A 72,089-nucleotide genomic window follows, 5' to 3' on the forward strand; every position below is an offset into this window, starting at 1 on the left:
TTTGGGGCACCACCTGAAAGACCCACTTTTGTTTCACCCCACCTAGAGACTGGTAAGGCTGAGACGTACAGAGATGGCGAGGAACAAGGACTAAGAACGGGGGCTCCCAGTATAAGCCTTGTGGCCCAAGTGCGATCACGGTTTCAACTGACCTGCTCCCCAGAGGATCTCAGCAGCTTTCACCACTGAAGAGATCAATGGCCAGCACAGCCCCCACAGGCCCCCTCCAGATTTCACCAGTTCTGCCCCTCAGGCACTTGTATCTAAACGTACCAGCCACCTGATCCCTTCCCCACTGCCTCCCACCCACCCCTCCTGAAGACTGGGATCCACACCAGCAGCTAATGCACAGGCCTGTAAAGCCGTACGAGCGCAAGACGCCAGTCTAGACGTTTGTGGCTGACCTCCACCACGCACGCTCAGGGCCAGCATCTCTGGCTACGTACCTGCTCTCAAAGAGCCTGCCTCTCGTCACCAGGCTCTACTGCCACACGTAGGCCCACGGCAAGTTCTTGGTGCCATGGCACTGCACGCTGACCGCCAAGGCCCCTACGGCTATCTGTAGGCCCAGATTCAGTCTGATTTCTAGTCACCAGCCTGAGCCACTGGGCTCACCTGTGGCTAGCCAGAGGTGCCAGCTGTGCACCTGAATGCTACCAGCCCAACCCTCACCATGGCCTCCACTGCCACGTGCATGCCTGTGGGAATACCCTGCAGCCACGGGGTGCACGCCAACAGACAGACCCACTGACGATTGTGGGCCTGATTCCAACCCAATTTCCTGTCACTGGCCTGCACCACCGAGCTCACTATGCTTCTACATGCTCTCAGCCTGACTCCTGACAACGAGCCTCCACTGCTGGACAACCAAGGTGAGACCCAGCGGCCACGGTAGTGCATGCCAGCAGCCAGGGTCCACCTAGCTATTTGATAAAACACACACACACACACACACACACTCAGAAATAAAATTTTCTAAAGTGTATTTTTAAAAGTCATGGACAGGGGCACCTGGGTGGCGCAGTCAGTTAAGCGTCCGACTTCAGCCAGGTCATGATCTCGCGGTCCGTGAGTTCGAGCCCCACGTCAGGCTCTGGGCTGATGGCTCAGAGTCTGGAGCCTGTTTCCGATTCTGTGTCTCCCTCTCTCTCTGCCCCTCCCTTGTTCATGCTCTGTCTCTCTCTGTCCCAAAAATAAATAAACGTTGAAAAAAAATAAAATAAAATAAAATAAAAATAAAAGTCATGGACACTAATGGCTCTTCTGAAAAAAAGAACTAACATGTGATAGTTCAGGAAGAAAAATTAGGAGAATCATGGGCTCACCTTGCTCCATGGACAAACTAAGATAACAGCTCTATCTGTACAACTAACTCTGAAAATGACCTGTAGCAGAACAGACCTTCCACAGTTAGTTGTGGAGAAAAGGCCATTTCAAAAAAGGTATGAGGGGCAAAGACACAGTTGGGAACTAAACTCCTGGCAGCACTATCCACAAACAGGAGGGACGCCCCAAGCACAGAGAAGCAAAAGGATCAGACCCCACACTAAGCACCCCAGGCACTGGGGACCTGCACTGGAAAGATCACTCTCCAAAACATCTGGTTTGGAAAACCAGTAGGGCTTAACTTTGGGAGCTTTAAAAATCAGGGGTGCCTGGGTGGCTCAGTCACTTGTTCATGATCTCACAGTGGGGTGGGTTCGAGCCCCGCGTCGGGCTCTGTGCTGACAGCTCAGAGCCTGGAGCCTGCTTCGGATTCCGTGTTTCCCTCTCTCTCTGCCCTTCCACTTGTGCTCTGCCTCTCAAAAATAAATAAACATTAAAAAAATTTTTAATAAATAAATAAAATCAGTAGGGCTTAACTCCAATAACTCTACAAATTAGTGAGCTTAATGCAAAAGAGCTAGAGGACAATAGGAAACTGAGTCTCTACTCTTAAATATCCAGCACAACAAATAACTCAGCCTTAGACACAGCAAAGCAGCAGCATTTTGAAAATCACCTGAGGTATATGTGAAGGTTTACCGACTAATCTTGGAATATGTGCTGGAGGGGTAGGGATCTTCAAGAGATTTTTCCAGAAACAAAAGTGCTGCCAGACGCCGTTTCTCTTTCCCACCCCCCAGTCTAGATAGCCAGATGTTTGTGGGAGCCAGTGCTAACACGCTCCTGTCTACTTTGTTAGCACCACATGCCCTACCCCAGTGTTCCCTTGCGGACCGCCCCACCCAACCTACCTGCCTTAGCAGCATCCCTCCAAAGCAGCTCCTGCCCAGCCATACCACGTGAGGATCCCTGGCAGGAACCAAGAAAATGGGGAGGGGATAGATAACCCCAGACACCAGTGAGCCCTGCGGTTCTCATAGCCCAGCCTCCTGGGCTGAGACAGAGAGCAAGCCAACAGAGCAAGCCCTGTCCTTCGGTGCACCTGCAGCTGAGGCGGGAAGCAAACTGCAGACAGCTAGTCTTACTGCTGGCCCCATCCACCAAAGAGCCTAGAGTGACGTCAGACAGGCCTCTCAACAGCACGAGGACCCTGCCCGGTGCACCCACAGTGGGCAAAATGGGTCACTGCAACTGAGTTAGGCTGAAGGCAACAGTGGCTCAGTCACAAGAGTAGCATACATGCAACCCACACAGGACACCAACAGAGCCTGCTTCTAGAGACCAGGAAGGACTGTGCTAACAGATAACTCATGACCTCTTCTACACAAGACCACTACTCTCAAGACGAGCAGATGTAGCTGATCTGTTCAATACACAGAAACAGAGTTAGACAAAATGAGGAGACAAAGAAATGCGTCACAAATGAAAGAACAAGACAAAAATCCCAGCAAAAGAGCTAAATGAAACAAGGATAAGCAATATGCCTAATAAAAAATTCAGAGTAATTGTCGTAAAAATACTCACTGGACTTGAGAAAAGAGTGGATCTCAATGAGGACTTCAACAATGAGCTAGAAAGAACGAGTCAGACCTGAAGAGTTCAAGAAGTGAAATTTGAAAGTACACTAGAGGTGATTAAAAGCAGACTAAAGGATGCAGAAAGATAAATTAGTAATCTGGAAGACAGGGCGATAGAAAGCAACTAAGCTGAACAGCAAAAAGAAAAAAGAATAATAAAAAATTAGAATAGGTTAAGGGAGACCAGTGACATCATCAAGCATAATAACATTTACATTATGGGACCCTCAGAAGGAGAAGAGACAAAGGGACAGAAAACTTATTTGAAGAAATAGCTGAAAACTTCCCTCATCTAAGAAAGGTAACAGTCATCCAAGTCCAAGAAGCACAGAAGCCCCTAACAAGATGAACCCAAAGAGGGCCACACCAAGATATGTAATAATTAAACTGACAAAAAATAATGATAGAAAATGTTTAATGTGGCAAGAAGAAAGAAACAGTTACATACAAGGAAATCCCATAAGGTTATCAGCAGATTTTTCAGCAGAAACTCTGCAGGCCAGCAGGAAGTGGCATGATACATTTTAAGTGCTAAAAGGAAGAAACCTATAACCAAAAATACCCTATCCATCAAGGCTGCCATTCATAATAGGCAAGACAAACAAGTTAAAAGGAGTTCATCACCATTAAACCAGCCTTATAAGAAATGTTAAAGGGAATGCTTTCAATGGTAAGCAAAGACCATAACTAGAAGAAAATTATGAAAAGAAAAAGTTCCACTATAGTAAATGTAGTAAATTAATCATTTATAAAACCAGTATGAAGGTTAGAACACAAAAGCAGTATAATCAATTATGATTATATCTAAAAAAAATCAGTCAAGGGATACATAAAAAGATGTAAAATATATGGAGGAATAACATGGAGGAATAAAAACTTAATGCTTTTAGAATGTGTTCAAACTTAAGCAACCCTCAACTTAATACAGACTGCTATACACATGTTATATGAGAACCCAGTGGTAACAACAAATCAAAACCTATAATACATAAAAAATAAAGACAAAGAAAGCCAAACATAACACTAAACAAAGCCATCAAACCAAAGGGAATACAGAAGAAAGAAAGAAAGAAAGAAAGAAAGAAAGAAAGAAAGAAAGAAAGAAAGAAAGAACTACAAAATAATCAGAACACTAACAAAATAGCAATACCATTTGACATACCCATCTTTAAATTTTTTTTATGCTTATTTATTTTGAGAGAGACAGACAGCAGGGGAGGAGCAGAGGGAGAGGGAGACAGAGAATCCCAAGCAGTCTCTGTGCTGCCAACCGAGATCCCAAAGAGGGGCTTGAACCCACGAACCACGAGACCATGACCTGAGCCGAAACCAAGAGTCAGACGCTTAGCCAACTGAGCTACCCAGCACCCCAAATTGCTTTAAATGGACTAAATGCTCCATTCAAAAGACATAGTATGACAAATGGATTAAGAAAAAAAAAAAACTGGGGCGCCTGGGTGGCGCAGTCGGTTAAGCGTCCGACTTCAGCCAGGTCACGATCTCGCGGTCCGTGAGTTCGAGCCCCACGTCAGGCTCTGGGCTGATGGCTCGGAGCCTGGAGCCTGTTTCCGATTCTGTGTCTCCCTCTCTCTCTGCCCCTCCCCCGTTCATGCTCTGTCTCTCTCTGTCCCAAAAATAAATAAACGTTGAAAAAAAAAAAAATTTAAAAAAAAAAAAAAAAAACCTCATCTAATACGTTGCCTATGAGAGACTCACTTCAGACCTAAAGACACACACAGACAGAAAAACATGTATTATGTAAACGGAAGCAAAAAAAGCCTGGGGGAGCAATGCTTATTAAACAAAATGAAGTTTAAAACAAAGACTGTAGTAATAGACAAAGAGAGCACTACACAAGGATAAATCAACCGAACAAGAGGATATAACAACTGTGAATATCTATGCACCCAACACAAAATGCCTAAACACATAAAGCAAACATTAAGAGATATCAAAAGAGAAATTGACAGTAATAAAATCATAATAGGGGACTTTAACACCCCACTTACATCAATGGATAGATCATCCAGACAGAAATTCAACAAAGAAACAGTGGCTTTGAATGACACATTAAACCAGATGGGCCTAACAAATATGTACAGAACATTCCATCCAAAGCCAGCAGAATACACTGGTAACACTGTAACCCGTGTAATACACTGGTAACTTTTCAAGTGTGCACAGACCATTAACCAGGATAGATAACATATTAGGCCACAAAACAAGTCTCAAAAAATTTAAGAATACTAAAATTATATCAAACATTTATTCTGACCACAATAGCATGAAACTAGAAATCAATTATAAGAAAAAATCTGAAAAGAACACAAATACATGGAGACTAAACAACATGCAACTAAACAATAATGGGTCAACCATAAAATCAAAGAGGAAACCAAAAAATGCATGGAGACAAATGAAAATGAGAAGATAATGATCCAAAATCTTTTGGACAAAGCAAAAGCAGGTCTGAAATAAAAGTTTATAGTGATACAGGCTTATCTCAAGAAACAAGAAAAATATCAAATAAACAACCTACTCTTACACCAGAGGAGCTAGAAAAAGAAGAATAGTCAAATCTAGTAGAGGGAAAAAATACTAAAGATAAAAGCAAAACTGAATGAAATAGAGACTAACAGAATAACAGAAAAAAAATCGATGAAACTAAGAGCTGGCTATTTTAAAAGATCAAGAAAATTGATAAACCTTTAGCTGGATTCATCATAAAAACAGACAGACACATAGAGAAAAGACTCAAATAAACTCAAAAATGGAAAAATAACAACCAACACCACAAAAATACAAAGAATTATAAGAAAATATTATGAAAACTTAGATGCCAACAAATTGGACAACCTAGAAGGATAAATTACTAGAAACGTATAATCTCCTAAAACTAAATCAGAGAGAAATATAAAATTTGAAGGGACCAATTACTAGTAATGACATTGAATCAATAATCAAAAATCTCCCAACAAAGCCCAGCACCAGATGGTTTCATAGGCGGAGTCTACCAAACGTTTAAAAAATAGTTAATACCTATTCTTTCTATTCCAAAAGACAGAGGAGAAAAAGTTCCCAGTTTGTTCTACAAGGTCACCATTATCCTGATACCAAAGCCAGACAAAAGCACTACAAAAACAACAACAACAACAACAAAAACAAAAACAAAAACAAAACTACAGGCTAGTATCTCTGATAAACGTAGATGCAAAAATCCTCACCAAGTATTAGCAAACCAAATTCAACAATATATTTTTAAAAAGTATTTACAACAATCAAATGGGATTTATTCCAGGGATAAAAGAATGGCCCAATATTCACAAATACATCACACTAACAAGAAGAAAGAAAAATAACATTTGATCATCTCAATAGATGCATAACAAACATCTGATAAAATACAACAACTGTTCATAATTTAAAAAAAAAAAAAAAAACCTCTCAGGGCACCTGAGTGGCTCAGTCGGTTAGGCATCTGACTTCAAGCTCAGGTCATGATCTCGCGGTCCGTGAGTTCGAGCCCCGCTTCTGGCTCTATGCAGACACCTGAGAGCCTGAAGCCTGCTTATGATTCTGTGTCTCCCACTCTCTCTGCCCCTCCCCCACTCATGCTCTGTCTCCTCTCAGTTTCAAAAATGAATAAATGTTAAAAAAAATTTTTTTTAATTTTAAAAAAGCTCTCAACAAAGTGGGTTTAGAGGAAACATACCTCAACATAATAAAGACCACATATGACAAACCCACAGCTAACATCATAATCAATGGTGTAAACATGAAATTTTTTCCTCTAAGATCAGGAGTAAGACAATAAAGTCCACTTGCACCACTTTTATTCAACATAGTACTGAAAGTTCTAGCTGCAGCAGTCAGACAAGAAAAAGAAATAAAAGATATCCAAATAAGTAAATAATAGGTAAATCTGTAACTATTTGCAGATGACGTGATACTATATTTAGAATACCCCAGTTTCCAACAAAAAACTATTGAACTGGTGAATGAATTCACTGAAGTTTCAAAATACAAAACTAACATACAAAAATCAGTTGTATTTCTGTACACTAGTAACAAAGTAGCAGAAGGAGAAATCAAGAAAACAATCTCATTTACAACTGTACCAAAAAAAAAAAAAAAAAACCTAAGAATAAATTTAACCAAGGAGCTGAAAGACCTATTCTTTGAAAAGTATAGAACACTGAACACAGAAATGAAAGAAAACAAATGGAAAGATACTCCATCCTCATGGATTGGAAGAATTAATATTGGTAAAATGTCCATGCTACTGAAAGCAATCTATAGATTCAGTGCAATCTCGATCAAAATACCAACAGCATTTTTCACAGAATGAGAATACTAAAATTTGTATGGAACTACAAAAGACCCCAAATAACCAAAGCAATCTTGAGAAAGAAGAACAACATTGGAGGTATCTCAATTCCAGATTTCAAGATATACTACAAGCTACAGTAATCAGAACAGTATGGTACTGACACAAAAACAGACACATACATCAGTACAACAGAATAGAGAGGGCAGAAATAAACCCACACCTATATGATCAATTAATCTACAACAAAGGAGGCAATAATATACCATCGGGAAAAGACAGTCTTAAATAAATGGTGTTAGAAAATTGGAGAGCTACATACAAAGGAATGGAACTAAACCACTTTCTGACACAATACACAGCAATAAACTAAAAATGTATTAAAGACCTAAACGTGAGACCTGCAACCATAAAATTCCTTTAAAACAAAACAACAACCAAAAAAAGGCATTCATCTCTTGGACATCGCTGTTACCAACATTTTTCTAGCTATGTCTTCTCAGGCAAAGGAAACAGCAGCAAAAAACTATTGGGACCATACCAAAATAAAAAGGTTTTGCACAGCAAAGGAAACCATCAACACAACAAAAAAAGGCAATGCAGTGAATTGAAGGAGATACTTGCAAATGATATATCTAATGAGGGGTTAATATCCAAAACATATAAAGAACTTACAACTCAACACCAAAAAAATAAATAATCTGATTAAAAATGGGCAGAGAACCTTAATAGTTATTTTTCCAAAGATGACCAACAGATACTTGAAAGATATTCAACATCACTAATCATCACGGAAATGCAAATTAAAACCACAATGAAACATCACCTCGTGCCTGTCAGAATGGCTAGTATTAAAAAAATAAGAAGTAAGTTTTAGCAAGGACATGGCGAAAAGGGAACCTTCGAGTGGCCAAGGGAACATGGCGAAAAGGGAACTCCCATCTACTGGTGGAGATGTCAATTGGTGCAGCTGCTGTGGAAAACATTACAGAGGTTCTCAAAAACATTAAAAATAGTGGGGCGCCTGGGTGGCGCAGTCGGTTAAGCGTCCGACTTCAGCTCAGGTCACGATCTCGCGGTCCGTGAGTTCGAGCCCCACGTCGGGCTCTGGGCTGATGGCTCAGAGCCTGGAGCCTGTTTCCGATTCTGTGTCTCCCTCTCTCTCTGCCCCTCCCCCGTTCATGCTCTGTCTCTCTCTGTCCCAAAAATAAATAAAAAACGTTGAAAAAAAAAAAACATTAAAAATAGAAATACCATATGACCCAGTAATCCCACCAAAGGAAACAAAAACAGTAATTCAAAAAGATATATGCACCCCTATGTCTATTGCAGCATTATTTACAATAGTCAAGATACGGAAATAATCCAAATGTCCAACAACAGATGAATGGATAAAGGAGTGGTATACACATACACAGAATATTATTCAGCCATAAAAAAGAATGAGACCTTGCCATGTGCAACAACATGGATGCACCTGGGAGGCACTACACTAAGTGAAATAAGTTAGTTAGGGAAAAACAAATACCGTATGGTTTCATTTATATGTAGAATCTAAAAAACAAAACAAGCCAAAACAGCAGAAACGGACCCATAAACACACAAAAAAACTGGTGGTTGCCAGAGGGCGGGGGGAGGGGAGGGGCAAAATGGGATGGGAGCGGTAGGTACAGGCTTCCAGTTATGGAATGAATAAGTCACAGGGATAAAAGGTACAGCACAGGGAATACAGTTGGTGCTATTGTAATAGTGTTATATGGTGACAGATGGTAGCTACAACTTCTAGAGAGCATAGCATATAGAGTTGTCAAGTCACTATGTTGTGTGCCTGAAACTAATATAACATTGTGTGTTAGCTATACCTCAATTTTTTAAAAGGGTAACAAAATTTAAATTGTAAATAAAAAACAAACCAGCTAAAATGTATTAAGCACATTGTAACGTTTTTACAATCATTCCCTGAAGTGATCCTCTCACAACAATCTTGTAAGGTAGCTACGTCATAAAACCTTTAAAGTGGTGGTCCCATTTTACAGATGAGAAAACTAACAAAATGAGTGTCACAAACATGAAACATGGCTTTGAAACCTCAATATAAACCCTGAAAACGGGACATGTGCTTTATGTCACTGAAAGATGAAGAGATCTGAAAACTTCATGCAGAAATCACTGAACCAATGACTCATTAACTTAGTTTCAACTTGAGTTCGGATTTGGGGCTGTCCCCACTCTCTCAAAATTCACCTTTCCTTGGGATCAACTCTGAGGATTCTTGGACAGGTTGCATTTTTAATATCGCCTCTACTTTTGAACTTCAGCTCCTTGCTACTAACAGAATATTTCCTCTAATTCTGATTCTTGATATGCCCTCTGGTTTAAGACTTGTAGGGGAGGGGAGTTGTACAAATGGATCCTCAGTTTTCCTTGAAGCAGAAGCAAACTGCCCAGAGAGTGTCCCAGTCTTGGATACACTCCCTTTGGCCTTGCAAGCCTCCTTCTGAGTGCTGCAACAGAGCTACTGGCAAAGCATAGCACAGCTGACATCTTGTGGGCATAAACAGTAATTACACCGTTCCACCTGGATTCCAAGATTCTGAACTTGGCTGTATGCTCCAAAATACAATAGGCTAGCACTTCATTTTTAAAGCAAAAGCCAAGTCGGTGTAACATTCTTAAATTTCTTCTGAAGCTTCATTTAGTCTTCTACCTCTCAATGCAAGTCTCGTGAAAAAAAATTTTAATCATTTGAATGTTAAAAGAAAAAAATCACTTTCACGGACCTTTTTAATGATTTAAATATTGCTTCATAAAATACAAACAACTCAGTTCTATCCCTCAGCCTCTTTGCATATCTCCCTACATGTGTGGATCTGAAGATAAGGGGTAAAGAAAAAGCATTTGTAACCATCCAACACACATTTACTAGGTGCTTACCATGTTCCACGCCACATGCTAGAACTGGGAGAGAAACATGATATAAGATGCGATTCCAAATCTCAGAATTCAATGCATATCAACCCATTTATCTTAAACAAGAACATTACCCAGTCGTGCATTACCAATTCACGTATGTCACTCTCAACTTTTTCCCAATATCATCTGGGCCCAGCCGGTAGTGTTATTATAGTAATGTAACGTATGTAGTAAAACCGCTAAAAATCATATGCTACATGCCACATTTTCCCAAAAGTTCCCAGCTATTGTGATTTCCCCAATTTCCCCAATTGATACATCTAAATATCATTCTCTTTCCAAATTAAAAAGAAAAATAATTTCCTTCTCTCTCTTCTTTGGGGAGAGCACTAAATAATTTTTTAAACATTTTACCACTCTTTCCTCATATAAAAAGAACAAAGGTGTAGTAAAAGTAGCAGATTTTCAAGCACAAAGGTCTGGGTTCAAATTCTGGCATGATACTGTGCACCACTGATGAAAATACTTTACCTGCCTGCTCTAGATTCTCTCACCTATAAAAAGGGAATAGCAAAGCCAAATTCACAGTCTTTATGAGCACAGAAGGATTACATTTAATAAATCTGTAAGACTACCACAGACACTACTATAAAGTACGCACAAAATGAATTCTTCCCCCCTATTATTTCTCCACAATTTCAGCCCTTTTATGTCAACAAAATTCTCACTGGTCATTACCGAAGCTAACGTAACACCACAGCTTCCACTTTTCAATGGGAAAAGCATTATCACTTAATGTAAAAAAAGCATACTCTATGTAGAGGCAGTCTTTATCTGGTGAAATAAATAGCAACTCATATTTTTTATGGATTTATGACTCACGCTGAACTGATATTTTTTTATGTAATTAGTTACCTTTAATTACTCAATGCCAAATTTATTTTAGCACCTCCATATGTGGCTCCAAAAAATATAAATTGTTCTACTCTGAGTCAGTTTCAGACAAGAAACATAGAATCCAATGATTTATAAGACTTGTTTCTATACCATCATATAATCATTAGGTGTAACGAATTTTACTTAAAAGGTTCCCTGGATAAATCCCAGGCAAAATACCCCATGTATTCAAAACAAGCAATTTATAGTCTAATCAAATTTATTTATCCTTCTAGACATGTTTTTATTCATATCTAATTAAATTTCTTATTTATGCAGCTCAACATAAAAAAAATGTCAAATTCTTCACAGCAGTTCTTCAATGCTGAGAATTTTAAAGTCACCTTTCTCTTTTCTTTTCCAAGTTAAAATCATTCCAGCTCCTTTAATTTTTCTTCACAGAGCATACTTTAAGTTTTTCCTTGTTTTTTTTTTTTCTGATTTACTTGGATTTCTTGACATTTTACTAATGTATAAAAGATTATAATTTCAGGGCGCCTGGGTGGCTCAGTTGGTTGAGCATCTGACTTCGGCTCAGGTCATGATCTCACGGTCCATGGGTTCGAGCCCCATGTCAGGCTCTGTGCTGACAGCTCAGAGCCTGTAGCCTGCTTCCGATTCTGTGTCTCCCTCTCTCTCTGCCCCTCCCCTGCTCATGCTCTGTCTCTCTCTGTCTCAAAAATAAATAAAAACATTAAAATATATATATATTATAATTTCTAGGCAAAGTAATAGAGAAGAAGCATAGTAGTAAAGAATCTTTTTCTCATCATGAGAACAAGCGATTAATTCTGTCCCAGTGAAATGCTCACAAGTTCATTAGGTAGATGTTCCCAGGAAATTAGATTCAAGACATTGGCACAAGAAACTTACAAGAATGTTGTATAAACCTTACAATCATACCTTTATTAAATCAGTAGTTAAAATTAATAAAGGAAGTACACTTGAGGCTGTCTATTCCATTTATTCACCAATATATTTTATTCACCAATATACATTTTACAAAAAAACAGACAATATAAACAGAGAAAAAAGATATAATTCCTGTCCTTAGGACATTTGTGATGTCCTAGAAGAAAACCCACAGTTACAGGAAATTATGTACACTCAGGGAAAACACAGACAGAAAATTCAAAAATAACAATAAAAACTGAGTCTGTTATTTTTGGAAAAATAAAGAACAGTGGAATACTTCAAGTCAAACAAGATTATCCAAGTGCAAGCTTTCTAGAGTAAGCTCATTTTAAAGAAGTAGGAAATTTTTAGAGGTTATCTAGTCTATACCCATCCCTTGTGTTTCATCATATTATGAGGGGGGAAAAGGCGGCGCTGATATTAAAATTATAAATCTTCTTGTTCATCAGTGCTTTCAAGACCAATCAAATTGGTTTTCCTCTTCCCAAATGAAAAGATCTTCATCCTCAAATACACAAAACATTTCTAATACATTTCTGTTGCTAATATTTAAAGGTGTCTCAACTTTGTAAAATAGGCAGGCTTGACCACGCATTTCAAAGAAATGATAGTTGATATTTTCTCTTACTACTTGGTTGAGATTTGTTCTTGAGTTCTGGAATCTGTTATTTAATAAGTTGTTATTCTCATCCACTACTTGAAAGATTTCATTCGTCTGACTGCTGGGGTCCTGTGTATTTGAATTCACAATATCTATAACCAACAATGATGGGTGCAAGAAGTTCACACAAAACGTTTTCTTTAAATATAATTGAAATTTCTTTAAATTATTTTCTTCCTCTAAGTCCAAGGAGCTACTTCTTTTTAATTTTCTTAATTTCCTTTTATCCATCAAGTCAAATGTATTATTAAAATAAAACCGATTAAAGGTATCATCAATGGCATTATCAATAAATGCTTTTCTACCACTTGCTTTACCGTTCTTATCTCTAAACACGGTTTTGTTCGACTGTAGCAAATATGGGTGTATTTTCATCCACAAATGGAGACCCAGGAAATTTTCAATATCAGAATCTTTGCAATATGCAAATCCTCGGTCTTCTTCATTTATAGGTTGTATGGTAACAGTCAGTATTGGGCAATGCTGACCACAAAGAGCATAGAGTTTATCCAGAGAGTCCCCTTCCTGAAGTGCACCATGAATTACATTATTACCAGGCAATGGTTGGTTTTTAATAGTATCATCAGAGACAGGATGGACTTTGCTACCAGCTGATGTGAAGACCTGAGTGACTGATGTACATACTCTTTCTGACTTATGACTAGCTTTCTCCTCCGCATGATCATTGGGCATTCTCTCCTTGGCACAAGTTCTATTTTGAACATCTAGCAAATCCTCACAAAAAGGCTCAGAGTCACTACAATGAGGCATGTTGAAATAACTGCATTTCAGTTCAAGGGGCTGAGTCAGTTCCTCCAATTCTGAAGAGGATAGCTCAGCCATGTTTGGTCCTGGGGCCAAATTTCCAAAATGTGAATATGGTACATCAGTGCTGTTATTAAGTAGAGTATCCACTGATGTGGTGTCTGCATTGCCACATAAGCCAGAATTTTCAGGAGATGATACTCTCAACAAATGATTTTCTTTCAGAAGCCACTTGCCTTTATCAATCAATACTCCTTCCTCCAGATCTCTGACAAGTCTGTGATGATCATTTTGTTTTGTACCATGTCCTACAATGTCTCCCCCATGATAATTGGCCCTCACACCATTAAAGTCACATTTATGTTGGCCTTCTTCTGGAAATTTCTGCAACACAGATGAAATGCTAGATACCTGTTCAGAAGAGCCAAATGACTGACCTTCAGAATCATAAAGACCTACTCTCCTAGCACACTGAAATTCCATAGAATTATAAGGACAAACCTGAGATCTGTGTGTAGACCCAGGAAAAAAAGATGGTTTAATAATCTCCCCTTTAGCATAAAGTTTTTCAATTGTTCTTTTAACAAACCCTTTATTGTATTCTTTCTCTTGGGCAATCTCCTCACAACTGCCATTGGGGCCACGACTGGATGGCTGTTCATTCTCACTGTCCTGTCTAAAGTCTGACCAATCAGAAGTCACTGGTCTTGTGAAGCAATTTTTAAAATCAAGAGAGGACTCTGAATAACTTCCAATTTCCATGCTTCTCACCATCATTTTTACTCTCATTTTCGTTTCTCCTTCATTGAGTTCCTTTTCACTATTTTGCTTAGAATCATAGCAAAAAACTAAAGATGGTGGTGTTTCCAGCCTCCTACTGACTGTCTCACCAATCACACCACTTCTTTTTTCTTCTTCTGTAATGCTCCTGCGAGAGACTTCCACCAATTCCAAATTTTTACTAGCCTCGAATTCTTTTTGGATCAACTCTTCAGTGCCCTGTTCTTCTGCATGTATCTTTGTGTTAAAGATATCAGTGTCCTGGTTTTCTAATTCTTCAAAAGATTCCAATTCTGAAACGCTTCTTTCACTGGATGTCAAGCTATTGGTTATTGAGCCTGGTTCTTCAGACGTCTTTGAGTCTTCCTTATCAGAGGATGCATATGCATTTCGACCCTGAAATTTCTTCAATGAATAATTTTTAAATTCAGCCAGAGAGCTATGTTCCTCATCAAATTCTGGTTTGGTTTCATTTAGGGGAAAGCCACAGTGGCTTAAATTGCTGATATTTTGGTGTGACACCAATGTATTAAAGCCATGTTTACACCCAGGGTCTGCCAAAATAGTTAGGTCTTTCTGAACTTCATCGACTCTTTCTAATTCTTCAGTCAATTCCAAATTATCAGTACATGTGTTTTCTTTGGAATTTAAAAAGTCATTGGTATTGTTGTCTTTTGGGGGAATGTAGGCCTCATCAATTGGGCAAGCTGTTTCATAAACACAGTTTTCCTCATAAGCACAAGCCTTATCAGAAGACAGAGCATGAGTAAGTGAACAGACCTTTCCTAGGAGACAAGCCTTATTCATGGAGGTCTGATCTACGGTATGATTGATGGTATGGCCATCAATAGGTGAAAAAACGTCACTGAGGTTACAAGACTCTTTTGGAGGATAAGACTTATTCCCAGTGCACATCTCACATGTAGAGTAAGTCACCTCTGAAACACAGACTTCAGAGGCATGGTCCTCACTGGCAGAGTAGCCTCCATCTATAGAGGAGAGTTTCTGTGTTTTTTCATTCTCAGTGCACTCAGGAACTCTCTGAATGTTGGGTGTGGAACAATTTGCAGGAAGTCCTATTGGAACCGTATCTTGTTCTTTCTCAGCAAGTCCAAGGTGATTTGTGGTGGCCTCCACTAAACTGGCAACAGCAGCCTCCAAGTCATCAGCTTCCTCTGTGATGGCAGTATGCTTTAGGACTTCTAATAATGCAAGTATTTCTGAAGTTCTGGTGGTAGTCTTGTGAGCATCACTTTGGCAGAAGCTATTTATACTTCCCTTTAAGGTTAGCACCAGAAGCCAAGCCAGAAGGACATTGGTATATGACTTAGATATTGGGGAAGGAAAGGGAGTATCTGTAAGTGAACCTGGCATTTGAATAACTCCATTCTGAGTCTTAGGAATACTAGGAAGTAAAGCTTGCAGTTGGCGAAGCAACAGGACTGGTAAGAGGTCTTTTGAAGTGTCTTCTACAAGATCTACTTGAATAGCAGCCTCCACACTGTGTCTTTTTGTAGCTAGGTTTATTTCTTGGTAAACAAGGCTTACCTCTGGTCCTAAGTTTTTAGCACATACCTGGATTTTAGTATTATGATCATCAATAGCTGACTGTGACACAGCACAATTTTCATTCAAGGGAAGTAAGCAAGCATCATTCAGAGATTCAACCTGGCTGTCACAGAGATCTTCAGTAAGTTCTTCACTGGTATCTTTGTCAAAAGATTTACCTATTTTTTTACCTAGATTATTTCCTGCCAAACCAGCATTTTTACTTACGTGTTTATTACTTTCCCTAACAGAATTATTTCCTTTTCCAGAACTTGAGTGGGAATTCGTTTCTGCAAAACTACCGTCGTTACAACTTACCACACTCCTTTCCTTTTTGCATACTGGAGCTAATTTTCTAGGTTGCGAGGTTGGATGTGAATTTATGTTCTGCAACCATCTCTGTATGTAATTTTGAACTGAATGATGGCTAAAATCCTCAGGAGAAACAGCTTTTTTCAAAGAAGCTAAGGAATTTGCCCTGGTTGTAACATGTTGTTTACTTATAGTAGTACTTAATTTCAACTTATCTCCTTTTTGTTTTTTCTGAGTTTTCAAAGTTGTGTGTGAATTATTAACTTTTGAAACTACACTTCTCTTTGTCATTCCTCTCAAATACCAAGATGCTACTTCTGCTTGAGCCTGTGGTCCACAAAAAGCATTGGGGTTTTGCTCAAGGAAGTTAAACACATGAAATAAATTTTGATCTCCAAAACTATTTTTGCAACACCTAAAGTCATTATAGGGAAATACTTTATCTCCTTGACCAATTTCATTTTTTGCAGGTCTTCCTAAACTTACTTTATTTAGTGGTCTGGATTTTCTTTTGGCTAAAAGTCCTTGAACTTTCATAGGATTCTGTACGTGGATATTCTTGGGATTCACAGGACTGAGATCACTTTTGGAACAAGAATAATTTGATTCTATTACCATATCACTTGCATGGAGATCTTCCTCACAAAGTATTCCTCTTTTAAGGGAACTGTGTGAATCCTTTAATCTGATTTCCTGTGCAATTCTACCTCCTTTGTTTATTCTCTTACTCTTACTAAGAATTGCTTTGGTTGCAACCTTCCCATCCTGATGCCTGGAGTTTATCACTTGTTGCTGACATTTCATCTTCTTTTTGCTGGCAGCAGATGATGAAATCTGCTTTTCATTTGCTGGAAATTTTGTTAAATCACGCTGAGCACATTCATTAATTAGTCTGTCAATTCTTGTGGTGACAGTGGAGGACCCTACTGAAGCTGGGGTCTCAAAAATAGTTATGTCAGTTCCAGAGTCATTACTTAAAGAATGAGTTGTATCTGCTAAAACAGGACCGAATCTATCACTGGTGTTACCATAAGGTCTTAAGTTTTTGATACTAGTTTTGGTGTCTGACGTTACACTATTAACTATACCTTCCTCCACAACTGAATGTTCCGATGCAGCCTGTGGCAAGCCATTACTATGAGACATCTCTAACACCTTTTCACTTGTAATTTCTACAACATCAGCATGTACTGCACCTGACTTGAGCAGTCTGCTTTCCTTTTTCCTTTCTAAAGATGCCTCTATCTTCTCATTGTTATCGATATGAACAACCACTGGTTTGTTAGATACTGATGACATTTTACTGCAGGAATGTGTAAACATGTGATACTCAGATTTGTTTTCCCCGTCTTCCCTTTCTTCACTATAGGAAAACTGTCCAATCATTTCCTCTTGAACTTCAGTTTCAGATACCAAGGTCACATGCCCCTTCACAGATTTCTTTTGTCTCACCCTCCTTGGCCCAGGTGTAGGTGGCCGATAAAAATGACGCTTCGCTTGATCCTGAGTTTCCCGGATGGTGTTTGTGTCCATAGCAGCATTCTCCCAACTAGCAGATGTGCAAGTTTCAGCCTCTAGAGCTGTCATTTGAGTGTTTATCTCCTCAGCCAAACTGCCCTCTTGATCATGGCCTTTCCTCAGAGATGAGACATCTGCAGACAATGAGCATGCTGCAATCTTTAAACCAGAGGAACAATCATCTGTTCTTCCTGGAAAACTGCCTACTTCACTCTTTTCATCATTATTAGAAAGACCAGCTCTACTGACAGTGGTCCATTTTATGGTTTCCTCCTCTTTTATCTTAAATCGAACTTTCATCTCAACTATCATGGTGCCATCTTGATTAAAAACAATTGATTTCTCAATATCATCATCAGAAGGATATATCATTAAATTCTGAGAATCTTTTTTTTCTAAGGCCAAGTAATTTTCAGAAGCAAAAGAATGGTCTGAGTAGCAATCACTATTATGCATTTTGTTGGAAGAAACAGAATAAATCTGGGACTTTGGGCTTGAAGGCACATGTGTGCTCACTTTCAAGACTTTAAGAGTAAAAAATGCCCCACATCAAAGTGTAGAAGATAGAGAAGTTATAAATATCCAATAGAAGAGGCAGCAAAGAAAGAAAAGAAAAAAATAATTAGTATAAAAAAATACCACATTTTCTAAATTTTATAGTAAGATATTATTAGCAGGTTTCTCACTTCTATGTATTCATTTGTTATTTGAATTCGAAGTCACTGTAATATCTGGTGCATCTCTACAAGCTACTTTTTTTTTTTTTTTCAACATTTATTTATTTTTGGGACAGAGAGAGACAGAGCATGAATGGGGGAGGGGCAGAGAAAGAGGGAGACACAGAATCGGAAACAGGCTCCAGGCTCTGAGCCATCAGCCCAGAGCCTGACGCGGGGCTCGAACTCACGGACCACGAGATCGTGACCTGGCTGAAGTCGGACGCTCAACCGACTGCGCCACCCAGGGGCCCCTCTACAAGCTACTTTTAAAACGAGAAACTTTAGGGGTGTCTGGGTGGCTCAGTCAGTTAAGCATCCAACTCTTGGTTCAGCTCAGGTCATGGTCTCATGGTTTGTGAGTTCGAGCCCCATATCGGGCTCCATGCTGGCAGTGTGGAGACTTTTTGGGATTCTCTCTCTCCTCTCTCTCTGCCCATCCTCCACTTGTATGCTTTCTTTCTCTCTCTCTCTCTCTCTTTTTCTCTCTCTCAAAAATAAATGAATAAACTTTAAATAAAAATTTTTAAAAAGAAAATCTATAATCCTACTAAAATAACAAGATTCACAGAATTTTAATTTTAATTAGTTTAATTAGGCAATTTTAATAAGTATAAAGTAGAAATTGCTAAATATTCTAACAAAAAAAAAGATTTTTATGGGATTCTGTTTTGTTGTTTTGTTTGCCAGTACTAAAATTGGAGTCTAACGAAGTGCTGCTTACCAATGCAAACAAAGCAAGTAAAAAGTTACAGTAATATTTATTTTCCTGTCTTTGTATTTCCAAGAGAGGCACTATAGCATTATGAAAGCTAAAACATTTTTAGACTTTATTTAAAAGTCAGGATTAATCAGGGCACCTAGGTGGTTCAGTCAGTCAAGCATCTGACTTTGGCACCTGACTTTTGGTTCTCACAGTTCATGAGTTCGAGCGCTGCATTTGGGCTCTATGCTGACAGTTCTCTGTCTCCTCTCTCTCTGCCCCTCCCCATTTACATACAGACTCTCTCTCTCTGTCTCTCAAAAATAAACAAATAAATAAATGTCAAGACTAATCAAGTAATAATTATTAATTTAGCATTCCCTTTGTATAACTAGTGCATTGATTTGATATAGGGCACAAAAGAGAATAGAGATAGACAAAGATCCAGATATCTGGTTATATATATATATATTTTTTTTTTTTAATTTTTTTTTTCAACGTTTATTTATTTTTGGGACAGGGAGAGACAGAGCATGAACGGGGGAGAGTCAGAGAGAGAGGGAGACAGAGAATCGGAAACAGGCTCCAGGCTCTGCGCCATCAGCCCAGAGCCTGACGCAGGGCTCGAACTCACGGACCGTGAGATCGTGACCTGGCTGAAGTCGGACGCTTAACCGACTGCGCCACCCAGGTGCCCCTATCTGGTTGTATTTTTAATGCGCATCCTAAAGACAACTTTGGTACTCATGCTTCTTAAACTCAATCAAATTCTTATAAGCAGGTTGCATATATTTGCATATTCTTGGCATCAATTAAATACCTTTAACATTTCAGAGTATAAACCTAAAATATGTTCTCCAATTTTTGGTATACATTTACCAAAATTGCAAATCAAAATGTTTCACTTACAACTTTTTAAAATAAAATTCAACAAAACCCTTAGATTCCCTAACACCATCAAAAATCATATTCAGCAACCCATATCAAACACAAAATAATAAAATCATTTTAGTAAAATGAGCACAGTGAAATAGTACTACCATATGCTTAACAGACAACTGGCAGCTAATGCCTACAAAATAGAAACATTAATAGATATCTATTGAGTTTATCCCTAATAAATGAGTTTCACCCATGTTAGCAATAAGTAGAGGGATTAATACTACTTAAAGAGTGTATTATTCAGTGCCTACATAAAACCCAAAATTTAAGTATAAATGGCATTCAGTTCCTTAGCAAAAGAGCTAAAAAAACTGTGCACAATGAATAATGAGATTAAAATATTGAGCACAATGAATAATACAATTAGCCACACCTTCATGAGAATTTATAGCCCATCCCACACTCGGGTATCAATAAACCCTCCTCTCCCCTACCCAAAGGATAATGCGATATTGTGTACCATTTCCTAAGGAATTGTCAACCTGGATTATTATTAACCAGCGTGAATTGACTATGTGAAATTTTTTTAATAAATAAAAAATGGATCCGAGGCCTGTAATTTTTACTGTAATAACTTCAGAAAGTAGACTTCATATGTAGTTAGAGACTTTTGAAAATACACTCAACTAACCTGCTGAGCTCAGCTATGATGCCACATAGTATTATTTGCAAAAATCTCTACAACAACCAGAGATGTCACTTCTACAAATTCCATAGAATTCCTCTCCAAATCAAGAAAGGCTGCCATTTTTATTCTTTATCTAGGTATCAAATGGCCGGCCCCCCCCCCCCCACCAAATAAAGCATACCTCATCAATTTAAACAAATATATCATTGATCGATTTGGGAAAATCTAAAAAAGAATCATACGATCTCTATGACTCTTTCCAACTATTCATATGACCAATTCCAGTTTAGAATGTTTTTGACCCCCTCATTTTCTCTCATGTGATGAAGAAAATTGGCCACTTAAGCATGGATTTTTTTTTAATATTGTGGCTAAAACACACACACACACACACACACACACACACACACACACACACACACTTCAGGGCTAAAAATAAGGGCTACATATTTAAGTGACTTACTCTTTCTTCTTTCTGACCTAGCAGTTCCCTTGGTATACACATGATGAGAGGCCCCTGGTAATCTTGAAGAAAGCAAATACTTCTGGATGTCATAATTTCCAGGTTTAAACGGCTCCCTTCCTGCTGCCACCACAGCTCCAGAGCTCAGGATCACAGCCTGGAGACTGGGAACCTAGAAGAAACCAAAGAGTTAAGGTCCTTATACATGAGCAACATGAAATTTTGTTCTTTTCATATGGTCATTTTCTAGCAGAAGGGATCAATTCAACAGCCTTTAGGGCTTGAAAGAGATAATCACCAAGCATTCCTTAGGCATCAATACTGTATACAAAGTTACCAAGTATCAAGGTGAAGGTGGTTAAATCAACATCCTACTGAGCCAGCATACTAGCTGAAGATATCGGTCTTCTGGTCTTCTGCTATAACTAAAGACTTTTATTTATTTTAATTTTTTTTTTATGTTTTAAGTTTATTTATTTACCTTGAGAGAGAGAGCAGAGGAGGGGCTGAGAGAGGTAAGGAGAGAAAGAGAACCCCAAGCAGGCTCCAACCTGCAGTACAGAGCCTGATGTGGGGCTCACTCACAAAACCGTGAGATCGCGACCTGAGTTGAAACCAAGAGTCAGAAGCTTAACCCACTGAGCCACCCAGGCGCCCCACCAAAGAAACCTTTCAAAGGTATGCAGTACTGCCTCTGCATGCGCCACCAAAATACCCAGCTGTAGCCAAAGGTCTTCCTTGAGCCAGCTGGAAAAGGGCCTGGGGAACATGCTGTCAGCTGCAGGTGAAATGCAGCGATTTCAGATTTCAATCTGAAATGCAGTGATTCGGATTCCGACCAGAGAACGACGGGGCCACCCACCCAGGTGAGCCCCCGCCACCCCACGAGGATGGGAATACACACACACAGGCACAAGAAGCCTTCCTTCTCCAGGGCCTCCTTCCACGTCCCACACGGCGGGAGCTCAGACGTGAGAAGCACCTGAACACTCACCCTCCTTCCGTCCGTGGCGTACAGCTTGGTCACTGGGAACCGCATGACCTCCATCAAGTGCTGCAGGAAGGCCTGGAAGCTCTGGGTAACCCTTCGGTTCAGAACGACCGTGCGCCTCGTCTTCGGGTCGCCATTTTTAAAGACCACGAGCCTCCGCGGCGCGCGTAGCACGCCGGGAGCGGCGGCGGCGGGCGCCGTGGGTGGGGAGCTGTGCGCGTGCGTGCTGATGGCCCGGCTGCTGTTCCAGGGTCGCGGGCGCCGGCGGGCCTTGTCGAGGTCCACCGGCTGCACCTTCCTCCGGTGGGAGCACAGGTACGATTCGCCGTCCTCCAGCTCCTCCAGGCGTGTGATGCTGTGCCTTCCCCGAGGGGTGCTGATGTTCCTCACCCCGAAAGGTAAGGGCACCTTCCTTGACAGGTTATCCAGCAAAGCATCAAATGTCTTAAAGGAACGAGGGTTGACCACCACCCTGACCCCACCGAATTGCGGGTCTCCGCTTTTGTAGAAGCTGATCTTTTTGGCCACAACAGGATGCATGACGCTCAAATGGCGAGGAGAAGGACCTTGACCTTCAGAAGAGGTTGGATGAATCACGGAAAAACTAGTGGAAGAAGTTTCGCTCATTTTGGCCGAGACCTCGAAAGGGAAAAAATTATTCATCTCGACAGTGACAACACCATAAACAATACATGATAATTCAAATGTAATCTAATTATAGTTGTAGGTATCTGGGTTGTTCCTAGGATTTCATGAATCCATGTATTCATTCATTATTCATTATTATTTTGCCTATTTTGAATGATAACTTATAAGGGGCTTACAATAAAAAGACACAAGTAAAACAGTTAAATAAGGATATGTGTAATTTAAAGATGAAAACAATCTAAAGACACCAATAGGGGTGTCGTTAAATAAATTATATATACAGCCACGCAATGGACAGCTGTACAACCATTAAAAATGACTTTATGTTTATTGGCATAAAAAATGATCATAATTTATTACTAAGTGAAAAAGCCGTTTATAAAATATATGTGCCATGCCATTTCCAGTATGTGTGTGTGTGTATGTGTGTGTATATATACACACACATACACACACACACATATGTATTTGTTATACGATAGATAGATGTATTTGGGGTTTTTTTCCTTGACTGCCAGGAAAAATGGGGAGACAGGAAAAGTTTATCAAGCTCAAATTATTGCATACAACCAGATGAGTTCACCAGAGGAAAATGTTTCTTGACATTAAATTCTAGAAGAAATGAATCATGTGAATCCTTAAATGGGGGCCATTTTAAGATAATGTAAATGTTTCCATTACAGATATAAAAAAATGCAGGGAAAATATCTAACATACCATTAATCTATTTTTGGAAACTCTGCACTAAACAAATATTTCTTACTACAGGGCAGCTTTGCTATGAGTTGCTAAAAATGATGCGATCTAGGGACTGCTCCCATCGGTGGTTCTAAAATTAAAACTTTAGGAGGGAATTTAAAAGCCCTTTTCAGCCAGTCACTGAGGTTTTTGTCTCTACTTTCCAAGTGAAGCCAGAGTCTGACTGACCGTTGAGCAGCTCAGGGAAGGGTGTATCTGTTTCTGAGTTCATTTCTCATTTGTCACACTGTTTGTGTGACTGTTTTCTGTTGTTTTAGTGTTTATTTCTGAGACAGAGAGAGACAGAGCATGAGTTGGGGTAGGGGCAGGGAGAAGGGGAGACACAGAATCTGAGGCAGGCTCCAGGCTCTGAGCTGTCAGCACAGATGCCCGACGCGGGGCTCGAACTCACGAACTGTGAGATCGTGACCTGCGCCGAAGTCAGACGCTTAACTGACTGAGCTACCCAGGCGCCCCTCTTTTCTGTTGTTTTAAATCAATGTAATTATTAGTATCTTTTGACAGGCCTGCAGCCGTAAAGACAAATTGAACAAACTAAATATAAGTGGTCAGTATTACAGAGATGAAAAAGGCATGTTTGTCATTATAAATCAGCTATAAATTTGACCCAAATCACCTACTTAAATGTTTGCAAACTGTTGTCTGATTCTTCACATATCCCCTGGACGACTTACAAATTTTATTGATGTGTTATTTAGGAAAATAAACTCCGAGATCAGCCTGGAAGTTCCATATGTGCCCCCTACTCCCTCCCTAAGCAGTTTACAGTAATTAAAGTACTTAAGACAATGAAGGATGTAGCAGGCATGTGCTCCCAGAGCTGGAGAATCCACCTTTGCGATGGAGTCAGCAAAACTGCACCTCTTCTTATCCTCAGCTGATAAACTGTGCGCTGACCTTGGGGTGCTACTTAATCTCCATGCCCTCACTAACTATCAGAGATAAATTCTTTCCGTATTTAAATAAAAGACTTCAGAATTCTGCCTCCAGTAACTTTTTAGGTTGGTGTACTTACATACTCATTTTATTTTTTTTTTTTTCGTTTATTTATTTTTGGGACAGAGAGAGACAGAGCATGAACGGGGGAGGGGCAGAGAGAGAGGGAGACACAGAATCGGAAACAGGCTCCAGGCTCCGAGCCATCAGCCCAGAGCCTGACGCAGGGCTCGAACTCACGGACCGCGAGATCGTGACCTGGCTGAAGTCAGACGCTCAACCGACTGCACCACCCAGGCGCCCCACATACTCATTTTAAAATAGTTTACATTAATAGTGTTTGAAACACAATTTCCACTTAATTTTGGAAAATTGTATTTATCTATAAGTGTATAGTGAGATTTTTTTTTAAATTTTTTTAACGTTTATTTATTTTTGAGAGAGACAGAGTGCGAGTGAGGGAGGGGCACAGAGAGAGGGAGACACAGAATCTGAAGCAGGCTCCAGGCTCTGAGCTGTCAGCACAGAGCCCGATGCAGGGCTCGAACTCAAGAACCTCGAGATCATGACCTGAGCTGAAGTCTCAGACACTTAACCGATGGAGCCACCCAGGCGCCCCATAGTGTGACTTTTAATTGCAATAGTCTTCTGCCTGGTTTGCACTACTTGGAGAACTGTTGACCTGATAATCAAGTTAGAACACCGTTATGTAAGCTGATAGGCTAAGGGGGTTGTTTTGGGGGTGGCTTTGGTTTTTGTTTCCTTCTGTTTTGTTTTGTTTTGTGGCTCAAATAAAAGAACGGAGATTTTGTGCTGGCACCAGGAAGGAGAACATAGAACATGAGGACAGTTGGAGGGAAAAGGTGGCCCCCACTGTGCTACCCTACTGCTGCCCAACCCTGAGCACTGGTTTTAAACCTGATGCATGAAGGGAAGAAGCTGAGGGTACCATGTCCTGTGAAAATGCCATATGCCCAGGAGTGAATGAGCACTTATAGAAAAAGAACCTGTAGCAGGATGGCTGCTAGGCTTCTTGAGGAGGAGACTGTAGGAAAAACAAATAAAATATAAATCCAGATGGTCCTTATTGCACATAAAAGGATCTCTCGGGATGCGTAGAAGTCAGCAGGGAAGTTTTGTAAGGTGAGATTTTGTATACATGCAGGTGAGGTTTAAGAGTCTACAGTAAGGTGGGCATTGTGTGTGTAACACAGAACATGATAAAGATTCAGTGTTATTGAATTGAAGGATCTGTGGGCATATAGTGCACAGCATTATCATTATTGGAGAAGAAAGTACAAGCCAGATTCCTTCCAGAGGAAATGTCTCAGCCTCTGCCTTGACATAATCCTATGTATCTTCTACAATTTCCCTGAGAAATTCGCAGGGAAATGACTAGCCCAATAAAGGAGGAGCAGGGCGTCATGAGAATATGAAGAAGGGATTGGTAGCCCAGCCTGTGGGAGTGGCACTGAGGGTGGGAAGGAATGGCCGCTTCCACAGGAGAGCCTGTGTGAAGCTGGGATGCCAGAGGCAGAGTGGTGGAGATGCCCTGCAGGAAGATGGCAGGGATCAGTGCAGCTTCCGCCAAAGACACGGGTGCACCTTTTTTTAAAAAAAAAAAAAAAAAAAAAAACTTTTTAATGTTTATTTATTTTTGAGAGAGAGAGAGAGAGAGCACAAGTTGTGGAAGGACAGAGAGAGAGGGTGACACAGAACCCGAAGCAGGCTCCAGGCTTTGAGCGGGGCTCAAACCCGTGAACCGGGAGATCACAACCCTGGGCCAGCGTTGGATGCTCAACTGACTGAGCCACCTAGGTGTCCCAAATGTGCACCTTTCTTAATCAGCCTTAAAAACCAATCAGAATGTGAATGAAAATTTTAAAATATTCCTTTCTATACTTGTTAAATGGTAAGGTTTATTCTACACCCACTGAAGTTGGGATAAGGCAGTAATATACTTAGGGGATATCTGGAAACAAAGTAGCCTGAAGCGGTCTGATTCTTCTCCCAGCAGGTTAGGCCGGTGCAAAGATGTACCAAGACGAAAGCAGATTCCTACTTTCCTAGAGGACCTGGCTAACAAAATCTCCTCCCTGCAGTCCACGTTATAGTGCAGTGGGCTTCCAGTGGCTCGACAGCCTGCTGCTAATACCTTCCCCTCCGCTCTGTGTTCTCTTCGTTGCCAAAAGTCAGACTGTGGAATGATCGTGAATACTTGTATTGCTTTTGAAGATCAAGCAGACGTCTTCAACACCTTTTGGTTCACTGGGCTCACCCATGGTGATGGCCTCCCTGTGCCATCGTTGCTCTCAATATCTGCACTGCCCAGAGCTAAATAGTTGCTCTACCAAGAGGGCGGTGCCTGCCCCCACCACCATTCACTTGATAAAGCAAATCAGAGACCTATAAGCTGTGCGTGTGTCATTTCACTAATTATATCTTAAATTTAATGTACAACACGCTAGGAATTCAAGCAATTCAGAAAGAAGAATGAAGTAGACAACAAAATAAGAATATTAGTATAGTCATACGGCCAGTTCTGTGGCAATTCAGAGATTTGACACTACATGAAAAATTAGTTCATTACACAGATTATCATAACTCTGGGAGGTGGGGTTGGGGGTGGGAGTTCAAAAAGGAAATACACCAATTATCCCCTATGGTGATCATAAGCATTGGTGAATTAAAAGTAGCTTCCTTCTTTAATGGATTGCACAGATTCCTCCAATGAGTAAACAGTGCCTTTGTAATCAGAAAAAAACAAAGAACGAAACTCTACCCCCGCTTGAACATACTAGACTTTCTTGATTTCCTGATCCTGAAGTTCCCTCCTACTTCAACATCGGCATATTGTGAAGGTTTCCGGCATGTTTGGATAAAAAGTAATGATTATTAGCAAGGTTGATTCCTAACGGTTAAAGATGGAACACATATGTAGTCTAGATATAAGATGGAAAATAAAACACAACTAGCTAAACACAGATTGTTTTCAAAATAAAGATGCAAATAGTTTTGTACTTACCAGAACTTGAAGCTTCCCTTTTAAAGAAAAAAATGTCTTAAGTTGTTTGTATCATTCATGTAAGGTTACTGGATAGGTAACCTGCTCATTTCATGCAAGGAAACTAATGTCTTTGGATTTATTCTTAGTGTATCCACTCAGGGATTGAGTGCAGCCAATTAATTTAATCCAAGGTGATGCTAATCACCAGACAGAATTTACCTTAAGGGGACCACAGCCAGAAACAAACTAGTTCCTAGTGTGCGGCACAGCTCTGAAGTCCTTCCTGATTAAGAGTTTTCCTGGCAGTGTCTTGCTTACCCAGTCTCATTCTCAGGAGAAGATCACCAATTCATAAGCTTTTCTGTCTCAGACAGCCTTAAGTTCCCATTTATTTATGTTAAAGAGAAAAGGCTGTTATGCTGCTAAAAATGAAGTCGTTTGACATGTTATCATTCTTTGATAAGTATTCCAAGTCAGTGTTTGCTCATGGTAGTCATTTAAGCATTCCTGTTTATCACTGCATCAATGTAGTTCTAATGAAAATGGCTGTGTGAACAATTTGGCTACTCAGCCTAACACAAGACAAATAAGAGAGGCACCACTCAAAGTGATTTTACGCTTCTACATACACAGCACTCTTCTGCTTTGCTTAATCATGATGGGATTTGAGCAAGTTGCAAGACTTTGTCACACACGAGGTCCCCAGATGCACCTGCTGCCTCTAATGGCTACCTGTAGTCTAATCTGATTTGAAGATACCTCACCTAATCAGATTTCTTTCCAAGCTTCCTGCCTCTGCTCTGAACCACAAAAACAAGGTAAGCAGTCCTCCAGGAAAAAAGGATCAGGTTCAAACATGTGCTCTCGAATGTTGTCTCCAAACAGATCACAAAAGGAAAAAGATGATGAAATGGCACGCTCTGCCTGGTAAACACTGACTTCGTAAGAAGTCAGCTATTAAAAAGTAAAAAAGAGTAAGGGAGGGAGGAGAAAGAGTCACCAAGTGAAGGAAGGAAAGATGGAGGGAGGGAAGGAAAGAAGTTGGGAGGGAGGGGTAGATACAAGAAACGATAATGTCTAACTTTGATACAAACGTCCATCTATAATCATCACTATTCACACAAAGACATGCCTATTGACTCAATAAAGAAATTTATGTTTACAGGGTAGAAATAGGCATGGATGGCATCATTACTAGCTCCAAATTGAAGTGCACATTTACAAAGTTTAGAGTTAGATATAACCAGCCCTGAAATAGTTAAGACTAATGAGGCATTTCTGTTGACATTATTTTGAATCCTACAACCCACATCTGATAAACAATTCACATCCATCAGTTCTAATGAACAATGAAAAAAATGTCAAGTAAAGAACTTCTTCCGGGCACTTTTAGGAAAAGTAGAACTTCATACATCAGCACAAAGGAACCCTCCTTTTCTAAGCATCTCCCATGGCACATGCCGCATTCCCACGACTCCAGTTGGGAAGAGGGACTAAGTGCACCTGTTGCCCAATCGTGCCACTGTGCTCTTTCCCATGGCACTTGTCTCTGGCAGACGCCAGTGTGGAAAGTCTACATCATTCTTCCTCAAGCTTGAAGTTGCAAATGAATCCCCCGGGGATGTTGCTAAACCGTTGCGTCTGACTCAGTAGGTCTGGGGTGGGACCCTTGAGTCTGCATTTCTGATCCGCTGATGCCAGTGGCTGCTGGCATTCCGCCACACTTTGATTATAAGGAGTCTAAGAAATGCCAGAAGCCTCTATGACACAGCTCACTTTAAGGTTCTTCCCTGCTAATGGCTTCAGTGGCCATGATATCTGAGGTGACCTGTCTGACATACGTGGACTCCATTCCATTCTGCGTGGTCACCACTGGCAGAGAAGCCAGATCCCAGGGACTGCAGTCCACAGTGGTTGAGCACACGTGCTTTGAAGTTAGTCAGACTTCAGTTCACCTCCTGTCTCCTCCTTCCCCCTAGCTTTGTGGTCTCAGGCCATTGACTTAGTTTCTCCTCCGCCTGTTTCCTGGCCATGAAATGTGAGGAAATCCCTTATAGGCTCATGGTGAGGATTAACTAGGATAATACATGTGTTTGGCAGAGAGTGCCTAAATGTCCTAATAATTAATGGAAATTATTTTTTCCAAGTTAATCTTTTTAAACACTCTCACGGTCCTTGCAGCCTTTGCTCAAACACCCCACACCCTGCCCCGCCACGCCATTTATGATCTGACCAGCTTACGTTTCCAGTCTCATCTCAACCCACGAGTCTGACTCTGGATTGAATTATTTGATGCTTCTTAAATGTGGCTCAAACTTTTGGGCCTACTGTTTCTTTCACTTGGAATGCCTTCTCGTAGCCCAAACTCCCTGCCCTCCATCACCATCCACCTTTGCCTCTCTTCGTCCAATACTCAGTTCACCTCAGAAACCTCTCATGAACCCCTTGCCTTCCCACTACGTGAACATTCCCTGCTGAAATAGATACCCTCCACTGTAATCTCTTATTTGTAAAAATACACACTCTTGCACATTTCATACTGCCCCACAACTGGTGATTTCTTAGTAAGCTCATTAAGCACCAGAAGTGCAACTTATCTATCGCCTCAGAATTTCCAGAAATAACTCAGTGCCTTGTACACGGTAGACAATCGATAAATGTCTACTAAAGGAATGCTCCTCTGCTTGTGTTTAATACAGTAGGTTATAGAGAGATCGATGCCTGAAGAACCCTCCCTCATCTTAACTGCTAGAATTTACCTCTCCAGGCAGGCCCAACAAACCCAGGGCAGATACCAGATTTAATCAGGATGCATCATCATTTTGTACAGTTAGCATGGAACACACCCTCTGTCATTTCCATCCAACCCAAATGGAAGTCTGAGTATGGTCCATTCTGATGAAGTTGCGTTGCTGGATGTCGAACCTGAGAGGTCTCTGTCTTGGAAACCATCCCTCACATCAAACGTCTCCCGGACTATGACAGTGGCATCTGTCTTAGGTAACCTGTCTTCTCAGGCTGCTGTAACAGGATACTACAAACCGGGTGGCTTGAACAACAGACATTGATTTCTCACTGTTCTGGGAACTGGGAAGTCCAAGGTCAAAGTACCAGTCAGTCTGCTTGCCGGCGAGGCCCTCTTCCTGGTTTGCAGACAGCCAGCTTCTTACTGTGTCCTCACACAGCTAGAGGGCAGGGAGAGTGCAAGTGCTCATGCTTACCTGAGTGAGAGAGCTCTCCGGTGTCTTTTCTTAGAAGGGCACTAATCCCTATGAGGGTCCCACCCTCATGACCTGATTACTTCCCAAGGGCCCCATCTCCAAATTGCAGGACGTTGCAGGGTTAGGGCTTCAAGATACAAATTTTGGAGGGGCATAATTCAGCCCACAGCAGCACTGCCCTGCAGACTTGGGGTTTGTCACACAACTTCCCTCGTGTATTTGTTCATTCATCAATTCTACAGACATTTAATGCACACGTTGTGCACCAGGCACACACAGCAACGAATGCAACAGAAAACATCTCTGCTTTCGTGGGGTTTATGTTATCCAGCGGAAACGAATCGTAAACAAACAAGTGGACAGCATGTTACACGATGCTAGGTGCTACGAAGAAACATGAAACCCAGTAGCAGTGCTGGAGGTCAGAGAAGGCCTCCGTGAGAAGGTGCTGTGTGGGCAGATACCTGGAAGCAGTGAGGGGAAGGGGCATTAGGCATCCGAGAGATGAGCGTTTCTAGCGGAGGATGTAAGTGCAAAGGTCCTGGGTCAAGAGTGTGTGGGAAGTATGTGAGGTACTTGGGAAGTGATAGAAAGGTCAGGGTGCCTACAGTGAGTGGCAGGACACCAAGCTACGTAAGGCCCTGTGCCCTTTAGTAAAGACTTTGAAGCGAGATGAGAAACCAAAGGAGGGTTTTGAGAAGAGGAGTAGTTTCCAAGATCACTCTAAAATAGTTACTTTGATGATCTGGATATTGTGTTGAAAACTGAAGTTAAATACAGGGGTAGGTGGTGAGGAAATGGTGTGGTAGAAGGTGCTAGGACTCGGAATACCTGGAAAGCACTTGCATTGGCAGAAACTCTGAAGCAACTCTTTGGAACTCTGGAGGCTATGTGAATGCTCGCAGCTTCCAGAAGGCTTGGCTACTAAAATTGTGGTCAAGTTCGGTCTATTGCAGCCACTGGCATGGTAGTCGCCACTTATCTCTCCTCCACCAGCCCTGGGGCAGGCAACTATGGGCAAAAGAGCCTGCATTCCTGAAGCAGCTTGTGGGAGCCCGAGTGAGTAATAAGGACCTTGTCCTCCAAATACTGGCATTCTGTGTTCTAACTCCTAATTACTGCTCCTGGTCATGGGGGCACATACAGAGGTGGGTGGCAATGGTTGCAACTCCCACTGCCTGAAGTAGCTAACGGGATTTAAAGGGATAGCACCTGTGATACCCCCCCCTTTTTCCCTTTTCCCCCTTTTGGAAGCAGGCATTAAAGGCTAGCATATTCAGAAAGCAACTGTGTATATGGGAAGATTTATCAAGCAGCATGATAGAGGCTCACTCACACTGCGCAGCACTAACCTGCTATGATCTGATAGGACAGGACCATTTCTTCGTCTGTACCCTTGATTTTCCCTGACATATAACCCATCATAGCTTACTGCCTGTACCCAGCCTTGCTGAATCTGGGCATTGCTGGGCCCACCTACAGAGCTTTTCCCACACCTCAGCCTGCCTGTCTGCAACCTAGAGTCCCGCAAAACTAAGCAAAACAGCCTGATCTCTGGTGTTGGATCCTGCAACGGGACGATAGATAAGACAGGCCCAGCTTCTGTCCTCATGATGCTTAGCGCCTAACGGGAAAACAAAGTCGGCCCAGATAGACTTTACTAAACAAGATGTCGTATGGAATGCTTCTTGGAAGAAAGAGATTAACTAGCGAAGATTTCAGTATACACGGATGTGGTATAGGAAGGCGGGGCTTAGATGACAGCAGAGCAGAACCCTAGGCTCCTGTCGTCCCTCAAACACAACTAGACAAGTATCAAATCATTCTAAATATCCCAGGAGTGAACCTGAAGACTAACAAAACAAACCACGACTAAAAGGAGGAAAGAGCCACTCAGAAGAAGGCAATTAGTACAGAAACATGGTTTGAGGGAGAAACTGATCACAGGTGCTGTGGAGGGGAGAAAGCCCTGGTTGCAGAGAGAGAGAGAGAGAGAGAGAGAGAGAGAGAGAGAGAGAGAAGAGTACACAGGTACAGGGGATCAGACACGGAGAACAGTTCCCCAAAGCCATTGGCTGTGAAAACGAGTGGTGCTGATATTCCAGAGTTCTCTCGACCAGCGGGGCTAGAAGACGAGTTTTAAAGGTCAGCGGGCTCAGCTGAGAAAGAGCACTGAGGGCACTGCCCTGCTCCTGGGGAGGAGCCTGGCACACAGCCCCAGGGGAGGGGGCGGAGGGGGCAGAGGTGGGGAGGGAGGAGTGGGGGCAGACTGCCTTGGAAACTGTGAGCTGAAGAAGGCCTGGGGCACCCAGACGGGGATAATTCTCTCTTCTTGGAGGAGGCCCTGAGAGGCAGTGTTCACCACAGACGCCTCTCTGGGGACAAAGGAGAGCCAGCAGGAGCCCTTTCTCTCCCCGGCCCCTCCCTCAGCGTCCACACAGAGCCACCTGCAGAAAGCAGCTCTGCCCCAGCACTGGCTGCCTAGCCTGCTCACGCCAAGCCCCGCACCCCTACACTCTGGTGGTGCTGCCCTTCTCGGTCAAGCTAACCCCGGTCCCGGGGTGACGGGTGCTTTCCCCAGGAGACCAGCAGAAACCCCCCGACCACAGCACGTCTCCTGACCCGAGGGCTCCGCACAGCCTCCAGCCTAGCGGAAGTGGTATCGGGTCGCACTTAACAAGCAGAGCAGAGCACAAGTCGGCGAAATCCGCCACGCTCTGGCCGAGGTCGGAAAAACTGCCCACTGCAGGCAAGGAGAGCCTCTGCCGACGACTGGCCCGAAGCAAGGAGCAGCCAACAGCAGAGCCGAAGCAGACACTCCGTGAAGCTCCAGGCCCTGGGCACCACGTGACCTCTTCTTCACGAAGCCATTACTCTCAGGAGCAGGAAACATAAAGGACTTTTCAAACACACGGAAGAAGGCAGAGACTTGGACCAAATGCCAAGATGGAGGGATTCAGCCCAAATAAAAGAACAAGAGAACGTTACTGCTGGAGATCCGACCAAAACGATCATAACAGAGAGAGAAGAACTAAAAACAGAGATTTCAGTATACGTGGATTATTGTTGTCATGATATTTGCTATTAGCCTAGTAACTATGGTTAAAACTTCTAATTTTCACTAGATTCCCCCTGTTATTTTCCACCATGTTTTTATAGGATTTGCCTGTTCCGGACCTTTCATAAAAATGGAATCATGGTCAGTGTATATGCAAAACCACCCCATGCTGTTCTCACAGCCAAGTCATTGACCCTTTCCTTAGGCACAAATAACTCCCTACAATGACAACAGAGGGCACAAAGCTTCCCACACACGTCCATTGAACACCCCACCGTGGTTCTCTCTACTTTTAAACAGCTTTCTTGAGTTACAATTTATATACCATGAAATCAATCCATTTAAAGTGGATGATTCAATGAGATATTCACAGAGTTGTGCAACCATCACCATAATATAGTTTGAGAATATTTAGAACATTCTAATTTTAGAACACCCCAGAAACTTTGTACGCATCCAACCACCCGCACACCAGCCAGAGACAACCAGGAATCTCTTTCTGTCTCTAATTGCATATTCTGGAAATTTCATATAAATGGAATCATATAATATGTGGTCTTTAGTGATGTGTGGCTTCTTTCATTTAGCGTAGTTTAGCATAGTTCTTAAGTTTCATCCATTTTATAGCATGTATCAGTACCTCATTCCTGGTTATTGCCAAACTGTAATTCATTTTATGGATTTTAAAAATTTGTTTTATTTTCCTTATTCATTCACTGGTTAAAGGGCATTTGGGTTGTTACCAGTCTCAGGTTCTTGTGGACTGTACTTCTATGAACAAAAATGTGTAAGTTGTTGGTGAAATCATTTCTTTTTCAGAGAAAAAAATTACACCTATCTACATGTTGAAAATACTTTCGGTTTTCTTTCTGTTAACCTTGCTTATGATGGGATTTCAAAGCTTAACTTTTTTTACAGTGAAGAGGGTGTCTCTTTGATAAACCCCATTACTTGCTTGTCTGGCCATTATATAACTTCCTTATAGGTCCTGCAAATCAATACTCCTACATTATAAAGCAGAGTGGCAAAACAAAATGGTCAGATTAGTTGATAAAAATTTATTATCCAGACCAAGAAAGCCTTGGCAAAGAAATAGAAGATATAAAGAGGAACCAAATGGAAATCTTAGATCTGAAAATATATAATACCTGAAATTTAAGAGCTGAGTATATGGTCTCAACAGACCATGGAGAAGACATGAAGAGTCAGTGAACTTGAAGGTGGAACAATAGAAGTTACCCAACTTGAACAATAAAGAGAAAATGGATTTTTTTTTTTACATGAACAGAATCTCAAGGATCTACAGGATTGTAATAAAAGACCACTTCTAATTCCTCTTGCTAAGTAAAACTAAAAACCTTGGACATTATATATAAAATAAATACAGAGAAGGAGGCAGAAGGACTAGGAATCTTAGGACACAAGGAATGATATGGCAGTCCATTCCCTGGGTTGTCTTTTTGCCTCATGCATCCAGACTGGGTACTAGAGAAGCCAGCAACTCAGAAACACCAATGGAATCAGATTTAAAAATGGCCCAACAGAAGCCAGCTCTCTCTAGCCAAAGGTCTAGGAAAAGGGCAACCCCAGCAAGGAAGAAACAATATCCGCAACCACAGCCGCACACCATGGAGAAAAAGAAACCTCCATCTGCCTTGAAGAGTTTTGACTTCTCTTCTTCTCCAGCTTCATGGTGGCATCTCTCCCTTTCCCATGCTGAGACGACATCAGTGAAGACCAAGTAGCCACTCAGCACTTCCATCCCCACCGGCAGTAATGAATCCACACTGCTCCCCTCCTTGTAGTGTCAGAGGAGGTAGCAGAAGGAACCCAAAAGAAAGCCAAAGCTTTCACCACTATTTGGCAGTAGTGAGGCCACCTCTCCCCACTGGTCAGTGAGACCACACAGGAACCCTGAAATCCACATGCTATAATTTGACATTCTGGATCACAGATTTGATGGTATTTAAAATGTATTTACACTTACATAAAGACACCTGACATCACTTTAAACTTCCTACACGACTTAAATCCACATCTACCCAGAAGTAACAAGGTCCCCCTTCCCCAGGATGCCAAATGAGGCAATGTGGGGAACCTGAACTTCCATCCACACCTGACAGTAAAGAGGGGTACTGCCTTTCTCCTGGCAGCACTGTGTCAAAGAAGATCTGCTAAAACAAGTTTTAAACAGGATCCACAGTCTCATAACATAATACCCAAAATATCTTCTTCATACCCAAAAATCATTCTTCATACCAAGAACCAGGAAAATCTGACCTTGACTGAAAAAGACATCAAAAATGCCAACACCAACATGACAAAAAAGTTGGGATTATCTGACAATAATTTTAAAGCAGCCGTTATAAAAATGCTTCAATAAGTAATGACAAACAGCTTGAAACAAAAAATAAAAAACCTTGGCAGTGAAATAGAAGACATAAAGAAGAATTAAATGGAAATCCTAGAACTGAAAATATATAATAACTGGAATTTAAGAGCCCAATGGATGTTCTCATCAGCACAATAAAGACAGAAGTAGAATCAGTGAACTTGAAGATTGAACAATAGAAATTACTCCATCTGAACAACAACGAGAGAATAGGTTTTTTAAAAATAGAACCTCGGAAAATTCTTAACAAAAGAATCCTTAACAAAAGAGCTAACATTTGCATCATCAGAATTGCAGAAGGAAAAAAGAAAGAAGGTAGAGCTGGAAAAAAAAAATTCCCAGAAATAGCGGCTGAAAATTTCCCCAATTGTGCAAAAGACAAACTGCAGATTCAAGAAGGCAACTGAGCCCCCAAAGACGGTAAACTCAAAGAAATTCACACAAAGACACATCATTATCAAACTTCAGAAAACTGAAGACAAAATTTGGAAACCAGAATAGAGAAATGACACATTACCTATAAGGGAAAAACAATTTGAGTGACAGCAGATTTCTCATCAGAAACCACAGAAGTGAAAAGGAAGTTGCAACCATTTTTCAAATGCTGAAATAAAAGAGCTGTCAACCAGAGTTCTAGATCCAGTGAAAACATCCTTGAGGAATGAAAGGTAATCAAGACATGTTCACATGAAGGAAAGCTAAGAGAATTTGTCACCAGCAGACTTACTCTAAAAGAATTGATAAAGGAAGTTATCTGATAGAAAGGAAATGATAAAAAGAATCTTGGAATATCACGAAGGGAAAAAAAGAGCAACAGAAAGACCAAAGGGATGCCTGGGTGACTCAGTTATTGTCTGGCTCTTGATTTCAGCTCAGGTCATGATCTCATGGTTTGTGAGTTTGAGCCCTGCATGGGGACTCTGCGCTGACAATGCTGAGCCTCTCTCCCTCTCTGCCCCTCCCCACCACTCGCGCGCTCCCACGCGCACTCTCTCTCTCTCAAAAATAAACTTTGTTTAAAAAGACCAAAAATATGGGGCGCCTGGGTGGCTCAGTCGGTTAAGCGGCCGACTTCGGCTCAGGCCATGATCTCGCGGTCCGTGAGTTCGAGTCCCGCGTTGGGCTCTGTGCTGACAGCTCAGAGCCTGGAGCCTGTTTCAGATTCTGTGTCTCCCTCTCTCTGACCCTCCCCCATTAATTCTCTGTCTCTCTCTGTCTCAAAAATAAACAAACGTTAAAAAAAATTTTTGAAAAAAAAAACAAAAATATGAGTAAATATAGTAGACTTTCCTTCTCTTAAATTTTTAAATGATTTTTGACAGTTGAAGCAAAAAGTATAATATTGCTTTACATAATTCTCAATGTATGTAGGGGAAATATTAAAACAATTATAAATGAGAGAGTTTATTTTTTTTTTATTTTTTTTTCAACGTTTTACTTATTTTTGGGACAGAGAGAGACAGAGCATGAACGGGGGAGGGGCAGAGAGAGAGGGAGACACAGAATCGGAAACAGGCTCCAGGCTCTGAGCCATCAGCCCAGAGCCCGATGCGGGGCTCGAACTCACGGACCGTGAGATCGTGACCTGGCTGAAGTCGGACACTTAACCGACTGCGCCACCCAGGCGCCCCAATGAGAGAGTTTAAAGGGAGCGAAGCTTTCTACATTTACACTGGTAAAATGTCTACCTCAGTAAATTGATCATTATGTAGGTATAATGTAATACCTAGAGCAACCACTAACATACACAAAGAGATATGCTCAAAAATAATATAGATAAATCAAAATGGAACTCCAAAAACTCTAAAAGAAGGCATGAAGGGAAAAATGAAAAAACAGAACAGAAAATTTAAAAATAGTGTGGCATATTTAAGCCCTAAGATACAAAAAATTACATTAAATATAAATGGGCTCACATACTGTATGAGTTCATTTATATAAAATTCTTGAAATGACAAAATTATGGAGGCGGAGAACAGATTAATGGTTGTCAGGGGTAGGGATGATGTTGGGAAACAGTGAGTGTGACCATAAAGGGGTAGCCCAAGGGAGATCTTTGTAGTGATTGGACAGTCCTGTGTCTTGATTGTGGTATGGGTGACACATGTGATAAAAGAACGTATAACTATTCTCACTCATTTCCGTCAACCCAGAAAGACACTTTGTCCCCATTTACCGATATTTCTCCAGCCAGTAATCTTTCTTTCCTTATAGATCTGCCTACTCATGACATTTCATATAAATGGAATCATACAATATAGAATCTCTTGTGTCTGGCTTTTTTTATTTAGCATAATGTTTTTGAGGTTTGGTGATGTTTTAGCATATATCGGTACATCATTCCTTTTTATTGTATTCTGGTGCATGAATATACCATATTTTATCCATTCACCAATTGGTAGACTTTAGGGTTTTACGACTAGTCTTGTTAGGCAAGTGGTGATGACAGTTTTAATGTGCTCCATACAACATAACAGGCATAGCCCTTCATCTGGAGATAATTGCTAATTAGAAATACACAGGAACTAAATAGTGGGGAGCCATAATTCCCAGGGCCATAGCAGACTCATTTCCCATTTGCAAAACTTACAGAGTAGAACTGAATGGACACCAAATTCCACGAATAACATCTGTTTATCAACTCATCTAGCAGCTCTGTAATAATAATATTATAATGTATCGATTACTGGAGCGCCTGGGTGGCTCAGTCTGTTAAGTGTCCAACCCTTGCTTTCAGCTCAGGTCACGATCTCACAGTTCATCAGATCAAGCCCCACATTGGGCTCTATACTGTCAGCACAGAGCCTACTTGGGATTCTCTCTCTCCTCTCTCACTGCCCCTCCCCTGCTTGCACTGTCTCTCAAAATAAATAAACTTTAAAAATATATATATGGATTACTTATTTTGTGACAGGCACCATGCTTAATGCTTTAAATGAACTATTTATTTAATCTTCATGATAGCTCTGTGAGAGATGTACTATTATCGTCCCTGTTTTTCAGGTAGGAATACTGGTGTTGAGAAAGGAATAGTAATTTACCAAAGGACACGCAATTAGTAAATAGTACAGCCCCTTACCGTAACCTTGCAGTAATGTTCTCTAGTTAATGTTGAAGCCTATCTGTGTGGAGAATCAAAAAATCCGGGCTAAGGAATTTTTATTCCATTCTACAGAACATGGAAATGCACTGAGATTTTTGAGCAGGGAAATGACTTCATCAGGACTGCACACTTCCCTGACATTGCTAAGTCAGATAATTTGGAGGGAGGAGACGGTGATGACAGACCAGGGAGGTGGCTCTAAAAATAGTTAAATCAAGAGTTCCTGAGGGCCTGAGTTAGAGTAATGAAAACAGGAATGGAAAGGAAGGAAATTATTCCCCCAAAACTTCAGAGGTAGACCCAAAAATAGCATAACAATAGGTTGATTATAGAAGGCAAGGAGATAGATCATTTATTTGATGCTTTAAATGAATAATCTTTTGTAAGTAAAGAATCCAGCACAGAGCACAGTTCAGCAAAACTTGTGTGAAGCAGGTGGGGCAAAATTGGCAAGGGTTGACTCTTACTGAGTGCCTGCTATGGCCTCATTACAATGGACAACTTGACTTTTTCACGCCTGGGCAAAGTTACAGTGTCACAAACAACAGTAGCCAACATAAGAGGAGAGGATATTAAGTCAGGAATTGCATAAATCCATTCCATCTTAACCAACTTCGTTAAGGTCCTTGAAAGACATGCAGGTGATAATGTTCAAACAGCGGTTATTAATATGACACTACAGATTGGGAGAGAGATTAAAAGAAGCAAAAGATTTTAGAAGCATTCAAGTACAGGATGTAATCTGTGCCTTGGAATCGCTGAGAGAAAGAATTGTGAAAAAGGTGAATGTTATTACTCATGTAATGAAATGAGCAAACTCTAGAATTACGTATTTATAGTTATGACATGGACAGGGCCTATAATGGACAAGATAGCCTACGTCCTGTTGAGATAACAGAAAAAACCCAAATCACCGTGGAATTTCACAGTCCCATTGGTGGCTAATCAGATGAAACTGATCTAAATGTACTCCAAATTAAAATTCAAAATGAGGGGGCGTCTGGGTGGCGCAGTCGGTTAAGCGTCCGACTTCAGCCAGGTCACGATCTCGCGGTCCGTGAGTTCGAGCCCCGCGTCGGGCTCTGGGCTGATGGCTCAGAGCGTGGAGCCTGTTTCCGATTCTGTGTCTCCCTCTCTCTCTGCCCCTCACCCGTTCATGCTCTGTCTCTCTCTGTCCCAAAAAATAAATAAATGTTGAAAAAAAAATTTTTTTTAAATGAAATAAAATAAAATAAAATTCAAAATGAGGGGCACCTGAGTGGCTCAGTCGATTAACCATCCAACTCTTGACTTCAGCTCAGGTCATGATCTCATGGTTTGTGAGTTCAAGAACCACCCCCCCACCCCCGTCCCCATTGGGCTCTATGCCGACAGGACGGAGCCTGCTTGGGATTCCCTCTCTCTCCCTCTCTCTGCCCCTTCCCCCTTGCGATCTCTCTCTCTCTCTCTCTCTCTCTCTCTCTCAAATAAATAAATAAATAAATAAATAAATAAAATTCAAAAGGATTCTGATTTAAATGTCTTGAAGTCTGTTATAGTCTTACAGAAAAATAGTATTGAAGTAGAATTCTACATATCCCAAGAATTTAAGCCATACTAAATTATAGCTTATCATTTCTGTGGTTTGACAAAACTTATTTTTAATTCAGGGCAAATTATTAAGTTATAATCACTTAGTCATAATTTGGTAAGTATTTACTGAATGAAAAAAAAAATGGGTTTCTCTAAAAAAATGTGCCTGTCAGGGGTAAATCATATCTTCCATAAAGTCTTCAAGAGTGATCAAAATACTGGTAAGGAATATGTTTTATTTCACCAAAAAAAGGAATAACTTCAGCATGAGTGAAAGAAAATGCAGTTATCTTCAAAACGTATATAACCAAACTATGTTTAAGAGACAAGTAAGTCAATACACAAAATTATTCCTAAATACCTTGGCAAAGCAATAAAGCAAAGTTTCTGCTTAGAATAATCAGGTAAATAGATCTTAGGTTTATAATTTTCTCTCTCAACTGATAAGTAATTCTTGGGATTTCAAGTCAGTTATTAGAAGCTGCCAGTGAAAAGAGTGATGTGGGGTAAATTTCCCCTGGGGTATTCTTTTCTTTTTAAGATTTTATTTTTAAATAATCTCTACACCCCACGTGGGACTCAAACTCACAACCCTGAGACCAAGAGTGCCATGCTTTATTGACTGAGACAGCCAAGTGCCCCCTGTCCCCAGGTGGATTCTTAACACCCTACCACAGGGAAATATTTAGGCGCTTAAAGATACCAATTTACCATAAAACAATGATGCAGGAAAGTTTCAACCTATCCATGTGATTAGACTGTTAGTTTAAATTATTTGGAGGATCCTTATTGCTTAGAGGACATAGACATTCTTGAATCAAGTGCACTATTCAGAAGGATTTATTTATTTGAAGACAGATGTAGGTTACTTTTTTTTAAGTGAGAAAGATACCTTGAAATTTTACTCTGGCTTGACATTTTTACCTTAAGAAAGAAGACATTTAGATATTCTCTCCAAATAGCAGTTTTATTCTAATCCTTAGCACCAAATGCTATCATCAAGAACTTTCCTTTCCTGTTAGAGAATATTTTTTTAAACCCAAGCATGGTCTTTTTAACTCATTCTAAAAATGGAAATTTCTGAATTCAGTTTAAATTCTTAGTGCACATATCTTTAATGAACAACTTTCATAATCATTACAGTGTCTCCAGTGGCCCTTGATTTGTCTTAGAATTCTCTATTTCTGTTCTTTCCCTTCTAGCACCCCTAATGAAATGAATGAGTGCATAATCATAGACTGGAGTTTTAACTGAAGTTTGAAATTTAACTCAATTTTGCCTGAAAAACATCATGCCAAATTTATCTGTGTCTATACTGTTTCATTGTAAAACTGGTTTGAATGATTATTCATCAAATAAGTTGAGATCTAGCATCATTGTCCCCCTTGGTTTTTCAAAATCTCCCTCGAAGCACACCAGAAAATTCCCAAGAAAAAGTGGAATGCTCGTAAAGGGAGAGAGAAGACGTCAAGTGGACTCTATCGCCAGTCCATACCTAATGGACACGGTCTGACTGCCACCACTGAGGCTACAAATTGTAGACTCAGCCTCCCCAGTCTCAGACCAACAAGTTCCAAGGCTGACTGTCCGTGGTCCTATCCTCTCTAGGGGTTTAGGAACGACTTGGCTCCTGCTCAGCGGGACAGGGAGCCCTTGGACACCTGCATGCCCCAGAACTTCAGCCTTCCCTGTACTCTGAGCGCTGTGGGCCAGACTGTGTTTCAATCTGCTATTTTTGATCTTGGTGAATGCTCCACTTAGCTGGGGACAAAGAGACTGCTGTCAGCACTCCACTGATTGGACCAGCTCAGTCCAATCCCGATATGAGTCCCAGCCCCCTGCCTGATAGGAGTGCTCCCAATGAGACTGTGAACTAAACACCAGTTCAAAGTGAATGGTAACTGATCCTACGCTTTCAACAGAGCAGTGTGGCAGCCCATCCCATACGGAGAGTCTTCCCCGTATCTGGTCTCACCTATTCCCTTCACAGTGAAGCCTTTTGCCTTTGTCCCCATAAGCCCTGCCGTCTGTCACCCTGCATACACTGGATATGACGATGTATACCAGATGGCCGCGAGATTAGCTGGATTTGTGAGTGATTACCAATTAAGTCGCTGATGTGGGAGAGGGAACAGACAGCTAATGCAGGGAGTTGAATCCCAGGCTGAGAGATGGAGATTTCCTGCAACAGCACTAATACAGATTTTTGAGAAGGAAAAAAGGACAAGACAAAAACGGTATTCCAGATGAGAACGCAATGCAGGCAGAGGATGGAAAAGACTGGGGAGAGTTGCATGAAAACAAATCTTTAATAATTGTCCTGGGCCTGGGTAGTTCTGTAATGCAAAAAATAAGGTATATTTTTAATTTTTTTTAAGTTTATTTATTTTTGAGAGGGAGACAGACAGACAGAGCTCGAGAAGGAAAGGGCCAGAGAAAGAGGGAGACACAGAATCCGAAGCAGGCTCCAGGCTCCCAGCTGTCGGCACAGAGCCCGACGCGGGGCTTGAACTCACAGACTGAGAGATCATGAGCTGAGCCGAAGTCGGACGCTCAGCCAACCGAGCCACCCAGGTGCCCCTAGATAAGGTATATTTTAAAAAGAAAACTCCAGCCGTTGCTAGTCAGTCAATGAATGTGCCAAACGTTGTTCTAAGCAGTGGACAGACTGCAATGAGTGTAGCATAGCCTCTGGTCCCCAGGAACCATCATTATAATGAGAGGGACTAAGAATGTGATGGGCGCCGGCCATCACTTTATTCAACACACATTGTCTAGCCTCCTCCCTTCGTGCCTTCCTCATGGAGGTCAGAGTCAGATACTCCCCTCCCAATCTCGCAGGTCCACCATCAAGGTGGTCTTATTTAGGCCAAGACAGTGTGAGGGAAGATCTAAAGGGGCACTTCTAGAAACTTTTGCTTTTTTTAATAAAATAAACAGACACAGCCTGTGCCAGCCCATGTTCCCCCTGCCTGCCTCGAACATGAAAGGAATACACAGAGCTAGCAGGAGGCAACAGCATGAAGATACAACTATACACACTAAGGATGGCCAGGTAGGAAAATAGAAGGAGAATCCTGATAAGCTGTCTGAGCAGCTGGGCTAACCTGGTAACTACCTAACTCTTCCTGTTATATGAGAAAAATGAACTCCATTGCTGATACCAACTGCTGGAACAGAGCTCTTTGTAGCAAAGCAACCAAATCTGACCCAGGGAGATTACAAAAAAAAAAAAAAAAAAGTATTTTAAAGAATATGGAGGGGGTTACAGAATCTGTGAGATGTCTAAAGAATAAGGCTCAAACTTACGACTCCAGAAACAACATAGCAAACCTTGCATAGAACTGACCCGATGAGGAAAGCCGCTCTATACCACAGAGCTGGAGTCACCCCCCCCCCCCAAAAAAAAACTCAATTCCCCCGGGAGTCTGCTGTCTTACCTTGTTCTCTTCCAACCTGCACAACTGCCTGTGCCTTAGGGGGAAAAAAAATGAAAATATGAGGCTTGTTCCGTTCCTACAGGAAGGAATCTCTGCCCTACGAAAATCCATAAGGTGGGTAATCTCCCAAACTCAAAAAGGGATTCAGATGCTAAGAATCTAAAATGAAGTCCAAATATACACAGCTACGGTGGGTTTTTGCAAAAAATGATTACCAGTATGTATTTTTTCTCTATAGCCACACCCCTTTACAAGGTCATCTGTAAATTAAGAGGTGATGTCTGTTCCCCACCCCTTGAATTTGGGCAGCTTTGACCAATAGAATGAGGCGGAAGTGACAATATGCCAAAACCTGAAGAGAACGGATGCACTCTCTTCTTCTGACAGTCCTATTATCTACCACATAAATAAGCCTGGGCTGGCCGGCTAGATGATGAGAGAAACCTCATCCAGGTGCCCTAGTCACCCCAGCCAACAGGCAACCAGCCCTCAGAAGCAGAGCCACCTACCTGACCATATATGCATGAGTAAGCCCAGTCTAACCCAGAAGATCACTCACTTGAGCCCAGTCTAATTGGCTCACTCAAAGAACTGTGACTTTGCTTTAGCCACTAACTTTGGGGTGACCTTCTATGCCATAAGAGCTGAAAGAAATACAGGTAGAAAGAAAGAAAGAAAGAAAGAAAGAAAGAAAGAAAGAAAGAAAGAAAGAAAGAGGGGCACCTGGGTGGCGCAGTCGGTTAAGCGTCCGACTTCAGCCAGGTCACGATCTCGCGGTCCGTGAGTTCGAGCCCCGCGTCAGGCTCTTGGGCTGATGGCTCAGAGCCTGGAGCCTGTTTCTGATTCTGTGTCTCCCTCTCTCTCTGCCCCTCCCCCGTTCATGCTCTGTCTCTCTCTGTCCCAAAAATAAATAAACGTTGAAAAAAAAAATTTAAAAAAAAAAAAAAAAAAAGAAAGAAAGAAAGAATAAAGAAAAGGGGAAGGGAAGGAGAGGAGAGGAGAGGAGAGGAGAGGAAAGGAAAGGAAAGGAAAGGAAAGGAAAGGAAAGGAAAGGAAAGGAAAAGAAAAACAAAAGGAAAAACAAAAAGAAAAAAAATAAAGACGAAATAAAGAGAAAATTAGTAAATAAGATAATTTGACACAAAAATGATTTGAAAAAGATAAAAGTAGGTTAATTTAGTAGAAAGTAATAAGAGCTACTTAGTTTCCCAGGGAAGTCCTCTCTGAGAAGGGAACATATAAGGGGAAAACTAAATCTGAAAGACAAAAAATGCTATTCAAAGATATAGAAGAAAGGTACTCCAAACAGCAAGGACAGCATGTGCAAAGGCCCTGAGACAGGAATGAGGCCACCATGGCTGGAAAATATGAACAAAGTAAAAAGTAAAGAAAGGTAACATCAGTGAAACTGAAAAGAGACCAGATTATTTAGGGCTATCTAGGCCATAGTAAGGAGTTTGGAGTTTATTTCCTGAGTCATCTGATTTATATTTTAGAGTTCACTCTGGTTGCTACCTCAGGAGTAGAGGCTGGATCCTCATTAGGTTGTTACTGTAATAGTGTTGGGAAATCTTTGTACCTTCTGCTCAGTGTTGCCATGAACCTAATCCTGCTCTAAAAAATACAGTATTTTTATTTTTTTTTATTTTTTTTATTTTTTTTTTTTAATGTTTTATTTATTTTTGAGAGAGAGACAGAGTACGAGCGGGGGAGAGGCAGAGAGAGCAGGAGACAGAATCCACAAAGCAGGCTCCAGGCTCTGAGCTGTCAGCACAGAGCCCGATGCGGGGCTTGAACTCACAAACTGTGAGATCATGACCCGAGCCAAAGTCGGATGCTTAACCGACTGAGCCACCCAGGAGCCCCAAAAATACAGTATTTTTAAAAATTGGGGGGGAAATGAAAGAATGCATCTCTAAGAGGTTAGTAGGAGAAAGAGATACAGGCAAGGAGAAAGTCGACAGCACCTGATCCTTACCGAAAGCTGCTCTATGCCAAGTCCAGCTCCTGGAGTCACTGGGCCTCTGTAGGAAGCAATATGGACGAGTGGAAACAGTGGGGACTTTGGAATCACGCAGACCTGGAATCAGCTAAAAGCTACGGCTTATTATCGTGTGCACTAGGGTGAATCACCCATCTGAGCCTCCCTATATTCTGTAAAATAGAAATAAAAAAAGCTATGTCCTGGGCTGCTGTCTTAGTTCAATGAGTAGCGTAGGGAAGTGCCTAGGTACTTTTTAAATGGTAGACATTCTAGAAGTGTCTGTTTAATTCCTTCACATTTTACTTCCCAGGTGGAAGATCCAGCATCTGAGTAGAAACTGAAAGCCAAGGGCCACTGAAATCAAGGTAGACCTATGTCTGGAGGTGTTATAAAGTCAGCAACCTCCTTTCTTCCTGTAAATCTCACTCAACAGTATGTTCCCCCCATTACTCTCACTTACCTGCACCTACACGCTGCCAACACTAGCTTGTGACCTAACATGGCAATTATAAAACCTCAGGCTAGACTGAAATGCCAGTTTGTGTCCTTTTCTGTTGCCAAAGCCCATTATCCAGATCCTTCCCGGGGCCCTGCTTCCTGCCACGGTGGGATCCTAACACCGCAGCTACTTTCCTAAACTCCAGCCCGACTGCTTGCTCTAATCTTCCAAACGTGCTTCCTGCACCAGTCTGGATTCTGAGCCCAGCTCTGAACGTCAGTGCCATGATTAACGTTCTCTGGGTCCCTCTCAGTCCCACACTGGCCTCTCCTACTGCTTCTCCATTCTTCTGTTTGCTTTTTCACACCCAACTCCCTTCCATATGCTCACAACCAGTTGCACTCCTCTGTGACAGGCCGTCCTGAAAGCCTTGTCCATCGTGGAAGCATTGTTCTTGCAAGATTGCTTCTTTAATCTTTACAGCACAAAGGATTCTTCTGCATTTGGGCTGCTTTTCCATCCCTGCGAATACTTTAAATTCAACCATGCTCCATAATCTGCAGCTATATTCACAGCATAAAATCACAAGTTGACCTGCCAATGGATACTAAATTCTTCATCAAAGGTGGATTAACTCTACTCTAAATGTAATTCAAAAATAGCAATGGCCATAAGGCAACATGATGGGACAGCTTTGCTTTGTAGGAGGAGAAATTTGCAAGACAGGATTTAAAATGGACTAAACTTAACAGTATGAAATGGCATTTTTGCTGTAATTTTAAGCTTTGTAGAATTTATAAATATATCTGAGGGGGAAAAAAATACCAAGAGGGCTAAAGAAAAAAATACATTCGAAAATACAAAAAAAAAAAAAAAAAGTAAGAGAGCTTTCCGTAGACTGACAAAAATTAAAAATGGAAAAAGTCCTTAGGCCACCTTGTTCATTTCCCTGCCAGCATAGCTCACTCTCGAGTGTTTGTCCAGTCTAATTTCAGATGACCTAAGAGTTTTGGCTTCAGGCACTTTGTTTGTAAAACCATTCCAGTGTCTAAGGAACCTCTATAAGTTGTCAACCCCTCCTATTCTTCAGCCTAAATTTTAAAGTTTCCAATAGGTTCCACAGGGCGCCTGGGTGGCGCAGTCAGTTAAGCGTCCGACTTCAGCCAGGTCACGATCTCGCGGTCCGTGAGTTCGAGCCCCGCGTCAGGCTCTGGGCTGATGGCTCGGAGCCTGGAGCCTGTTTCCGATTCTGTGTCTCCCTCTCTCTCTGCCCCTCCCCCGTTCATGCTCTGTCTCTCTCTGTCCCAAAAAAATAAATAAACGTTAAAAAAAAAAAAATTAAAAAAAAAAAAAGGTTCCAAAGGTTTCCTTGGCTTTCCCTGGTTGCCACATCCAGATACAGTACTAGAGGCAGAATTTCCTCTTCCTTGTCAGATCTATCTTTAAAATACCTAAGAGAGATGAAGCCTCACCAAAACCAGGATAGGCATTCTCTAAAGATCCCTGGACTAGTAGAGGAGAACTCGAGTCCTGGTTTCCTTGTTTTCAATATTACAAACTATGCCAGAGTCTTAAGTATGTCTGAGTTACATTTTGCTTCCCACCGTCCAAATAGTTCATTGAAAGACATCATAAACACTAACAGTTATCAAATGGCTAATACATGCCAGTCACTAAAGCAGGTGCTTTATACACACTGACTCTGAGCTTACAACAACCCTGCACAGCAATTATTCATCTCCTTCTACATACGAGGAAGCTGAGACTTGTCTTGGGTCCCATGGCCAGTTAAATGCACATTGGAGCCAATATTTCCGTTAAGTTCATCTGGCTCGAACTCTTGCTTTTTCTGCCGCCGTATGCTGAGCCCTGATCCAGGGCTCTCCAAATACAAACAGAAGGCGTGTCCTGATCCAGGCAGCATGTGAGGATAAAGAAGAAGCAAAATACTACACTTCCTAGGACATCAGCTGCCTCTAAGAGCTATCTCTAGAGACAGGCTCGGAGAGAAGTGGGTGAATATTGTAGGTCCGTGCATGCAGACCCATTTTGAAGAGGGGATTGGTAAACGGAGTTAACTTGTGGGCAAGAGGAACCTAGACTCGAAGGCGAGGGGAAATGCCAGGGTATGGAGTGGAGTCTAAAGTTCCCAACTTCTCTAACCACTGATATTCAGCAAGCACATTTTCATTGCTGGTCATTGTAGGGTGGCTTCAGGCATCCTGGATCTATATTATCCAAGGCTTTAATTTTTTTTTTAATCTTTATGTATTTATGAGAGAGAGAGCAAACGGGAGAGAGAAAGAGAGAGAGGGAGACACAGAATCCAAAGCAGGCTCCAGGCTCTGAGCTGTCAGCACAGAGTCCAACACAGGGCTCGAACTCACGAACCGCGAGATCATGATCTAAGCCGAAGTCACCACGTAATGGACTGAGCCACCCAGGTGCCCCATCTATTATCCAAGGCTTTGAATCAGGGTCTGAACAGACTTATGGGACCAGGTGTTTTAAGGAAGCTACCCCAGCCCCTAAGAGAAATAGTGGGACTCATTCCTGCAGCTGACTCGATAATCCCAAACACCCCAGAATGACAGAGGATGGAGATACGACACAAGTGAGCAAAGCCTTCCTTGCAACAGGGAGGAGCACATCTGCCCAGGAAGGTGAGTCATTAATGCCCCCGTGCTCTTCAGCCTTCAGAATCGATCCTACGTTTCAGCTTCTTGAATCTTTATGGGTAAAACATGCTGACTAGACTCACCATCAGTTTTCTTACTTTTCTCCCTCATTTGGAGGGAAATGTGGAGAATCATCAAAGGAGCCGGTCTGTAGTTACTGATTTGCAGCTGTGTGTCTACTGCGATAACGCAGGTGGAAATCTGGACACTTGAAGCCCCTGACTTCCCTTTCCTAGACAAAAGCTATGTTGATTAGATTGGCAGTTCTCGGAACAACACCACCAACACAGCTCTTCAAACTTGCTGTAGATTTCGAGTCGCAACTCTCATTGACCGTATATCCAACCTTCAGAATGAAGCGTTGGAACAAAAACAATTGGAAGGTTAATTAAGAATCTGCTTATTTGGGGAAATGATTTCATTTCCCTCATTTTTCAAGGGACAATAAATAGAATTCTAAGAAGGGTATGAGGCAGACATGCGACCAAATCCCAGCCCTGTGGCTTATAGCGTGTACGACTTGTGTTGAGGCACTTAACTTTCCTGACACTGTTTTGCCAGCTGAAAAATGTCTACACTAACACCCAGCCCCCAGTGTGCTGTCAGAATTAAATGAAGTAACTTGCTTAGCACAGTGTCTTCTGTGCCACAAATGCTGGAGTCCTTCCTTTGACGCACCGGACAAAAAAAAAAAAAAAAAAAAAAAAAAACAGAGCAACTCATTTTGTGAAACCATAATGTATTCTTATTTGAAAAGAACCACATCCTCGCAGGACCCTTGTTAGAAATTTTTAAATATTTCACGTCCAGGGGCGCCTGGGTGGCTCAGTCGGTTAAGCATCTGACTTCGGTTCAGGTCATGATCTCACAGTAGCGTAAGTTCGAGCCCTGCGTCAGGCTTCCCACTGGGGCGCCGAGCCCACTCGGGATTCTCTGTGCCCCTCCCTCTCTGCCCCTCCCCCGCTCAAAGATAAAATGAACAAATATTTTTTAAAATTACAAAATAAAACATTTCACTTCCAGAGCAAAAATCCAAGGCAAAAGACACGAAATACAGAATTACCCTGTAAACTTTCAATTACTTTTTGTCAACTAATATCCTTTAAGAAATTACTCGATTTCTCTGAGCCATTTCTCACTCTATAATTAGAAAACACTTCATTGCTTCCAACTTCTCCTGTGTGAAAATGTCTACCAAGTTTCTCACCAATGGAATTTATCCAAGTCTGAGGTTATCAATGTACCATGTGAAAAGCCAGGGGAGCACATTGACGAAATGCCTAGTTTGACAACGGACATACCTAGATTTGAGCCCCACCTGTACCCTTTCTAGCTCTGTGTCCTGGGTAATCACACAGTCTAAGCCTCTATCTCCTCATCTACAATAAGGTTATCATATCTGCCTTAAATTTTATTTTGAGGATTTAAAGAGATGAAGTAACATAACACCAAGAAATCATGTTAGCCACACTTAGCAATTCGCAACACATGTGACTGCTCCATAACATACTTACCATGTAGGAAGGACATGTGAATTTAATAATACATTATTCATTATTTTGTACAAACAAAAAAGTAATTATTCACAAAAGGAAAACCACATAGACCGTAAACTTGGCATGCAGATTCATTATTTCTAACATTTTTCTTTCAGTTACTATAATGACAGTAGCATTTTCTCCCTTACATATAAACAACTGACATTTTTTACACCAAAAATAGTTTCTTCCCATTACTCAGATAGCTTTCTCTTAAAGTTTTTGTTTTATATTTAAAATTGTTGAATAGCAGAGCAACTACAAATATCAGCATCATAAAGAAATCTAAAGCATATTCTGATTGATGAATTTAATCAAGCCTGGTTGTCAGAAATAGCTATCAAATTTAACCCTAGGCTATTGATAACACTGTCCACACCTAGGATTGCCTCACCACCTTATTCCTGTTGGCCAGAGCTGTAGGGAGTCTTATCTAGGAAACAAAGCCCATGAATTTCCGGACCCAAAGTGGAAAGAGATTAACTCTTGTCCTGAAATAAATCACTTCCTGGTGTTTTTGCTTTCAGACGTCTAACATTTTCCGTGCAGTTTGGGATATGACCAGAACTGTTACGTTCTATGACAAAGATAATTTATTACACTCAGGTCCCAAATCAAAATGGGAACCCCTAGGTTGGAATCTCTTCCTTGTGACCCACGTGACATCATTTTTTTTTTTTTTAACACAAGCTGTCAATGGTTCTTTGGTGTCTAACATACCTTTGAAAGATGTCTTTAAAGCCTGAGAAGAGGCCCAATGTAAATTAGGTCGTCCTTAAGCAATGCAAGAGAAGTACAAATACAGTCTGTGGTTGCTAATAAAGCTGTTAAGCGAGCAGATGTCCAAGGCTGATTACCAGCCTTAATCAGTGGTAAGAGTCTGACATATTCATTCATTTTTTTCTTTTCTCCTTAGGATATGTAAATAGCACATGGGCTGGGAGATTTCTACGGCAGCAAAGCGTGAGTGATTGAGAAAGCGGTGTCCTCCTTCTCTCTCTGCTCATACCCGCCGGGTAAGAAAGAACTCTCCCACCAGTTAGGTAATCATGATGCTGCAGAAATGGACATCTTCTACGCTTCCAGTGATCAAGTACCCCACTGTTTCCAGACATCTCAGCGGCTTTTCTGCATCTCAATAGCATTGTTACGTTAGGGAACAACTGATTCAGGTCGTCATAAGACCATCATCTTAGAGTGAAGGAATTGCTTTTGCGGAATCCCTGAGTCACAGTTATGCTTCCCCTTCTTCACTTCATCTAAAACTGGAGGGCTCACTGGTTGAGGACAAGTTAGCTCCAGATATAAGAAAGTTCTGATTCACACTGAGCCAAACTGATGTCCGCCCTTTTGTAGAAGTTCTGTACTTGACAGCAAAGGGAGTTTCCTTGTAAATTGTGGACACGTCCCCCAAGGTGGCCTTTGACAGGGAGCCTCCGGATGGGATTAGCTGTTTCTCCAAACTCTTGGCAGAAAGACAAGCATTAAACATGAAGGAGCCTGAAAATAGGTGATAGGACCGCAAACGCCTGGTTGGAGTTCTAGGGCAAAGTTCTAACTCCTGGCTGAGCCAGCCTAGATTGCAAAATCATAAGAAATAATAAATTGCCGTCTCAGGTCCCTCCGATTTTAATTTGCTTTGGAGTGGTTGGTTCTGCAGCAATAGATAACTGAAACACGGACACATTCTCCAAGTTCCAAATAGAACTTCACAGACTCACTGAAGCCCGGTCCTAGGCTCCTTGGAGAACCATGAGACTGAGTTTGAAGTCCCTGGACTGGAATATTCCCAGGCCCCAGTCCAACGAACCTTGGGCTGCGTTTTCCAGTACTTGCCCCAAATGATGCTGTTCTATGGTAGCATCTTTTCTGTTTGTACAGTAGCACCACCCTTATACCTCTCTCGTATCATTCCCCCTGCTTTGAAGGCCACCTCCCACCTGAATTTCCTCTTACCAAAACCCTCACCATCCTTTAGACCCACCCCCATGCCCTGTCCTCATGTATGCCTTTCCTTATCTTCTCCCCAGTGATGCAGCCCACTACCGTCCGTGGTCATCGGTGGAGTGGAGTTCAGAATGGGTTTTGCTACCAGGATCTCTCCCTCCTTAGACTCTCAGGATCATTATTTCACAGTTCCTCATGGGACTCTTATTGTCCCTTTTATCGTAATGATGTGCGTGCTTTGTTTCCTCCCAGAAGTACTCTGAGGAACTGCTTCCCTCACCTCTGCATGCCCCTTCGTGCCTGCTTCCAGCCCTCCTCCTTCTAACTCCACCAGTACTGGCCTGGCTAGGAATAATGATGCCGTAGGAATCCGTGTCCGAGCAAGGCCTTTGTAGTCGTCGGATTCCCTCACCAGCAAAGCTGTGTGACACCGGCCCCGATTGTGCCAATCAGGCCCCTGTTTGGGGCCCCAGAATATTTGGAAAGAGCTCAAGGCTTGAGTCAAATGGCCTGCTCCATGCATGAATCCTGGGCATGCTATTTCCTAACTGGATGAACCTGAGGAGACTATTGAACTCCCTCCGTGTTGTCTTCTCCCTCTGTAAATCGGAGCTGTTCTAATCCCATAAGGTTGTGTTGCTTTAAATACCATGTATGCTCGGGGCGCCTGGGTGGCTCAGTCGGTTGAGCAGCCGACTTCAGCTCAGGTCGCTATCTCGCACTCTGTGAGTTCGAGCCCCGCGTCGGGCTCTGTGCTGACAGCCTGGAGCCTGTTTCAAATTCTGTGTCTCCCTCTCTCTGACCCACCCCCGTTCATGCTCTGTCTCTCTCTGTCTCAAAAATAAATAAGCATTAAAAAAACTTTTTTTTTTTTAAATACCATCTATGCTCAACACCTCACCTAGTGACTGATACCTACCACAGAATGTAAAATGTTGGGATAAAACTTTGATGATTGACTTTATTGTTACGTTGCTGTAAATCAACTCCTCGCCTCATTATACTGTTGTCAAGGGGGATTTTTTTTTTTTTTTTTTTGCAAAAAGTAAAGCTCTGAAATTAGATACTACTTAACTGTAACTCAAGGCATTCTCAAATTTGAGGGAAAGGCTGCTGTATTGAGAGCTTGTCTCCCTGACTTCATATCAAACTCTATATTCTTTTCAAACATGAAACTAGAAATAAGTTCAGTAATCAATTCTCTTTCTCCTGATGTTATTTTTTATCTCAGTGTTAAATGAGACAAAACACTGATAGTTTGGCCTCCCTCTCTGCTCACGGTAAGGATGGCTGCATCCTGAAAACTGAATGCCCACACGGGTGACACAGCACAGTTAGCAGACATTTGCGCCTCTTTTCTGTTTGCTTTGGAAAGACCGGATGGAAAGTAGGGTCTACGCCTCACTCAAGGCACTATGTCTCATTTTTCTTGGAAAAAAGGAGGGTGATGACTGATTTATCCAAACACGGTTTAGACAGCTGGTCTACTTTGTATCCTCCCTGCAATCAGGGGTCACAGTTTTATGACAAAATAAAGAAAAGGGATTAGGATACATTGAGCATTGTAAGAGGCGGTACAATAGAAGGACAGAGCATCTAAAGATCTTTGTTTATAGTCAAGATGCTATTATTAGCAGAAGTTTTTATGCCAAGATGATCAAGAGTGAGTGCGGACACCTCAAAGGCTCAGTTGTACCTAGTAACAAGTAACTAAAACTCTGATCGGGTTCTAAAATACGTTAGCAGACACGCGTATAAATAACTCCTTAGAAAATTACTTATTTTGAGGGTGAAAATGACACAGTCGAACCATGCAAACTCTGACACTACAAACCCACCAGTGTGTGACCACTGGGGTGAGTCAGGGGAATAGTGCCCTGTTAGCAGAGGACATGTGTCCTGTGGGCTGGTCTGTCGCCTGCAAGGAGTGGACAATGAGCACAGAAAAATGGATGATGGCAAGGACCAAGCCTTTCCTTCTATCCTGAGGCTGGAACCACCTCATACCTACTTACGCTAATGAATCGGAAATGTGTTTTAACAACTGATTCCTTTTTATACTCTGCACAGCCCAATTCCTTAGAGCACTTTTCTGCTTTCAACACTAAAAGAACTACGTAATCCCAAGAAGGTTCCAGTCAGGAGGGTCCTTGGAGGTTACCTAATCCAGTACATGCTCTACAGATAGCATGCTGATGTCCAGACAATTAAGTGACTTGCCTAAGGCCATACGGCTAATATGTGGCAAACCTGGAATTACTTCTCATTTCAAAGGTTGGGTGACTTTAATTAAATTGTTGACAAAGTCACTTTCTCTAAATAATTGTTTATTGATCCATGGGAATAAATGAACTCCCGTGACTGCACTTCTTGGTAGACATGCAGCCAAGTAGGTCTAACGACAATCCGTTGAAAACACCACGTGAAGACCATTTTCCAAGCCTAGCAAACAAGCTCCATTGCCTGAGTGAACTAACCCCTTAATTTATAACCCAAGCTTTCCTCTGTCTTACTGTTCTTGCTCACAAAAGATAACAAATAAGACTAGACCTTGGGAAAAAACCCAACCCCACGTTCCAAAAATGGTGAGTCAGGAGCATCATCTTTCAACGGAGGGGACAATGTGCTGTGAACTGAGTCATTTCTATGTGTTAATTGTGTCCCCCTCAAAAGATCATTAACGTCCTAGCCCTTGGTAGTTGCTTCCTGCTTGGAAGCAGGATCTTTGCAGGTGATGGAGTCAAAGGGAGGTCATTAAGGTGGGCCCTAACCCCATATGGCTGGTGTCCTTATAAAAAGGGGAAATATGGAGACTGACATGTCCTGAGAGAGAAAACCATGTGAAGATGAACTCAGAGATCAAGGTGATGCTTCTCCAAGCCAAGGATCACCAAGTATTGCCAACAAACACCAGAAGCTAGGAGGAAGGCAGGCCACTGATCCTTCTCTCTCTCTGCTCTCAGAAGGAACCAGCCCTACTGACATCTTCGTCTTGGGCTACTAGTCTCCAGAACTGTGGAAACAATAACACTCTCTCATCTAAACCACCCAGTTTGTGGTAATTTGTTTGTCAGACCCAGGAAACTAAAACCATTGCTCCATCTGAAAAGGGAGGGAGTGAACAGATCGATTTCACCAGCCTTGGGGACCAAGACCTCCAGTCTATGTAAGTCATTGACAGAGGCTCTGAGTACATGCCTGGCCCTGGGAACCTGTCTATGGTGATGGGGGGGAGGGACTGCATCTGTCAGACAATGAACAAATATTCACTAAGCACCTATTATGTGTCAGGCACCAAGCTAACACATGCACTAGAGCCATGAACCAGAAGACACAATCCCCGTGACCCTGAATCCAAGTCTCCCAGGGAAGATCAGCTCTAAACAAGTCATGACAAGTGTGAGGCATGCTGTGGAAAGTCAGCAGCTGCCCTGGGAAAATTAGATTAGTCTGTGGGCCACGGGAGACTTCCATGAGCAAACAAGGAGAAAGGAGTGAGGGTGAGGAATTACCAACAAAGAAAGGTGGGTGGGAGGAGGTGGTGTACCTGCTCCAGGCAGGACCAGCACAGAGCTCACACTCTCTGCCCTTCTCAAGGGAAGGGAGAGCCTAGACAGCCAGAAAGGGCAGAATGGAGGGTTGGCAAGTGACGGAGTGAACACATCCTCCATGACACAGTGATAGCCGCCATTCACAGCCCGTGGAGACCACACAGGGCTAAGGAGGTAATGCTCACAGCAGCAACAATAGCGCGAGTTTCAAAGCAACCGTACCTTCAAGACTCACATCATGAGTGATGTGCCAGACTTCAGTTATATTTGGATATCTGTTGGGCCTGATGGCATTCTTTCGGTTTCCTATTTAACAATGGAGTTTAGCAGGCTGAGAACTGAAATTATGAACAAGCATGCATTACTTAATCTAGACCGCAAACCCAAGTTTCCTTTTCAACAAGTGTTGGCCATTAGGTTCCTATGAGAAACTGTGTTCTTATTTGTGTGCTTGCTGATTTATTTGAAAATAGCGAAGAACACTTTGACAAGTACCTTAAACAAGATGAAAGCAAAGAGACACAGAACATGGAATACCCGCAGGATTTGTTTCTGAAGAGTGATGAGAACATTCTGTGAATGCGTGAGGGAACTGGGGTCTTCCCTAGATCTCGTCCCATGTGCTGACTGTATGGAGGGAACTGGAGAGGTCAGATCAATCCCATTCACCCTCAAAGCATTTGATTTTCACCTGATGGAACTTGAAAGCCTTTGTCTCACATTATTCGTGTTCACACCCAACTTCTTGAAGGACAAGAGAGCACAAGGGTTCCAATGTCCTTGCCCACAGAAAGTCAAGGTCAATGTTGTTCAGGACCAGTGTTCTCTCTCCCAAACCCCACACTTAGCACACTGCAAGGTATGATAAGAAGCTTCCTACCCAGTTTTTCACAAGAGAAGATGAACCGACAAAATATCTCATGTACACCAGTTCTGGCCAATGGATCCAATTCAATCAAACCAATATTCTTTGAGCTCTATAGCAAGGATTGCTAGCTGTATCTCAAAATCCATTTTTTCCTTATTTTTGGTAAAAGGAATCAAGCACATTTCCCAGTGTCTGTTGTAGCCACCTGTGGACCACGTTACTGTTCTAACCACTGAGGTAGAAGCGGGAGTCTTGTACGGTTCTTTCAAGAAGACTCATTAATAAGGAGGGGTTCCTTTTCTCCCCCCTTCTTCCTCCTTCACGTCCTAAAATGTGGTTCAATGGCTTTGCAGCCATCTTGGGCCATAAGGCGATCCAGGGAATGGGAGCCAGCCACAGCAGAATGAAAAGATGGAAGAATTCTGAGTCTCAGCATTCAGATCCACCGTATCAACCCTGGACTGTATTTCCCATTTTTTAGGAAGAAAGAAATACATTTAAGTCCATTTTTCACGTTTCAGTTATGTGCAACAGAAATCATCTGAGAGAAACACCTGCTATTTGCCAGGCATTACACTAGAAACAAATCTCCCTCCACCTTCCCCACCCCCAATACACACATACAGACAAAAAGTAAATAGTTTGGGTATTTCGACAATGCCTGATCTACTGAACCAATCACAAATAGATCACACTGACTATAAACATCTCTTCTAAAGATTTTAGAGAAATGCTCAAGGGACCCCAAAATTTTATGAAACGTTCTCAAATCCGTGACTTTAGAACAGATTCTTCTCCGACACAGAGTGGATTTTTTTCACCTGTATCTACAAAGGGAGGTCTAGCTTCCCATCGCTTTCTGCATTGAAAGACCATTCTGCTGAAAATAATTACCTCAAAACCAGTGGGAACATTTTTCCCTCTCCATCCTACCTGTTAAAAAGTAAAGCTCTGGAAGCCTATATTTTTACTTCACTTTTCCTCGGGAAGCCTCTTGATAATAAGTGAAATGTCTGTGACCTTGATAAGCTTTGAATTATGCTGTTAAAATAAAGCCTTTTGTAGTTTCCTGAAGGGTGTTTGAATCTGAACTGTAAAAGAAAAAAATTGCTTCGATATTGATGCCCATATTAAATTGGCCCTTTTACCAGAATATAATGGAAGTTCTCTACTCATTTTGCCAAGTGCAGGCATCCCTCTGTAAGTCTAAAGCCCTTAACTGATGAATAACAATACTACATTCTGTGACTAAAGCAAAGTTTGACAAAAATATGTCAAACAGGCATGTAGACGTAAGGAGACACAATAATTGCATATATTGAAGAGTTTTTCCTTTAAGATTTATCTTTGGAAAAGCAAAGGCCAGATTGCCTTTTGAGCTACAGGGATTTAAGTATTCAAACCATGTGTAAGAAAAGCAGGGAACACCCAAGGCCAAGGTTAAGCCAGGAGGGGTTGGTCAGCTCTGGTTCCCCCCACCACCACCCTCAGGGCTCCCAGCAGAGGCTGACCAGGGGGTGTCCAGGACCAAGAGCACTGTCCTCAGCATTCCCCACAGGGTGCACCTGGGGCCCTGTGAACATGCCTACTCCATTCGGTCAAGTTCAACACACCTTCCCTGGCCTCGTGAGGTGGTTTTGTCTCTGTGGCCTGTAGCAGTTGCTTGTTTGAGCCCTTTGTAAATAATTAGTCAGCATTAAATCTCTTCTCTTTTCTCTCGATTTCACTTCCAGACAAGTGGGGTGGAGGCCAGGGTCTGGGGAGATAGATGTGGCTTTCAGCTCAGCTCTGGCTCTTTACTGCCTGTTGATCACAGCGCTCTGGGGCCAGCTTGGGTTACAAAACTCAGCTCAAACAGGAGAAGGCAACCTAACTGAGCTAGGACAGCTCTTAATGAGTAAGGCGGAATAAGGCAGCCACTGGACGGAGATTCTCGAACTGAATGGCTCCGATCTGACCAGCACCTGCTCTGGCCAATCCTTCCCACAGCAGGGAAGGAAATAGGAGGGGTGAGGCTTTGCCAGGTGAGGTCTTTCACTCTCCTCAGAGAGTACAACCTGAGATATGGTAACTTTCCTTTGATTTGGAAGGCGGAATACATAGGACCTATTTTAAGTTTTAGCATCTTGACCTACCTCTAGGATAGCCTGGGGGAAGCTCACTGCCTTCTGAAGTAGGGATTCAAGTCTTCCTGTCTCCCTCTCTTATCAGGAGAACATGGATTAATTTTGTATTGAAAGGAGTAAAAGATTATCACTAGGAAAAGGGAAGGCATGATGGGCTAAATTGTGTCCTGTCCTCACCCCCCAAATTCATATATTGAAGGCCTGACCCACAGTCCTCGGAAAGTGACCTTATTTGGAAATAGGATTATTGCAGATACAATTCATCAAGATGAGGTGATACTGGATAGAGTGGGCCCTTCATCCTATGTGACTGGTATCGTTATAAAAAGGAGAAATTTGGACACACACACACACACACACACACACACACACACACACGCACACACGAGGAATGCCATGCAGAAATGACGGCAGAGATTGGAGTGATACTCTAGAAGTCCAGGTACATCAGATATTACCAACAAGGACCAGGCATGGACTGGACTCCCCCTCACAGCCCTCAGAAGGAACCAGCCCTGCTGACACCTTGATCTTGGACTTCTAGTCTCCAGACTGTGAGACGATAAATTTCTGTTTCTTAAACAACCCAGTCCACCGCGCTTCATTACGACAGCCCTATGACACTAATACAGAAGATGCCCAGCTAACCAAAGGCCCTGAACAACCTCATGCTTGTTTAGAGCAGTCATGCTTGTTTAGGGCCCAGGGCCCTCCAAGCCCAGCTTTGTGCCCACAGAGAGTAACAGTGAAGGCTGGGCTCCTCTCCAACCCTTAACCACAAGTCTTCTGTCCACGGACTGTGTGAACTGTCTCCCATCATGCCCATTTAGGGAAGAATGGCCTGATGACCACTTCCTAAGGCCAACCCTACTCTTCTCCCTGTGTCACCAAGAAGGAAATTGGGTTTAGAGAACTTGGGTGCTCACCATGTTTGCACCGCAGGTGTGCGTTTCAAACCCAGGCCAGACTCGGGCTCCAGACTCTACACCCCACCTTTGTCATAAACCATGGCACAGGCACCAGGCATTTGGAGGCATTCATTTTAGTGTCACCATCAGACTCCATCATGACCAGATAGGAGAAATCCTTCTAGTAAAGAAGCCTACAGTAAGAAAACAAGCCTTCACAAGTTGAAGACCACTGCTGTAAATCCCAAAGGATATCTGTTCCCTGAGCTGACCAGCCCTATCAAGAATACCAGGACGGAGGCACCTGGGTGGCTCAGTTGGTTAAGCATCTGACTCTTGATTTTGGCTCAGGTCATGATCTCACAGTTCATGAGTTCGAGCCCTGCATCAGGCTCTGTGCTAACACCGTGGAGCCTGCTTGGGATTCTCTCAATCCCTCTCTCTCTGCCCCTCCCCTGCTCTCTCTCTCTCTCTCTCTCTCTTTCTATCTCTCAAATAAATAAATACATAAACAAACAAACTAAAAAATATGATTAAAAAAAAGAATACCAGGACAGGGATGAAAGCTGCCAAGCCCCACCCACAGGAGACCTGGCCTGGAATGTTCTGAAGAGAGTTAACATCTCTGTGCAGAAAAGCCATGCACGGGCCACCAAATCAATCACATCAGCATATCTTGAGGTAGCTCCTCAAGGTGCATTTACCCACATTTGTGATGAAATGGCCAACGTTTCAATTAGACTGTTTATAGATTGGTCCTTTTCTGCTATTTCCATGTGTTAGGCAAATGAGCGGGCCTTGGGGCCAGGAAATGAAGATTTCGGTGTCTAAAAATAATGCCTAACACTTGCAAGGCTTTTAAAATGTGCTGGGTTCTTAATTACCAAACCACCTTACAAAAGAGGTGTTTTATCTGCATCACATATATGGAAATGGAGACCCCAGGAGGTAAATGACCCTCTCCTGCCCTGCAGTTCTCTTTGAGAGGCCCTTCCCAACAAGTGCGCATGTCTCAGGAATCCAGACTTCCAGTATGACTGAGGGGACAAGAGGCCGCGGACCTCCTCCCTTTTGACCCGTTCCCAATCTCTGATCTCCTTAGGAAGCCCCATAGCAGCCAGAGCCAACCCCAAGGGCTAGACCTTCTGTTCTGGGCCTTAGGAGGAAACGAATTACGCTCTCCTCATTCTTTCTTTAGATTTGATTTCCTTCCCTATCAGGGTGGTAAGACCTGGGGAGAAGATAACAGGGTGTAGACTTAAGGGAAAGAGACCACAATTACAACTGGGATATCTTGAGTATTGTGAGACCTGGGCCTTCCAGGTCTTGGTAAAGGATGCCCCAGTGTGGCCGGCCTGCCTGACGAGGCTGCAGCACTCACTCAGGGCAGAGCCTGTAGAAACAGAAGGCATTTGACCCCTTGTTCTTTGCACAAAACCTTCAGAGGCCTTTTCTCTTCTGTGCTGAACAAGGCGCCAACTGTGTGGTATCTACTCTGAAAATGCTGTTTTAATCTATTCATATTGAAATCTGAATAATTATAAATCAATAGTAACACTTCACCACCCCCTAATATTACTAAAAATGTTTCTTTTAACTTATTCTAGAGACTGGTGTATGTATCCTAAACAAATGTTATCATTTCGATATGCTCCTTGGGAAAGCCTTGTCTCAAACATCAAGGAACTTGAGATGTGACTAATGCAACTATTTGAAACAAAGCAGGCATCCGTCAGTCTTCGTTTTCTTAATGGGCATGAAAATGTTACACCCATATTCACTAGCTTTACATATGACATAAGACAAGGAATTTGAAATTCTGAGCTTTGAATCCTTGGAGTAATAGAAAAGCTGCTGAGTGTTTTAGGAGGATTCATTTTAAATTACTTAATGTTAACTGTAAGGACCTCATCTTTCTCTAGACAAGTTAGGGACCATCCATTCATTTGACAGCCAATGCCATAGACCTTCTTAGCTCTGGTACTTTGTTGCAATAAGTAATATTTATATTAATGTCCTTGAAATGCTATAAAATTTTGAAACACCTTCTCGAGGGAAAACAAAAATTATTTTCATTTGCACTTGAGTGTGTTTCCATTATTCAAGTACAGGTATTGCATGTGTGCTATTCTGATATTAATTCATATATTAGCAGGATGTATAATTAATCGGAATTCGGCATTCACCAACCGTGCATAGAAAGCAGAGGTGTGCTCATAGAATGTTCTAGCAATGATACCTCTTGTTGATCTTTTTTTCTGTTTTATAGTTACTAAAATTCTTTTGTGACTAAGTAAATCAACCTGGAAGAAAATAATCCAGTGGGTGGAGTTTATACACCACTGACAACTGAAATGCCACAACTCACTTTTTTGTAAGTTAATGGTTTGTGCTGTTCACTTCCTGCCTGACTTGACTAGTTGTCATAGGCCTGCCAAACTCCTCTAGCGTTTCCTTGTACTGAAGAAATCCCTCAGCTGTGGTAACGCCCCAGTCTCCGTTTCTCTTTTTTTTTTTTTTTTTTTTTTTGAGAGGGAGAGAGTGTGCCAGGGATCAAGGGGCAGAGAGAGAGAGAAGCGGGGCTCCCCCGAAGTGGGGCTCGTGCCCCCCCAAAGCGGGGCTCGTGCTCACCCAAAGCAGGTCTCAAGCTCACCCAATGTGGGACCTGAACTTGTGAACCGTGAGATTGTAACCTGAGCCAAAGTCAGACACTGAACGACCGAGCCACCCAGGCGCCCTGTGTTTACAAGTTTCTAAGGGTGTTGTTTGGCTTTTACGTTATGTTGCTATTAAATTATTCTAAGACACTGAATACAGCAAATACAAACAGAAAGGAAACACCTGTTACTATGGTGTCGATGGCAAGTAATTTACCAATCACTTCGAGCCTACTCAGAATCCACATTACAAATTTTAAACACATAAATTATGGTTGTCCAAAAGGAAGAGAGAGATTTCATAGTGTGTTTTAATGAAGGTATTATGCCACTAATTTCAAATATACCAAACGAATTGAGGCGATTGGGGATTTATTAAGAAGCTTTAGCAGTAGGAGGTTTACCTGGACTGGCTTTTCAGTCCATGAGGCCAGGCTACGGGGTAAGGGGGCTTGACTCCTACCGCCAGTCCCTGTGGGGCAATTTCACTGTGTGGCCCTCTGGAGATCAGCTCCGATCTCTCTAGTGTCCAAATCTTTGTCACAGCTCCTGGGGCTGCCGAGTAGCCTTGTCTCCAATCCTCAGGGGAGTCCGAGAGCCAGCCATGTACCCATATCCCCACCCGGAGGCTCCCGCTCCATCCCACATAAAGCTACTGACGGCCACCCACACAGGGATGACACCAAATATGCTACAGACGGTGCGGGTCTCCCAGCTCAAATGAAGTCCGCGTGTCAGATCCAGGACAAGTAAGATCTACTTGTTTGTATGTTGTGTGCTCGCAATGTACTAAGCACTGTAGGTGGTGACCTTCCACAGCCCTGCCCTTCCTATTCTCAGTTGACAGGTGGAAACAGGAAGGTGGCAGTGAAATAGCTCACACAGGCTTGGGAGACTCGGAGCAGGTGTTCTCAGCCGGAGCCACTGGCCCCTGCCTCGGTGCAGGGACCTCGGGGACCAGCCACATTCTTCTCGCTAGGGAGGGGGTACAGGGAACACAGCACTGAGCGAGGTAGGAGGGACCTCTCGCCTGCGCACCTGGCAAATGCATTGAGCCTGGGGGACCCTGTGTGTCCCCTGTTGCTCCTGCCAGCTCCACAGCAGTCAGAACAGCTAGTCACCTCATCGAAACGCAAACAAACCTCCTCTTGAACTGATAAGGAAAAAAAAATCTAAGATAATATCTAACATTCAGGCAGCACTTTAGTGTATGGATGTAAGGAGCTCTGAGGCACCTGCCTGCAGACACACCGGGGGAGGGGGGAGGGTGGGCTTCCAGCTCAGGGCCCACGTGCCGTGATCCCCCTTCCTGTGAACTTGTCCTAACACGTCTGTGCCTCTCCTCTCAGTCTACCCTCTTCGCAAACGAGGAAGACGTTTGCAGCTTGAGTGTTAACTTCTTGAACGTGAAAACCTGCATGAGTCCCTAATATATCCCCACTCCGTCTTGTTCCCTGAATATTCTTTTCCTGTTCTTTGATGTGGTTCTTCTCATTTCTGTCATCCTGTGTTAGACTGTCCCGAGAGCTTCCTAAGTGGCCTTCAGGCATATAGCGAGTCCTGCCCCACCGTGAGCCACTCTCCTATTTGCCTCCGTTGTCAATAAATGTCAGCTGTTACTTCTAAAACTAAGATTATGCCTGCTACTGCTCTGCCTAACACCCTCCAAGTGTCCCCAGGGCTTTAGCGCTCATCTCCCAGGTGCCACGCATGGCCCACAGGCTCTTGAACTTAAGAACAAGTGTCCGAGCAACCTCTCAAAACTAGAATATCTTAGAAACATCTGCCAAAATGCTCCACGAGAAAAATTAGTTCACTCACCTCCCCCACAGTAACCAAGACTAGACGTTATTTAGCTCAGGCCTTTCCTGCTTCCTTTACTCATCTTTGACATCTTTTCCACACCATTAAGCAATCTTCTGTGTCTAAATAGAAGTGAAAGATATCTTCCCTTTGAAACACCTAGTAAAGTTTCCTAAAACTTAAATTTTAATTACCATCCCCCCCCCAAAAAAAAGACCAGGAAAAAACAAAATCACGTATTTTACCTGTAATTTCCAAAGCGTCTGTAGAAAGTCCCCAGCTGCTTCCAGAAGGTCTTAACCAAGAGGGCTACAGTTTGGAACGTTCAGTGCCAAGGGCTTGGCATCGTGTGGCATCCTGTTGCTGAGATGCAGCTTAGGAGTAAACCTGGCTTTTGTTTTGTGCGGGTCAAAGGAAACAGCGATGTTTGCATGGTCCTGTGTGTTACCTGTAGCGACAGCAAACACTTCACATAACCCCCAAACCACGCAATGACCAAGGACACAGCTACGGTGAGATTCAGGACTGTTACTATGGATCAGTGAGTAGATTGCTCTTATTCTGATTTTTTTTTTTAACATTACAAACTCTGGCACACAACACTGCTTTCCCTGGTCTTTCCAGTTGCCTGTAATGTCCAATAAAATAACCTATTCTAGATAAAATTAAATTTTATTAAATGGTCAACAAAATAACCGATTTTGTTCCTTTTTCTAACCAATAGGTCCTTTGTGGCATACGAATATAATTTGGCATATGAGCGTATGAGCATTTTACCTTATTTTGAAGTTGATGTTTTGAACACTTATCTTGAAAAGTATGTTTTAGTTTAGACACCGGGAAGTCGGGTCAACTCCCCATAATAAGTGAATCAGTTCAATTTAACAGATGTTTGTTAACTACCTGCTCCATTTAAGGCATGTGTCTGAAAAAAAAGAAAAAAAAAAAAAAAGGTCTGACTTCAAAGAGTTCGCGAGTCAGTATTTTTTGTACTAAATGATTACCGAATGCACGTATTATCTCTACTGTTCACTTATTCTTTCAACAACCACGTATCAGTTCCCACCAGACAGAGCAATTGCTGAGAATGCCAGCAGCCCGGGGAGGTGGAGCCCCAGAAGGAGACAACTGAACCCCATCGCGTGTCCTCATCATTACCTTCATTTTGGCCACCAGAACCCCTGGCTGAAGGCCTTGTATTATTCTGTGGGGTTTTTGAATGGCTTTATTGAAGGATAATTGATATACAAGGAACTATACATGTTTATGTGTACAACTGGATGAGTTTGGACGTACACAAATACCCATGAAACCACCATCCACAATCAAGGGAGTAGACATAACCATCGCCTCCCAACGTTCCCTTGTTTGCCTTTGCTTTGTGTTTGTTTCGTAGTAAAAATACTTAACACGAGACCTACTCTCTTAAATGTTGGGGTGCACCGTATAATATGTTAATTTTAGGTACTGTGATGTACCAGGATCTCTAGCGTTTATTCATCTGGCATAAATGAAATTATAACGACTGAGCAGCAACCCTCCATTCCCCCACCCCCAGGTCCTCGCAATCACCGTCGTATCCTCTGCTTTTATGAAGTTGACTATTTTCGTTACCTCATGTAAGTGGAATCACACATTATTTATCCTTCCGTGACCAGTTCATCTCACTTTGCAGTATGTCCTCCAGGTTCATCCATGTTGTTGCAAATGTCAGTGTTTTCTTCTTTTTCAAGGCTGAATAATATTCCATTTTATGTGTGTATGTATTACGTTTTCTTTTTGCACTCACCGGTCAATGGACTGGTGTTTCCATATCTTCACTACTGTGAATAATACTGCAGGGACCCTGGGAGTGCAGATATCTCTTTGGGATCCTGATCTCAGTTCTTTTGGGTAGACACCAGACATGGGATTGCTGGCTCATATGGTAGTTCTATTTTTAATTTTTTGATAAATCGCCATGCTGTTTTCCATAGTAGCTACAACAGTTTGCAATCCCACCAACAGAGTACAAGGGTTCCAATTTCTCCACTTCCTCACCACCATTTGTTATCTTTTTTTTTAATTTTTTTTTCAACGTTTATTTATTTTTGGGACAGAGAGAGACAGAGCATGAACAGGGGAGGGGCAGAGAGAGAGGGAGACACAGAATCGGAAACAGGCTCCAGGCTCCGAGCCATCAGCCCAGAGCCTGACGCGGGGCTCGAACTCACGGACCGCGAGATCGTGACCTGGCTGAAGTCAGACGCTTAACCGACTGCGCCACCCAGGCGCCCTGTTATCTTTTTTTTAATAACAGCATCCCAACCGATGTGAGGTGATGTCTCATTGTAGTTTTCATTCACATTTTCCTGATAATTAATGGTGTTGAGTGTCTCCTCGTATCCCTATTAGCCATTTGTATATCTTCTTTGGAGAAACGTCTGTTCAAGTCCTTTACCCACTTTTAATTGGGTTGTTTGGGTATTTTGGCTATTTAGTTGTAGTCTCGTATTTTTGTTGTTTTTATTTTTATTTTTTAATGTTTATTTATATTTGAGAGAAAGAGAGAGTGAGAGAGAGAGCACAAGAAGGGGAGAGACAGAGAGAGAGAGGGAGACACAAATCCGAAGCAGGCTCCTGGCTCTGACCTGTTAGCACCGAGCCCGACACGAGGCTCGAACTCACAAACTGTGAGATCATGAACCGAGCTGAAGTCAGACACGCAACTAAGCCCCTGGTGTTGTTGTGTTTAGAGAGAGGCCGTGTGCAAAGGGAGGAGAGAGGCAGAGGGAGAGAGAGAGAATCTTAGGCAGGATCCACACTCAGCCCGGCTCAATTCCACAACCCTGGGATCATGACCTGAGCCGAAATCAAAAGTTGAACATTCCACCAAACGAACCACCCAGGCGCCCCTAGTCTCCTATTGTCATAATGTTTAGAGCAAAGGCACGATCTGTTTGGTTTTCTCTTCAATGCAAAAATTACGTTTTTTGTGAGGTGGGACACACAAGAAGCAAAGTTCCTTCAAGTATGACCATAGAATGTCAATTGCAGAGAGCAAGAAAATCTATCTAAAAGAATCTGAGCACTTGAAACACTTGGCGTTTCTTAATAAGTTAAGCAGCAGGGGGCAGGGTGGTGCAGCAGAAAGATCAGAGGCTGACCGCCTGACAGGCCAGAAAGAGACACCTAGGGTTGGTTTCATCTCTGCTGGGCGTTTGTTATCCAGTCTGCAAAGTAAGGAGCTGAGTTGGATAGACTTTCCTACATCAGAATATATTTTCTTTCATTCAATAATACTATTGCGTACCTACCATGTGCCAGACGTTGTGTTAAGTGCCGGAACAGATCAGTACACAGGAGTCAACAGAGTCCCTAGCAATTTAGAGTTTACCTTCTTAGAGGGGGTAGTAGGCAATTTACAAGTAATTTCGTGAGTTACATTGTTTCCGACAGCACTGAATGCTACAAGTAAACCACCACTGGCCTTCCTGACCTCTCCTTTACTAATCCTGGCCCCTTCAAGAGCTTTGCACACAGTGGGCTGCTTTTTTCCTTCCCCCCCCCCCCCACCCGGTTAAGCCTCGGCTCTGAATGTCACTCCTCTGGGACCGCCCTGGCCAATATCGGTTCACCGTCCCCCAGTCACTGAACAGGATGTCTGTTGCTTTATTTGATTTTATTTGGAGCATTTGGCACGGTCTGAAACAATGTTACTAGTTTACTGGAGAGTATACAATCTCCAAAGAGCCACTTTTTTCATTGATATGCAGGTGGGCAAATGATTTTATTTTCACCTTGTCCAAAATGCCCCACAAACTATAAAATGAAGGAACTATTTCTGACCTATCTTCCGGGGATGTTCTGAAGAATACTTGTAATGAGTGGTAGGTATTGAACATATTTTACTTATTTATTTGTTTGTTTATTTATTTATCTATCTACTTTACGTCTTCTTAGAGAAATCACATATATGCACCAGAAATTTGTCTCTTTTAGTAAAGGAATCTAGACAACGCCCTTAATTTCTCTAAGCCTCTGTTTTAAAATGGGGCTAATCATCCTTCCCTGCAGGATTTTTTTTTTCTGCCTCTTAAACAGGATAATTGAAAGCTCCCAGCAAAGTATCAGCCATAAAGAGGGTACGCCTACTGAATCTTCACTGAATTAGAGTTAGACTTCAGTGAATATTTGGAAAAGCTTCCAGTAATCCGATTCACTGCGCTCTGATACGTAACTCCTGACTTCAGAAAATGGCAACAATAAAGGTAGATTCTTAATGATGTGTCAGGACACAGAATGATGCCATGGGCAATGCACACGGAACACATCCCAGCCCATACCTCGAGCCTGTCACGCCAAGAAACCACACAGGTACCAATAATACATCATGCCCCGCACCCTCTTCAGGGTCCGGCCACAAACAGCCCCAGGACCGAGGGCGCTGAGAGCACCCGAACAGCTCCAGGCAGGGGACAACATCACTGATGAGCTGGCAGACTAAAGAATAACGCGAGACAAAGGGTCAACGTGAAGGGCACTCGGTCTGAAGGATGCAGACGTGGGGCCCGGAGACCTAGAGCATTTTCCTGAGATCAAACGCCCCTATAGTAGCTGAGTCTGACCTCAAACTCGGCCTCGTGACTATTTAATCCACGGAAAAGTAGCTACTATAGCCACATGGTCATGGTTCAAGATCTAAGTACACAGTGGGACAAAGGAAATTATTTTCATTCCTTCCCTCGACAAACATTTATTGCAGACCTGTTTGGCTGGATACGGACATTCTGAGGATTACAAATTCAATGAGCTCCCAAACAGATCTATAAACGCTTGAAAAACCTCTCTTAGCCTCCCCCTGCTCTCTGCATAGTCACTAAAGGCCAGCCTGACCTCAGCCTTCACAGCAGGGGGAAGGGTCCTGACGTATTCAGAGGATACACAATCATACTATTTAAAGACAGATAGTATAGATAAAGCGTTTCTCAGAGTGTATTTTGTACTGAAGCTCAAATTAAAAAAACATGCACAATCATCACATTAAGTACTCATGACTTGTGCAACAATTTGCTTGGGATATATTTATATCAGGGAAGGGAGAAGAGAGACAACATCTGCAGAAACATGGAAACCAGAGAAGCTTGGTGCATTAAGACAATGAAGTATAGTATACCAATGTGACTGATGGTAGTATTGGGTTGAACTGTGTAAATTAACTATTTTGTCACTTACCAGTGTGTGTGTGTGTGTGTGTCTGTGTATGTGTGTGTCTGTCACTTACCAGTGACAAATGGTCACTTACCAGTGTGTGTGTGTGTCTGTGTATGTATATATATATATATACACACGTATATATGTATAGAAAGGTGGGCAGGGGCCCCTCCATGATGGCAGTTTAGATTTACGCTATAGGCTACCAGAAGCCATTAAAGAATTTTAACAGAGGAGTGACATAGTGTTTATTTTACAGTTAGTAGTCCAGTTAGTAGCTGACTAGTATTTATTTTATAGTTACCATTCTGATGATTTGGTGGAGCTTAAAGGCAATCAAACTCAACGTAAAGAAACTCGTTACGTGACTATATTAATAGAACATTAATTCAACAGTACTTATTGACTGCTGTGGCCGACAGAAAAACAGCCCAAAAGATGTCTCGAAAGACTTTGAGAATGTGCTTAAGCCAAGCACCTTGAGATGGGAGGGTTGTCCTAGGTCATGTCGGGGGGGGGGGGGGGGCCAGTGGAATCACAAGGATTCTTACAAGAGGAAGACAGGAGGGCCGGAGTCGAAGAAAGAGTGGAAGATGGTATGTTTTAAGGCTGGAGGAAGAGCCCACAACCCAAGGAACGCAGGGGGCCCGTAGAAGCTAAAAAAGGCAAGGAACTGATTCTCCCCTAGAGCGTCCAGAAGGAATACAGTCCTGGGGCATCTTGGTTTTAGCCCGTTAAGACCCATTTTGGACTAGTGACCTCCAGAACCGTAAGATAATAAATTTGTGTCGTTTTGAGCCACTAAGTTTGTGGTGATTTATTACAGCAGCAATAGCAAACAGTTAACTACAGTGGTAGTGAATTTTACGTGTCACCTTGATGGAGCCATCACGTGCCCAGATACTTGCTTAAACATTATTCTGGGTGTGCCTGTGAAGGTGTGCCCGGAAAAGATTAACATTTTAATGGGTAGACTGAGTAAAGCAGATTGCATTCCCCCATGTAAATGGACCTCATCCGATACATTAAAGGCCTGAATGGTACAAAAAGTCTGAGAAAGACTCCACTCTTTCTGCCTGCCTGTCTTCAACCTGGGATGTGGGTCTTCTCTCCTGCTGTCAGACTTGGACCCAGACTGGAATTACACCATTGGCTCTGTGGATCTCCAGCTTGCCAGCTGTAGATCTTGGGACCTCTTAGCCTTCATAATCATGTGATCCAATTCCTTCTAGTAAATTTCACTATATATTTACATATATATACATATATATATACACATATGTATATATGTGTACATATATACATATGTGTATATATATATGTATACATATATACATATGTGTATATATATGTGTATATATATATATGTATGTATAATAAAGGGGTGCCTGGGTGACTCAGTTGGTTGGGCATCAGACTTCGGCTCAGGTCATGATCTCAGTTTGTGAGTTCGAGCCCCGCCTTGGGCTCTGTGCTGACAGCTCAGAGCCTGGAACCTGCTTCAGATTCTGTGTCTCCCTCTCTCTTTGCTCCTCCCCTGCTCATGTTCTGTCTCTCTGTCTCTCAAAAATGAATAAACATTAAAAAAAATTTAATATATATATAATGTACATATACATAAATGTGTGTGTATATATATTTATATATATGTATTTAAATATATATATATAATCTATTGGTTCAGTTTCTCTGGAGAACTCAGACTAACATGCCTACTGTATATAAAGTCTGGGAAAGAAGTAATTCAGGCTTGAATTCCTGTGGAGTCAGGGCACATCACCCTCCCTGCACATCGATATTCACCAAGGAAGCTCTGCTGAGTTTCATGTCCAGTGTATTTATTGGAGTTTCATTATGTAGTCATGATTAATTAAATTATTGGCCGTGTGATTGAATTCAGTCTTCAGCCTTTCTCTCCTCCCCAGAGGTCAGGCAGTGCAGAGCAGAGTCCCCAAACCTAATCACAAGGTTGGTCTTTCTGGTGACCAGCCCCCATCCTGAAGCTCTCTGGGAGCCCGAGAGTGAGTCACCTCGTTGGCATAACAAAGACAGTCCCGCCAATCAGAAACCCAGGACAAAGACCAGACAAATTCTTTATTATGACACAGTTCTTTTCACAGGAAATGTTGCGTTTGCACTGCCATAACCCCTGGAAGCTTTGGTCGATTTTGAATGGCCCT

At 42.2% G+C, this 72,089-nt stretch overlaps 1 protein-coding gene and 1 non-coding gene across 3 annotated transcripts; one reads left to right on the forward strand and one right to left on the reverse strand.

Annotated features, from left to right (window-relative positions):
• The first annotated feature begins 11,635 nt into the window (after window positions 1–11,635).
• On the forward strand, window positions 11,636–11,720 carry TRNAR-UCG (transfer RNA arginine (anticodon UCG)). The gene has a single exon. It is a non-coding gene; the product is annotated as a tRNA-Arg (tRNA).
• Window positions 11,721–12,019: 299 nt separating this feature from the next.
• RP1 (RP1 axonemal microtubule associated) lies at window positions 12,020–27,579 on the reverse strand. Of its 2 annotated transcripts, none has more exons than XM_040487784.1 (4): window positions 27,450–27,579; window positions 22,085–22,720; window positions 21,091–21,262; window positions 12,020–18,153 (listed from the first exon to the last, which is right to left on the reverse strand). In XM_040487784.1, exons 2-4 carry the CDS (start codon window positions 22,706–22,708, stop codon window positions 12,509–12,511), a joined length of 6,441 nt encoding a protein of 2,146 aa, XP_040343718.1. In that variant the 5' UTR covers window positions 22,709–22,720; window positions 27,450–27,579; the 3' UTR covers window positions 12,020–12,508. The 2 variants fall into 2 exon arrangements, with proteins under 2 accessions (XP_040343718.1, XP_040343717.1); XM_040487783.1 differs by lacking the exon at window positions 27,450–27,579 and adding an exon at window positions 25,374–25,392.
• Between the last annotated feature and the right edge of the window lie 44,510 nt (window positions 27,580–72,089).

This window comes from Herpailurus yagouaroundi, unplaced genomic scaffold (genome assembly GCF_014898765.1).
Source record: "Herpailurus yagouaroundi ecotype Mexico unplaced genomic scaffold, PumYag 165, whole genome shotgun sequence".
NCBI classification, from domain to species: domain Eukaryota; kingdom Metazoa; phylum Chordata; class Mammalia; order Carnivora; family Felidae; genus Herpailurus; species Herpailurus yagouaroundi.

Excerpts from the sequence above, each read along its gene's own strand:
- RP1 (XM_040487783.1), bottom strand. Across the intron at positions 21,263-22,084 it reads ACGCCACGGACGGAAGGAGG|GTTCCCAGTCTCCAGGCTGT; the intron begins GTGAGTGTTCAG and ends GGTTTCTTCTAG. Across the intron at positions 18,154-21,090 it reads TAGGTCAGAAAGAAGAAAGA|TGAGCACACATGTGCCTTCA; the intron begins GTAAGTCACTTA and ends AAGTCTTGAAAG.